Source organism: Saccopteryx bilineata, chromosome X, assembly GCF_036850765.1.
Source record: "Saccopteryx bilineata isolate mSacBil1 chromosome X, mSacBil1_pri_phased_curated, whole genome shotgun sequence".
Classification (NCBI taxonomy): domain Eukaryota; kingdom Metazoa; phylum Chordata; class Mammalia; order Chiroptera; family Emballonuridae; genus Saccopteryx; species Saccopteryx bilineata.
This window is the reverse complement of record NC_089502.1, coordinates 88112832-88184920: the sequence shown is the minus strand read 5'-3', so window position 1 is coordinate 88184920 and position 72089 is coordinate 88112832. Positions and strand designations below refer to the sequence as shown.

The 72089-nt window shown below is 41.2% G+C and overlaps 1 protein-coding gene and 1 pseudogene across 4 annotated transcripts; one reads left to right on the top strand and one right to left on the bottom strand.

The window, feature by feature from the left end:
• Positions 1-36903: 36903 nt before the first annotated feature.
• On the top strand, positions 36904-38668 carry LOC136317723 (eukaryotic translation initiation factor 3 subunit A pseudogene; annotated as a pseudogene).
• A 19955-nt stretch (positions 38669-58623) lies between these two features.
• On the bottom strand, positions 58624-63572 carry HMGB3 (high mobility group box 3). 4 transcript variants are annotated; one of them, XM_066249131.1, is made up of 5 exons: positions 63463-63572; positions 61169-61323; positions 60764-60903; positions 60167-60341; positions 58624-59617 (listed from the first exon to the last, which is right to left on the bottom strand). In XM_066249131.1, exons 2-5 carry the CDS (start codon positions 61316-61318, stop codon positions 59465-59467), a joined length of 618 nt encoding a protein of 205 aa, XP_066105228.1. In that variant the 5' UTR covers positions 61319-61323; positions 63463-63572; the 3' UTR covers positions 58624-59464. The 4 variants fall into 4 exon arrangements, with proteins under 4 accessions (XP_066105228.1, XP_066105230.1, XP_066105229.1 ...); XM_066249133.1 differs by lacking the exon at positions 63463-63572 and adding an exon at positions 63275-63430; XM_066249132.1 differs by lacking the exon at positions 63463-63572 and adding an exon at positions 62906-63111.
• Between the last annotated feature and the right edge of the window lie 8517 nt (positions 63573-72089).

The following is a 72089-nucleotide window of genomic DNA, read 5'->3' as shown; positions in this document are numbered from 1 at the left end:
ACTCAGAGACATGAACAGGAATGTGATGTTAACGGGGGGGGGGTGGGAGGGGGCGAGGAAGGTGAGAATGGGGGTGGGGGAGGGGAGGGTCACAAAGAAACCAGATAGAAGGTGACGGAAGACAATTTGACTTTGGATGAGGGATATGCAACATAATCAAATGTCAAAATAATATGGAGATGTTTTCTTGGAACATATGTACCCTGATTTATCAATATCACTGCATTAAAATTAATAAAAAATAAGATTAAAAAAACATCTGTTTTATGCACCTATTTAATCACAATACATTATTAATAGATTTGGTTTGAGGTTAGATTTCCACTTTAAAACTCAAATTTTGGGAAAATACTGATAAATAAAATTATACATATTTGGAAGTTATTAAATGGATAATGAATTAATAAAACATGAATTGTGCTTACCTGTCTATGATTGAATTGTCACTGAGAAAGAAATAATCATGAGTCTACAGTGTTATATGTGCTGTGTCATGTTTCAGTGAAAAGTACACAAAGCCATTTGCTTGCTTGGTATATCACACACTCTCTCAAGGTCTCTTGTGCGGAGCACATGCGTCTCATAATAGAGCCTCACCACACTGTACTGATCCTTGACGATTCATCATATCAAATACAAATATGTCACATCACACACAATGGATCAACTCTGCATCGATCGAATATGAACAATTACAGATTAGTCTTCCAATATCAGAAAGGAGGACAAGTAGGAGGACACTTTTCAAGGAAGGACAGAACTTACAAAAGAAGGACTGGCTTCCCTAAAGGAGGATGACTAGTCACCTTAGATCAATCACTTTTATTGATTTGTGAATATTGTCCAGGCTTGCCTCCCCAGAATAAATTCCACTTAATCATGGTATATGGTATTTTCAATGTACTGCTGGATTCAGTTTGCTAATGTTTTGTTGAGAATTTCAGCATCTATGTTCAATTAGGGGTATTGATCTTTCTTTGTAAAGTAACTTTACCTGGTTTTAGAATGAGAATAATGCTTGCCTGTAGATACCCTACATAAGAAAATAGAACAGGGACAGAGTTAAGTGGCCTGAAACAAAAGCCACATGTCGCTTTACCAAAAAAAGTACTGAAAACAATCCTTCTCTGAAATCAACACCGTGGGATAGAATTAGCAATTCTGATTAATCAATAGGTAGGGCCATTTGAGTTACCCCATTGCCCTTTTGGCTGCTATAAAGTTCGCCTTCCTGACTTCCTCATTCTTGTCACTGCTTCTCTTTCTGTGTATCCATATATACCTCTAAGGACTGGGGGTCAGGGCCATCTTATGAAATGTGTATAAGCGATTGTGAGTTGGTCTCTCTAAGTACTTTGTTGCACTCCATGTATCTCTGAGTAGTCATTGTCTCCACAACACTTCATAAAATAAGCTTGGAAGTGTTCCCTCCTCTTGTATTTTTTGGAATAGCTTGAGAAGGATAATGTGTTAGTTCTTTTTCAATATTTGGCAAAATTTGCCTGTGAAACCATCTGAGCCAAGACTTTTGTTTGTTGGGAGTTTTTGATAACTGTTTCAATATTATTTGCTGTAATCAGTCTGTTTAGGTTTTTTGATTCTGCCAGATTCAGTTTTAGAAGATTGTATATCTCTAGAAATTTATCCATTTTACCTAGGTTGTCCAATTTTTCGACATAGATCTTCATAGTATTGTTTTACAATCCTTTGTATTTCTGCAATGTCAGTTGTTACTTCTCCACTTTTATTTATAATTTTATTTGAGTCCTCTCCCTTTTTTCTTGATGAGTCTGGTTAAAGGTTCATCAATCTTGTTTATCTTTTCAAAAAACCAACTCTTGGTTTCATTGATCTTCTGTATTTTTTCTTGGCCTCTCTGTCATTTTTTTCACTCTGATCTTTATTATTTCCTTCCTTCTACTTCCTCTGGGCTTTATTTGTTGTTCTTTTTCTAGTTCTTTTAAATGCAAGGTTCAGTTGTTTGTTTGAGCTTTTTCTTGCTTCTAAGGTATGCTTGTAATGCTATGACCTTCCTTCTCAGGACTGCTTTTGCTGTTTCCCATAGATTTTGAGTTGTTGTATATTCATTTTCATTTGTTTCAAGGAAATATTTTTAGTTATTCCATGATCTCATTGTCAATTCATTTCTTATTAAATAACATTCTATTAAGTGTCTAAGCATTTTAATGTTTCTCAGTTTTTTTTATTTTAGTTGATTTCTAGTTTTATGCCTTTGTTGTCAGAGAAGATGCTTGATATGATTTCAATCTTCTAAAATTTATTGAGAATTGTGCTGGGTCCTAACATGTGGTCTATCCTAGAAAATGTACCTTACACATTTAAAAAGAATGATACTTCAGATTAAAAGGTTCTAAAGATATCAATTAAATCCAGTTGATCTAGTGAGTCATTTAAGGCTGCTGTTTCTTTATTAATTTTCTGTCTTGAAAAACTATCCATTGGAGAGAGACGTCACAGTGATGGCGCGGTAGGAAGCGATACCGAAAATCTCCCCTTAAACTCAACAAGTTCTTCAACCAGAAACAGAAAAACCTATCCTTGGAGTCTTCAGATGCTTCACAACACACCCGAAGGTAGGATTGAGTGAAAGATTGGCTAAATATATGGTCAAACTCTGGGGGAAATAAGGAGTAAGAAATGCTCCGCCTTCCTCTCTAATCCAAACAGGATGGCTTTCACTGAGAACTGAGAATATAGAAACTAAGGCGGGCATAGGGAGTGAATAGTTCCAGGCTGCGGTACAAACAGCCAAACCAGGCTGTGGCACGGAGATCCAAGCCGTGGAAAAACCTGGGCAATTCAAGCTAACACGCGCGCGCCAAACCCAGACAAAGAAAGACAAGTGGGGCAGCCATTTTCCGCATCTCCTGGTCGGCGTGGTTAGTGGGCAAGAGAAAAACTATCCATTAATATTAGTGAGGTATTAAAATTTCCTACTATTATAGTATTGCTGTCAGTCTCATACTTTCTGTCCATGAAAATCTGTTTTATATATTTAGGTGCTCCCCTATTGGCTGCATAAATATTTACAATGGCTATTCCTTTTGTTAAATTTCCCATGAAGTCATTATGTAATGACCTTCTTTGTACCTTACTACAGCCTTTATTTTAATGGTTTTTTTCTCAGATATAAATATAGCTACCCCATCATTCTTTTCTTTATTTCCACTTGCATGAAACATTTTTTGCTATCCTTTAATTTCAGTATACATGTATCTTTTGCTCTGAGGTCAGTCTCTTGTAGACAGCATATATACGCGTCCTGCTTTCTTATACATGTATTATGTATTTTGATTGGAACATTTATTACATTTACACTTAAGGTTATTATTAATATGAACTTTTTTATTTCCATTTTCTTATTTTAACCTACAGTCCTCTTTCTCTTTATTTCTTTTCTCTTTTGCTCTTTGTATAGCAGGCCTTTTAACATTTCTTGCATTACTGGTTTGATTTTAATACACTCCTTAAATTTTTGTTTTGTTTTGTTTTGTCTGGGAAGCTCTTTATTTCCTCCTTCTATTTTAAATAACATTGCTGAATAGAGTAGTACTGGTTGTAGGTTCTTGTTCTGCATCACATTGGATATTTCTTGCCAATCCCTTTTAACTAGAAGTGTATCTGCTCAGAAGTCAGATGTCAGCTTTATTGGGGTTCATTTGTAAGTAATTAATTTCTATTCCCTTACAGCTTTTAGTTTTCTATCTTTGTTTCTAATTTTGGGCATTTTAATTATGTGTTTTGGTGTGGCCATTTTTGGTTCATCCTTACTGGGAATCTCTGTACTTTTTGAACTTTAGTGACTTTTTTCTTCATCAGATTAGAGAAGTGTTCAGCTATGTTTTCTTATTTTTTATTTATTATTATTATTATTATTATTAAGTTTAATGGGGTGACATTTAAAATCAGGGTACATATGTTCAGAGAAAACATCTCCAGGTTATTTTGACATTGGATTATGTTGCATACCCATCACCCAAAGTCAAATTGTCTTCCATCACCTTCTATCTGGTTTCTTGGTGGCCTCCCTCTCCTCCTCCCCTCCCACTCGCTAGGCACTACCCTCTTGTCCATGTCTCTGAGTCTCAATTTTATGTACCACCTATGTATGGAATCATATAGTTCTTAGTTTTTTCTGATTTACTTATTTCGCTCAGTATAATGTTATCAAGGTCCATCCATGTTGTTGTAAATGATTCAATGTCATCATTTCTTATGGCTGAGTAGTATTCCATAGTATATATTACCAACAATTTTTAATTCACTCATCCACTGAAAGACACTTGGGCAGTTTCCAGACTTCACTATTGTTAACTATGCTGCCATAAACATGAGGTTCATTTCTCCTTTTGAAACAGTGCTATGGTATTCTTGGGGTATATTCCTAAAAGGGAGAGAGCTGGGTCAACTTTTAATTCTTTGAGGACTCTCCATACTGTTTTCCATAGTGGCTGCACCACTCTGCATTCCCACCAGCAGTGCAGGAGGGTTCCCTTTTCACCACATCCTTGCCAGGACTTATTCTGTGTTGCTTTGTTGATGAGCGCCATTCTGACAGGTGTGAGGTAGTATCTCATTGTGGTTTTAATTTGCATTTCTCTAATGATTAGTGATGTTGAGCATTTTTTCATATGACTATTGGCCATCTGTATGTACTCTTAGGAGAAGTGTCTATTCATTTCTTTTGCCCATTTTTTCATTGGAATTTTTGTCTTCCTAGTGTTGAGATTTACAAGTTCTTTATAAATTTTGGTTATTAACCCCTTATCAGACATTGTTGGGTATGTTTCCCCATTGTGTAGTTTGTATTTTTATTCTGTTCTTATTCTCTTTAGCTGTGCATAAGCTATTTAGTTTTATATAGTTTTATTTGTTTATTCTGTATTTTATTTCACATGCCCGTGGAGATAAATCAGCAAATATATTGCTGAGAGAGTTATCAGAGAACACACTGCCTATGTTTTCTTCTAAGATGCTTTATGGTTTCATAGCTTACAATTAAGTCTTTTATCCATTTTGAGTTTATTTTTGTGAATGGTGTAAGTTGGTGGTCTAGTTTCTTTTCTTTTCTTTTCTTTTTCTTTTTTTTTTTTTTCAGGTAGATGTCCAATTTTCCCAACAGCAATTGTTAAAGTGGCTGTTTTTACTACATGGTATGATCTTACCTACTTCGTCAAATATCCGTTGTTCATAAAGGTGTGGGTTTATTTCTAAGTTCTCTGTTTTGTTCCATTGATCTATATGCCTGTTTTTATGCCAGTACCAGGCTGTTTTAAGTACAATGGCCTCATAGTACAACTTGATATCAGGAAGTGTGATACCTCCCACTTTATTCTCCCTTTTTAAGATTGCTGAGGTTATTTGTGTTCTTATTTGGTTCCATATAAATTTTTGGAATATGTGTTCTATATCTTTGAAGTATGTCATTGGTATTTTAATTGGTATTGCATTGAGTCTATCAGTTGCTTTTTGTAATATAAACATTTTAATGATGTTTGTTCTTCCAAACAATGAGCATGGTATATGCTTCCACTTGTTTGTATCTTCCCTGATTTCTTTTATCAATGTTTTATAATTTTCCAAGTACAAGTCTTTAATCTCCTTGGTTAATTACTCCTAGGTACTATTTTTTGGTTGCAGTGAAGGGGATTGTTTCCTTAATTTCTCTTTCTGACAGTTTATTGTTGGTGTATAAAAATGCCTCTGATTTCTGAGTATTAATTTTATATCCTGCCACATTGCTAAATTCATTTATCAGGTCCAGTAGTTTTTTTTACTAAGACTTTAAGGTTTTCTGTATACAAGATCATATCATTTGAAAATAATGATAATTTTATTTCTTCTTTTCCAATTTGGATGCCTTTTGTTTCTTCTTCTTGTCGGATTGCTGTGGCTAGGGCTTCCAGGACTATGTTGAATAGGAGTGGTGAAAGGGGGCACCCCTGCCTTGCTCCTGATCTTAAGGGGATTGCTTTAAATTTTTGCCCATTGAATATGATGTTGGCTGTGGCTTTTTCATAGATGGCCTTTATCATGTTGAGGTTGTTTCCTATATTCCCACTCTGCTGAGAGTTTTGATCATGAATGGGTGCTGGATTTTATCAAATGCTTTTTCTGCATCTATTGAAATTATCATGTGGTTTTTCTCCTTCCTTTTGCTTATGTGATGAATCACATTGATTGATGTGCAAATATTGTACCAGCCTTGCATCCCAAGAATAAATCCCATTTATTTATGATGTATGAGTTTTTTTCATATGTTGCTGGATCTGGTTTGCTGATATTTTGTTAAGAATTTTAGCATCTAAATTCATCAAATATTGCCCTATAATTTTCTTTTTTTGTGTTGTCTTTAACTGGTTTTGGAATCAGAATTATGCTCACCTTATAAAAGGAGCTTGAAAGTCTTTCTTCCTCTTGAATTTTTTTTTAATAATTTTATTTTTTTAATGGGGTGACATCAATAAATCAGGATACATATATTCAAAGATAACAAGTCCAGGTTCTCTTGTCGTTCAATTATGTTGCATACCCATCACCCAAAGTCAGATTGTCCTCTGTCACCTTCTATCTAGGTTTCTTTATGCCCCTCCCCCTCCCCCTTTCCCTCTCCCTTTCCCCCCTCCCCCCCGTAACCACCACACTCTTATCAATGTCTCTTAGTTTCACTTTAATGTCCCAGCTATGTATGGAATAATGCAGTTCCTGGTTTTTTCTGATTTACTTATTTTGCTACGTAAAATGTTATCAAGATCCCACCATTTTCCTGTAAATGTTCCAATGTCATTATTTCTTATGGCTGAGTAGTATTCCATAGTGTATATGTGCCACATCTTCTTTATCCAGTCATCTATTGACAGGCTTTTTGGTTGTTTCCATGTCCTGGCCACTGTGAACATGCTGCAATAAACATGGGGCTGCATGTGTCTTTACGTATCAATGTTTCTGAGTTTTGGGGGTATATACCCAGTAGAAGGATTGCTGGGTCCTAAGGTAGTTCTATTTTCAGTTTTTTGAGGAACCACCATACTTTCTTCCATAATGGTTGTACTACTTTACATTCCCACCAACAGTGTATGAGGGTTCCTTTTTCTCCACAGCCTCTCCAACATTTGCTATTACCTGTCTTGCTAATAATAGCTAATTGAACAGGTGTAAGGTGGTATCTCATTGTAGTTTTGATTTGCATTTCTCTAATAGCTAAAGAAGATGAGCATCTTTTCATATATCTGTTGGCCATTTGTATTTCTTCCTGGGAGAAGTGTCTGTTCATATCCTCTTCCCATTTTTTTTATCAAGAATGAAGATAAGAGAAACAAATGAACAAATATAATAAAATGGCATAGGTTATAAAGTCTGCAGATTATTCTTGATTTTGAGAGGTTATCTTCATGCTTTTTCTTTTCTCTCCCTCTTCCTGGTCAGTGACTCTGTACCCCAGGTTCTGCCCCTTTGGCACGTTCAGGTAGAGGTTTGCAGTTGATAAGTCTCTATGGCGATGTCATATATTGTGCTTTAGTCTCATTGGCAGTTGAGGCTCATTAGCATTTATAGGCTCTGACAGTACCAGAGTCCGTGTTCCTGGAGCCTTTCTCCTAGTCTTTCCTTCCTCAATGAGTAGTCTGATAATCCAGCTATGGGGTTGCTGCTGCCTCTGCCTGGATAGTAAGAGGCTCAAAGAGCTGGCAACTCCCCACTCTATTTCCATTCAGCACAGGGCTCTTGGTAAGGCTCAGTCAGTCAGAGCTGCTAGCATAATCAGGTGGGATTTCCACCCACTCAAAGACCTCTGGCTCTGCCACTCTTTCCGGTAACACAGGCAGGCGCCCACTTCTGGGGCGGTTGGAGGAAACTCTCTCGTTCACTATCTGCGTGCGCAGACCAGGATATCCGGCCAGCAGTCTCACGCTCTGAGTGAAACCCCCAACCGCATGGAAAAGTTCCAGCGTTGGAATTGGCTCTCGCTCCGTCCCATGCGTGGCTTTTGCAAGGCGCTGGGGCAGCCCGAGATTTCGCTTTGGCCCACACAAAGGCCCCTGACTCTGCCCCTCTGTGCGATAACACGGGCGCTCACTGCCGAGGCACTCGGAGGAATCTCTCGCTATCTGCACGCGCAGACCAGGATATCAGGCTGGCCACGTTTCCCTCTGAGTGAAACCCCCACTAGCATGGAAAAGTTTCACCGTTGGAATTAGTACTCGCTCCCTCCCTTGCGCGGCCTTCCCAGGGTGCTGGGGCTGCCCAGAGACTCCGCCCTCAGCCCACACAAAGGCCTCCAACTCTGCCTCTCCGTGGGGCAACACGGGCACCCACTCCCGGGGCCCTGGAAGAAATCTCTCGCCCACTATCTGCGCGTGCCGACCAGGAGATTGGGTAAAATGGCTGCCCCGCTTGTCTTTCTTTGTCTGGGTTTGGCGCGAATGTTAGCTTGTATTGCCCGGGTTGCCACAGGAACAGTTTTTCCTCGGCTTGGATCTCCGTGCCACAGCCTGGTTCGGCCATTTGTGCCGCAGCCTGGATCTATTCACCCCCTTTGCCCGCTTCAGTTTCTATATTCACAGTTCCCAGAGAAAGCTGCTCTGTTTAGGTTAGTAAGGAAGGCGGAGCATTTCTTACTCCCTATTTCCTTCGGGGTTTGGTTATATATTTAGCCACTTTTTCGCTCAACCATACCTTCGGGTGTATTGCGAAACATCTGGAGGCTCCAAGGATAGGTTTTTCTGTTTCTAGTTGAAGATCTTGTTGAGTTTTGGGGGAGATTTATCGATATCGCTTCTTACCCCGCCATTACTCTGACATCATCTCCCCTTGAATTTTCTGAAATAGCTTGAGAAGAATAGGAGATAGTTCTACTTTGAATATTTGGTAGAATTCACTTGTGAAACCATCAGGCCCAGTACTTTTTTTTTGTTGGAAGTTTTTTGATAACTGTATCAATCTCATTTTTTATAATTGGTATGTTTAACTTTTCCGATACTTTCAGATAAATTTTTTAAAGATTATATGTTTCAGTGAATATTTTATTTAATCTAGGTTGTCTAATTTTTTTCCATACACTTCTTCATAGTACTTTCTTACAATATTTTGTATCTGTGTTGTATCAGTTGTTATTTCTTAACTCTCATTTCTAATTTTATTTACTTGAATCCTCTCAGTTTTTTTCTTGGTGAGTCTGATTAAAGGTTCATTGATCTTGTTTACCTTTTCAAAGAACCAGTTCCTGGTTTCATTGATACTCTGTATTGTTTCTTTAGCCTCTATGTCATTGATTTTTGCTCTGATCTTTTTTTTTTTTTTTTTGTATTTTTCCGAAGCTGGAAACAGGGAGAGACAGTCAGACAGACTCCCGCATGTGCCCGACTGGGATTCACCCGGCACGCCCACCAGGGGGCAACGCTCTGCCCACCAGGGGGCGATGCTGTGCCCCTCTGGGGCGTCGCTCTGTTGCAACCAGAGCCACTCTAGCACCTGGGGCAGATGCCAAGGAGCCATCCCCAGTGCCTGGGCCACCTTTGCTCCAATGGAGCCTCGCTGCGGTAGGGGAAGAGAGAGACAGAGAGGAAGGAGAGGGGGAGGGGTGGAGAAGCAGATGGGTGCTTCTCCTGTGTGCCCTGGCCGGGAATCAAACGCGGGACCCCTGCACACCAGGCTGACGCTCTACCACTGAGCCAACCGGTCAGGGCCTGCTCTGATCTTTATTATTTCCTTCCTTCTACTACCTCTGGTCTTTACTTGCTGTTCTTTTTCAAGTTCTTTTAGATGCAAGGTTAAGTTGTTTATTTGAGATTTTTCAAGCTTCCGAAGGTATGCCTGTAATGCTATTAACTTCCTTCTCAGTCATGCTTTTGCTGTGTACAATAAATTTTAAGTTGTTGTATGCTCATTATCAATCTTTTCAAGAAATTTTTTATTTCTTCTTTATCTCATTTTTAACCCAGTCTTTATTTAATAACATGCTATCTAGTTTCCAAGTGTTTGAGTACTTTTCAGTTTTTCTGTTGTCGTTGATTTCTAGTTTCATGCCATTGTGATCAGAGAAAATGCTTGATATGATTTCCATCTTCTTAAATTTGTTGAGGCCAATTTGTGCCCTAATTTATGGTCTATCCTAGTTGCCTGTAGGTGGCGCAGTGGATAAAGCATCGACCTGGAAATGCTGAGGTCGCTGGTTCGAAACCCTGGGCTTGCCTGGTCAAGGCACATATGGGAGTTGATGCTTCCAGCTCCTCCCCCCTTCTCTCTCTCTGTCTCTCCTCTCTCTCTCTCCCTCTGTCTCTCCCTCTCCTTTCTAAAATGAATAATAATAAAAATATATATATGGTCTATCCTAGAGAATGTACCATGAGCACTTGAAAAGAATGTATATTCTGCTGCTTTAAGGTGAATGGTTCTGAAGATATCTATTAAATCGAGTTGACCTAGTGTGTTCTTTAAGTCTGTTTTTTTTTTTAACTTCTTTGTTGAGAATCTATCTAGTGATGTTATTAGGGTATTGAAATCCCCTACTATTATAGTATTGCTGTTGATCTCGCCCTTTATATCCATCAAAGTCTGCTTTATATATTTAAGGTCTCCTATATTAAGTGCATAGATATTGATAATGGTTATATATTTCTGTTGTATTGCTCCCTGTATCATTATGTAGTGACCTTCTTTATCTCTTTCTATAGCCTTGTTTTAAAGTCCATTTTGCTTGATAAAAGTATTGCTTCTCCAGCTTTTTTTTTTTTATTTCCATTTGCATGAAATATTTTTTCTGTCCTTTTACCTTCTGTCTATGTGCATCTTTTGTTTTACCATGTGTCTCTTGTAGACAGCATATGTATGGGGCCTGTTTTTTACCCGTGCAGCTATGTCTTTTGATTAGATCATTTTACCATTTACATCTAAGGTTATTATTAATATGTAGTTGTTTATTGCCATTTTATTTTTTAAGGCTGTATTCCTCTTTTGCTATATTCCTTTTCCCTTTGATCTGTTCATACCATGCCCCTTAACATTTCTTGTAGCATTGGTTAGTTGTAGAGAATTCCTAATTATTTTTTTTTTGTCTGGGAAGCTTTCTATTTCTCTTTCAATGCTAAATGATAGCCTTGCTGGATAAAGTAGTCTTGGTTGTAGGCTCTCATTCTGCATTACTTTGAATATTTCTTGCCATTCCCTTCTGGCCTCAAGTGTTTTTGTTGAGAAGTCAGATGTCATTTTTATGGTGGCTCCTTTGTAGTTGATAGCCTTCTTTTGTCTAGCAGCTTTTAATATTTTCTCTTTATCACTTAGCTTTGTTATTTTGATTATGATGTGTCTTGGTGTTTTGAGTTTCTCTTTAATGAAATTCTCTGTGCTTCTTGAACTTGTTTGGCTTTATCCTGCATCAATTTAATAAAGTTTTTAGCTATGATTTTATTGAACAAAGTCTCTATTCCTTGTTCTTTCTCTTCTTCAGTAACCCCTATGGTGCAGATGTTATTTCTCTTCATGTTGTCAAAGATCTCTCTTAGAGTTTCCTCAGACGTTTTCAGTCTCTTTTTTTGTTCTGCTCTGCTTCCATGCCTTGATTTATCTTGTCCTCTAACACAGTGATTTGATCCTCACCTTCATCCATCTTGCTTTTAATTTCTTCCATTGTGGTCTTCATTTCTGATATTGTATTTGTCATTTCTGACTAATTCTTTTTTATTTTTTCAATGTCCTTTTTTATATTTACTATGTCTTTATTTAGGTGTTTATAATGACCATCTATTGTTGTTCAAGATCTTTGAACATCCTATCAATCGTTATTTTAACTCTCCATCCCGAAATTTGCTTATATTTGACTCATTCTGGTCCTTCTTTGGGAATTTCTCTTGATTCATTTTTGTTGCATTTCTCTGCCTTCCCATTTTGTCTGTGTATAAGAAGGTTTTGGCCACTGGAGTCCAATGGATGTGGCCTCTGTGTTCTCTAAGTGTGGTTTGTCTGCAGGCCTGCCAACCCCTCTGTCGCTGCTGCCTAGGGCATTCGGGTATTGGTGTTGCAGGTGCCACTTGCCTGGGGCTGTTGCTGCAGTTTCCACCTCTCCTCCATGGGAGGGGCTGTGATTACGTGCTGGGGTCTACAAACCCCAGTGGCCTCAGCCTTTGCCCTGCCACCACGGGTGGGGTTATGTGCCACACTTGGGCCACAAGCCTTGGCACTGCAAGCAGGGTTGAGCACCTTTGCTCAACTGTGGGTTTTTGCCTGTTTCTGGGCTTTCTCCCCACCCCCATTGGAGGAGCTCGCTTGCAGGTCAGCTACAAGCCTCAGCTTCATGGGCCAGGTGGAGCTACGCACCTGCACTTACTTGCGGGTCCCCACCTGTTCTGGGCTTTTGCTTCACCCCCGTGGGAGGAGCCAGTTCATGTGTCAGGCCTCAAGCCTCAGTTCTGCGGGCATGTTGAGGCCGTGCGCCTGAGTGCCCTTGCTCAGCAGTCGGTCTCCACCCTGTCAGGGGCTCCTGCCATTCCTCCACATACAGGATTGCTGGCAGGCCCGCAGTTGGGCCTGACCACTTTTGCGTGTCCCCTCTGCCCCCACTGGGCAAGACTGAGCTTATACCCAGGCCTCAGTCATGGCCAGCCAGCTTCTGCCCTTGTCAATGGAACCATGCTTCCACATCCCACCACTGCCCACCCTCCAGCGAGCCCTCAGCTGTGTGCTTGCGAGCGCTGCAGCTCAGACCCTAACACTCCATACTGTAGTCTCGAAAGCTCCCTCCTTCTAAGCAATTCTGCTTTGAGTGCTGTGGTAGAGCTTGTTTGGTTGGTGTCCTGCTTCCCTTTGCTGGTATTTCTATTTCCAGGGGAAATATTTGCTTCAGATTTTGGGAGTGACTCAGCCCAGGGGTTAGGGTGGCTGTCCCTTAAAATGTTTCTCCCTGTGCCTCCTAGATTACACTCTCTTCCTGCTACTCCAGTCCTCTCCTCTCTCTCATCCTCTGGAGCCCTGGGTGGGTGGTTGTGAGAGAGGTTTTTTGTGTGGTCCCTTTAAGAAGAATCCTGGGTCTGAGAAATCTGTCTTTTTCTCACAAACAGTATCCTGACTTGTTTCACAGCTAAATACTGTCTGTAGGTCTCTTCTAGGCTCTGGGGCTGCAGGCTGGGGTCTTGTTCCTGGGGCTCAGAACCTCCCTTCTTCGCTAAACACACTTCCCACCATGTGAGTCTTTCTGGGCTGCCATTCAGTCTCAGGAGCTGGGCCACCCTCTCTGCATTTTCACTTTTCCTACCAGTCTCAGTGTGGTTTCTTCTGTGTTTCTTGGTTAAATGGTCCTCTTAGTTTAGTCCAAAGTTGGTTTTTCCAGATGATGGTTCTTAAAATTATGTTGTAATCCACTTTGGTTCTGGAAAGTAGAAGTTGGTACATCTGCCTACTTCGTTGCTATCTTACCACTCTGCACATTTAATTTTAAAATATCAACATAGATGACGTCAGAGTAATGGCGGGGTAGGAAGCGATACCGATAAATCTCCCCCAAAACTCAACAAGATCTTCAACCAGAAACAGAAAAACCTATACTTGGAGCTTCCAGATGCTTCGCAATACACCCAAAGGTATGATTGAGTGAAAAATTGGCTAAATATATAACCAAACCCCGAAGGAAATAGGGAGTAAGAAATGCTCCGCCTTCCTCACTAACCTAAACAGGGCGACTTTCTCTGGTAACTGTGAATATAGAAACTGAGGCGGAAAAAGGGGGTGAATAGATCCAGGCCGCCGCGGCACAAACGGCCGAACCAGGCTGTGGCACACAGATGCAAGCCGAGGAAAATCTGATCCTGTGGCAACCCAGGCAATACAAGCTAACACTCGCGCCAAACCCAAACAAAGAAAGACAAGCGGAGCGGCCATTTTACCCGGTCTCCTGGTCGGTGCGCAGTTAGTGGGCGAGAATTTCTTCCTAGGCCCCGAGAGTGGGTGCCCGTGTTGCCCCACAGAGAGTCAGGGTCAGAGGCCTTTCTGTGGGCCGAGGACAGAGTCTCTGGGCAGCCCCAACGCCCTGGGAAAGCCACGCACGGGAGGGAGTGAGAACTAATTCCAACGCTGGAGATTTTCCGTGCTGGTGAGGGTTTCACTCACAGGGAACCGCGGCCGGCCTCATATCCTGGTGTGCGCGTGCAGATAAGGAGTGAGTGATTCCTCCGAGTGCCTCGGCAGTGCGCGCCCGTGTTATCGCAGAGAGGGGCAGAGTCAGGGGCCTTTGTGTGGGCCAAAGCGGAATCTCGAGCTGCCCCAGCGCCTTGCAAAAGGCGCACACAGGGACGGAGCGAGACTCAATTCCAACGCTGCAACTTTTCCCTGCGGTTGGGGGTTACACTCAGAGCGTGAGACTGCTGGCTGGATATCCTGGTCGCAGACAGTGAGTGAGAGTTTCCTTCAAGCACCCCCCAGAAGTGGGCGCCTGCTTGTGTTACCGGACAGAGTGGCAGAGCCAGTGGTCTTTGAGTGGGTGGAAAGCCCGCCTGATTATGCTAGCAGCTCTGACTGACTGAGCCTTACCCAGAGCCCTGTGCTGAGTGGAAATAGAGGGGGGAGTTGCCAGCTCTTTGAGCCTCTTACTATCCAGGCAGAGGCAGCAGCAACCACATAGCTGGATTATCAGGCTACAAATTGAGGAAGGAAAGACTAGGAGAAAGGCTCCAGGAACACGGACTCTCTCACTGTCGGAGCCTATAAAAGCTAATGAGCCTCGACTCCCACGAGACTAAAGCACAATACATGACATTGCCATAGAGACTTATCAACTGCAAGCCTCTACCTGAGCGTGCCAAAGGGGCAGAACCCGGGGTACAGAGTCACCGACCAGGAAGAGGGAGAGAAAAGAAAAAGCAAGAAGATAACCTCTCAAAATCAAGAATAATCTGCAGACTTTATAACCTATTACATTTTATTATATTTGTTCGTTTGTTTCTCTTATCTTCATTCTTGATACTTTTATTCCTCCTCCAATTTGGCCGATTAACTCTCTACTGGTCTTACTCTCTCCTCTCCTTGAACTACACTACCCATAAGTGTTACATCTCCCATTATCTTTTCTCTTCTCTTCCTTTCTCTCTATGAGGGTTGCACTCCAAAACCCTTAACTCTCTCTCTCTCTCTCCTTTCTTTTTTCTTCTTTTAGTGGTTCCCTCTTTTTTTCTCTCTCTCTTTCTTTCTTTTCTCCCTCTATATTAGTTTCTTCCTTTCTCCTTTACATCTCCTCTCATTCAAACCTCAATAACAAACAAATTATCTTATCTGGGACTCAAACCTATGTTTGTGGCATTTTGGGGGGTTTTTACTTCACCTTTTTAACTCACTAGCAGTGCTCCCATCCCTGGCTCTCCATATTATCTAGTTCTTGTTCCACTAAATACAATAGAAAGTTTTTAATTTGTCCCCCCATTTTTCCATTTTCCTCTTATTCCTCTCATCATACCTCTTAGACAACCAACACCTAAAAGCAAATCATTTTATTCTTGACACAAATTTTTTCCTTATTTGCTTTTTGTGGGTCCATATGCTCTTTTTTTTTCTTTTTTCTTTTTTTTTTTCCTTTTTTTTTTTCTTCCTTTTTTTCTTTTTTGCCCCTTTATTACTTTTCCCCAATTCAGGCCCTCCATCACAGGCATTGTTTGTTATAACTCACAGTCCACCACAAGATTTTCTCAAGAAAGAGGGGAGAGGAGAGGAGAGGAAAAAAGGAGGGGGGGAATAATTTCCTTTTTTTTAATTTTTATTTTATTTTATTTTTCTTTATTTCATTATTAATTTTTTTTTAAAAAAACAACTCTTTTCGATTTTTTATTTTTTTTATTTTTTTTAACTTTTTATTCTTTATTAAATCTCATTAATACTATCAACAAAACCACCCTCAGATGCCATTAAGGAAGAGAAAATCGAATATCATGGATACAAAAGAAAGAGAGGTAACACAGCTAGATGAGGAAAAATCTATGGAGAAAAAATTTAATATATTGGAAACCTTGGAGCTAAATGACAGAGAATTCAAGATAGAAATACTAAAAATCCTCCGAGATATACAAGAAAACACAGAAAGGCAATATAGGGAGCTCAGAAAACAACTCAATGAACACAAAGAATATATGTCCAAGGAAATTGAAACTATAAAAACAAATCAAACAGAGATGAAAAACTCAATTCACGAGCTGAAAAACAAAGTAACAAGCTTAGCTAATAGAACAGGTCAGATAGAAGAAAGGATTAGTGAAATAGAAGACAAGCAACTTGAGGCACAACAGAGAGAAGAAGAAAGAGACTCAAAAATTAAAAAAAATGAGATAGCCCTACAAGAATTATCTGACTCCATAAAAAAGAATAACATAAGAATAATAGGTATATCAGAGGGAGAAGAGAGAGAAAATGGAATGGAGAACATACTCAAACAAATAATAGATGAGAACTTCCCAAGCCTGTGGAAAGAACTAAAGCCTCAAGTTCAAGAAGCAAACAGAACTCCAAGTTTTCTTAACCCCAACAAACCTACTCCAAGGCATATCATAATGAAATTGACACAAACCAACAGCAAAGAAAAAATTCTCAAGGCAGCCAGGGAAAAGAAGAATACAACATATAAAGGAAGGCCCATTAGATTATCATCAGATTTCTCAGCAGAAACTCTACAAGCTAGAAGAGAGTGGACCCCAATATTTAAAGTCCTGAAAGAGAGGAACTTTCAGCAATGAATACTATACCCATCAAAGCTATCCTTCAAATACGAAGGAGAAATAAAAACATTCACAGATACAGAAAAGATGAGGGAATTTATCATCAGAAAACCCCCACTCCAGGAATTACTAAAGGGGGTTCTCCAATCAGATACAAAGAAAAACAAAAAAACAGAGCCACAAGTAAAAGCTCCAAGAAGAACACAATAAAACCAAATTTAAACTGTGACAACAACAAAAAGAAAGAGGGGGAGAAGATGGAGATTAACAGTAGCAAAGGATGATGGAGTGCAAAAGTACTCACAAAATAGTTCGCTACAATGAACAGGGTAGGGACCCTTTTCATTACTCAAAGGTAACCACCATTGAAAAAACCACCACAGAAGCACATGAGATAAAAAAGATAGCAACAGAGGAAAGATGTATGGAATACAACCAAATAAAAACAAAAGATAGAAAAACGAAAGAGAAGGATCAAACAAGACACAAAACTAACAGAAAGCAAGATATAAAATGGCAATAGGGAACTCACAAGTATCAATAATTACACTAAATGTAAATGGATTAAACTCACCAATAAAAAGGCACAGACTAGCAGAATGGATTAAAAAAGAAAATCCAACTGTATGCTGCCTACAGGAAACTCATCTAAGTAACAAGGATAAAAACAAATTCAAAGTGAAAGGCTGGAAAACAATACTCCAAGCAAATAACATCCAAAAAAAAGCAGGTGTAGCAATACTCATATCAGATAATGCTGACTACAAGACAGGAAAAGTACTCAGAGACAAAAATGGCCATTTCATAATGGCTAAGGGGACACTGAATCAAGAAGACATAACAATTCTTAATATATATGCACAAAACCAAGGAGCACCAAAATATATAAGACAGCTACTTATTGATCTTAAAACAAAAACTGACAAAAATACAATCATACTTGGAGACCTCAATACACCGCTGACGGCTCTAGATCGGTCATCCAAACAGAGAATCAACAAAGACATAGTGGCCTTAAACAAAACACTAGAGCACCTGGATATGATAGACATCTACAGGACATTTCATCCCAAAGTGACTGAGTATACATTTTTCTCCAGTGTACATGGATCATTCTCAAGAATTGACCATATGTTGGGCCACAAAAACAACATCAGCAAATTCAGAAAAATCGAAGTTGTACCAAGCATATTTTCTGATCATAAAGCCTTGAAACTAGAATTCAACTGCAAAAAAGAGGAAAAAAATCCCACAAAAATGTGGAAACTAAACAACATACTTTTAAAAAATGAATGGGTCAAAGAAGAAATAAGTGCAGAGATCAAAAGATATATACAGACTAATGAAAATGACAATACGACATATCAGAATCTATGGGATGCAGCAAAAGCAGTGATAAGAGGGAAGTTCATATCGCTTCAGGCATATATGAACAAACAAGAGAGAGCCCAAGTGAACCACTTAACTTCCCACCTTAAGGAACTAGAAAAAGAAGAACAAAGACAACCCAAAACCAGCCGAAGAAAGGAAATAATAAAAATCAGAGCAGAAATAAATGAATTAGAGAACAGAAAAACTATAGAAAAAATTAATAGAACAAGGAGCTGGTTCTTTGAAAAGATCAACAAAATTGACAAACCTTTGGCAAGACTTACCAAGGAAAAAAGAGAAAGAACTCATATAAACAAAATCCAAAATGAAAGAGGAGAAATCACCACGGACACTGTAGATATACAAAGAATTATTGTAGAATACTATGAAAAACCTTATGCCACTAAATTCAACAACCTAGAAGAAATGGATAAATTCCTAGAAAAATACAACCTTCCTAGACTGAGTCAAGAAGAAGCAGAAAGCCTAAACAGACCTATCAGTAGAGAAGAAATAGAAAAAACCATTAAAAACCTCCCCAAAAATAAAAGTCCAGGCCCTGACGGCTATACCAGCGAATTTTATCAAACATTCAAAGAAGACTTGGTTCCTATTCTACTCAAAGTCTTCCAAAAAATTGAAGAAGAAGCAATACTTCCAAACACATTTTATGAGGCCAACATAACCCTCATACCAAAACCAGGCAAGGATGGCACAAAAAAAGAAAACTACAGACCAATATCTCTAATGAATACAGATGCTAAAATACTAAACAAAATACTAACAAATCAAATACAACAACATATTAAAAAAATAATACATCATGATCAAGTGGGATTCATCCCAGAATCTCAAGGATGGTTCAACATACGCAAAACGGTTAATGTAATACACCATATCAACAAAACAAAGAACAAAAACCACATGATCTTATCAATAGACGCAGAAAAGGCTTTCGATAAAATACAACACAATTTTATGTTTAAGACTCTCAACAAAATGGGTATAGAAGGAAAATATCTCAACATGATAAAGGCCATATATGATAAACCATCAGCTAACATCATATTAAATGGCACTAAACTGAAGGCTTTCCCCCTTAAATCAGGAACAAGACAGGGTTGTCCACTCTCTCTACTCTTATTTAATGTGGTACTAGAGGTTCTAGCCAGAGCAATCAGACAAGACAAAGAGATAAAAGGCATCCATATCGGAAAAGAAGAAGTAAAGGTATCACTTTTTGCAGATGATATGATCCTATACATCGAAAACCCCAAAGAATCCACAAAAAGACTACTAGAAACAATAAGCCAATACAGTAAGGTCGCAGGATACAAAATTAACATACAGAAGTCAATAGCCTTTCTATATGCCAACAATGAAACAACTGAGAAGGAACTCAAAAGAATAATCCCCTTCACGATTGCAACAAAAAAAATAAAATACTTAGGAATAAACATAACAAAGAATGTAAAGGACTTATATAATGAAAACTATAAACCATTGTTAAGGGAAATCGAAAAAGATATAATGAGATGGAAGAATATACCTTGTTCTTGGCTAGGAAGAATAAATATAATCAAGATGGCTATATTACCCAAAGCAATATACAAATTTAATGCAATTCCCATCAAACTTCCAATGACGTTTTTTAAAGAAATAGAGCAAAAAATCATCAGATTTATATGGAACTATAAAAAACCCCGAATAGCCAAAGCAATCCTAAAGAAAAAGAATGAAGCTGGGGGCATAACAATACCTGACTTCAAACTCTATTATAGGGCCACGACAATCAAAACAGCATGGTATTGGCAGAAAAAATAGACACTCAGACCAATGGAACAGAATAGAAAGTCCAGAAATAAAACCACATATATATAGTCAAATAATTTTTGATAAAGGGGCCAACAACACACAACGGAGAAAAGAAAGCCTCTTCAATAAATGGTGCTGGGAAAACTGGAAAGCCACATGCAAAAGAATGAAACTGGACTACAGTCTCTCTCCCTGTACAAAAATTAACTCAAAATGGATCAAAGATCTAAACATAAGACCTGAAACAATTAAGTACATAGAAGAAGACATAGGTACTCAACTCATGGACCTGGGTTTTAAAGAGCATTTTATGAATTTGACTCCAATGGCAAGAGAAGTGAAGGCAAAAATTAATGAATGGGACTACATCAGACTAAGAAGTTTTTGCTCAGCAAGAGAAACTGATAACAAAATAAACAGAAAGCCAACTAAATGGGAAATGATATTTTCAAACAACAGCTCAGATAAGGGCCTAATATCCAAAATATACAAAGAACTCATAAAACTCAACAACAAACAAACAAACAATCCAATAAAAAAATGGGAAGAGGATATGAATAGACACTTCTCCCAGGAAGAAATACAAATGGCCAACAGATATATGAAAAGATGCTCATCTTCTTTAGCTATTAGAGAAATGCAAATCAAAACGGCAATGAGATACCACCTCACACCTGTTCGATTAGCTGCTATTAGCAAGTCAGGTAATAGCAAATGTTGGAGAGGCTGTGGAGAAAAAGGAACCCTCATACACTGTTGGTGGGAATGTAAAGTAGTACAACCATTATGGAAGAAAGTATGGTGGTTCCTCAAAAAACTGCAAATAGAACTACCTTATGACCCAGCAATCCCTCTACTGGGTATATATCCCCAAAACTCAGAAACATTGATACGTAAAGACACATGCAGCCCCATGTTTATTGCAGCATTGTTCACAGTGGCCAGGACATGGAAACAACCAAAAAGCCCATCAATAGATGACTGGATAAAGAAGATGTGGCACATATACACTATGGAATACTACTCAGCCATAAGAAATGATGACATCGGAACATTTACAGCAAAATGGTGGGATCTTGATAACATGATACGAAGCGAAATAAGTAAATCAGAAAAAAACAGCAACTGTATTATTCCATACGTAGGTGGGACATAATACTGAAACTAAGAGACATTGACAAGAGTGTGGTGGTTACGGGGGGGAGGGGGGAATGGGAGAGGGATAGGGGGTGGGGAGGGGCACAAAGAAAACAAGATAGAAGGTGACAGAGGACAATCTGACTTTGGGTGGTGGGTATGCAACATAATTGAACAACAAGATAACCTGGACTTGTTATCTTTGAATATATGTATCCTGATTTATTGATGTCACCCCATTAAAAAAATAAAATTATAAAATTAAAAAAATAAAATAAAATAAAATAAAATATCAACATAACCACCTGTGATGGTGCAATAGATAAAATATCAGCCTGGAATGCTGAGGTCGCAGGTTTGGAATTCTGGGTTTTTCCAGTCAAGGCACATATGGGAGTTGATGCTTCCTGCTCCTCCATCTTCTCTCTTGCTCTACTCTCTAAAATAAGTAAATAAAATCTTTTAAAAAATAAACATTAAAAGTTTTAAAAAAAGAAAGAACAATTATATCTAGCCAGATAGCTCAGTTGGTTAGAGCATTGTTCTGAAGCACGGAGGTTGCTGTTTTGATCCTTGGTTGGGGCACATACACGAATAGATCGATGTTCCTGTCTCTTTCTCCCTCTCTCTCTTCCTTTTGCTGGTCACTTCTCTCAGCTATGTTTTCATCAAACAAAATTTTTATCCCTTGTTCTCTTCTCCTTCATGAATCCCTATAATGTGTATGTTGCTACTCTTCCTGTTGTCTCAGAGGTCTCTTACAGTGTCCTCAGCCTTTTTAAGGCTCTTTTCATTTTGCTGATCTGCTTCTATACTCAGGTTTATCTTGTCCTTTAAATAGCTGATTTAATCCTCCATGTCATCAAAAGTGCTATTGATTCTTTCTAGTGCAGTCTTCATTTCTGTAATTGTGTTTGTCATTTCTTTTTTTTTATTATTCATTTTAGAGAGGAGAGGAAGAGACAGAGAGAGAAAGAGAGAGAGGAGAGACAGAGAGAGAGAGAAGGGGGGAGGAACTGGAAGCATCAACTCCCATATGTGCCTTGACCAGGCAAGCCCAGGGTTTTGAACCGGCGACCTCAGCATTTCCAGGTCAACGCTTTATCCACTGTGCCACCACAGGTCAGGCCGTGTTTGTCATTTCTTAATTGTTCTTTATATAATTTCCATGTCTTTGGTTAAGTTCTCATTGTGATCATCCATTGTTGCTCTAAAATCCTTGAGCATCCTAATAACAATTATTTTAAACTCTAATAGTTTGGTTTCCTCATTTCATTTAGTTTTTTTTTCTTGTTGAGTCATATAGGTCATAATTCTTTGTCAGCCCATTTTATCTGTGTGTTAGGTAGCCTTGCTCTGACTTTGAAATTTGTTATGGTATTTTTATGAGGAAGATGGGCTCAGTAGTACTAACCTCCAGACCACCTGAGTTCCTTGCTCTAGGAATGCTTCTTGAGGGTAATATTACTCTCCTGTTGTTTGTGAATATTAAATGCAGTTGGACCTTTCATGGGTTAGTTTATCCCCTCAGGCTGGCTGACTCTAAGAGTCAACCTTTATAAAGTGTGTTAGACACTGTGCAGTGTCTGTCTTGTTGGGTGTAGAGTGTCTGGTGCCTACTGGAATTTTCCTTTGTGTATGCTGCTTGTGTAACTAAATAAGCCTAGTGTTGGTGTGGTTTTCAACCCACTACTGATTGTGTTGGTTCTGAGTTCTCTTAGATTGGTGTCAACAGTTGCTTTAAACCCATCATGGGCTACCTGTCCAGAGGTATTGCTCTGATTTCTGTTTTCATCTCCTTTTCCTGTGCCTGGTTAATATTGGAGGGGCCAACCTCTGTATAAAGATCAGTTTATTTCTTCTTGGAGCTGACAGCAGCTTTATAAAAACCCCAAAGTCCATAAGATATGCTTCCACTTTTCAACTGCTCCACCTACTGGTAGCTGCCTGGTCTTTCCACAGAATCTTCAGTAGAAATACTGTAGTGTGAATTCAGACTGGCCTCACTCACGTGCCCCTCTATAGGTTGAAAACTTGGTATGTTAGGGCAGCTGACATTGGGAATACAATGTTAGTGGGAGACCCTACTTCAAGGGTTTTTTGGTCAGGAGCTCAGTATGAGGAAAGTGGCCCCTACTGCAGAGCTCAGTTCCTCAGCCACTGCTGGTACTCAAATTTTATTTCTCCCCAGCAAGGTGAACAGCAGATTCATATTGGGTAGGACCATCATTCCCCTCTGCAAAAGTTCTTTCAGCTGGGGATCCCCTGATCTCAGGGAGAAAGAATGAGGAAGTCCCCTCCTGGGGTGTTTGTGCCCCCTCAGAAAGTTCCTAAGCCCCTCAACCAAACCCAACAATAGACTCCAGGGAAACCACACTTTCAATATCTATGTGCCAAGCCTCTCTCTCTTCCCCCCATAGAACCTAGTTCAGTGGGGCAGGATATTTAGGACCCAAGCTGGCTGATAGTGAAGCTACACACTGTCCAACATGCATAACTGCTGTGCTGGTTCTGACTACAGAAAGCAGAAGTTGCCTCAGCTGTTCCCAATGTCTGATGAGCCCTCCTTTAGGACATTCTGCCAGCAAGGGTCATTAGGTCCTGAACAGATACTCTTCACAGCTGGCCACTGGATGTGTTGGCCCTGGACCTACCTAGAGTGAACCTGATGCAGACTAGTGGAGGACACTGCCTATGACTAGTCCTCAGCAATATTCTTGGAGTTACAAATAATGCAGAGCTTGTGACTGCCTCCGCTCGGCCCAGATTCATGTGAAAATACTAAGCCACACATCCACACTGGACCTAGGGAAAGTTCAGAAAAAGGACTAAATTTCCTAGTCCTGCCTCCTGCCACCTGTCTACTAGCTGCTTGTTGGACTCAGCCACTGAAATGAAACCTCTGGTAGAGACTAGAGCCTGGGAAATTGTAGAGATTAGGAAGGGGGGTGGGCAGAGGCATATTTTACAGCAGGCACAGAGGCACATGCCCTGAGCCCCGACTTCTGAAGGACCCCACAAAACCCCAGCTTTACACTTATTTCTAATGTAAGGGGCCCAATATATTATTCTGTACCCAGGGCCTTAACCAACCTTAATCCACCTCTGGTACTGGATGTGGCTCCCTCCCCTTGGCTCCCGGTATCAGTCTGTCTAGATTTTTTTCACAGACCTCAGTAGGTTGTGGCCACCAACAGTTTGATGAGTGTGGCCTCTGAAATGCAAAGATGTGGTCTTCCCACAGTCTTCACAGTTTCTACTGAATGTCCTGTGAGGCAAAAGCACCAGTCATATTCTTGGGAGAGTTCAGGGGAAGGCTCTAGCCTCAATACCAGAAAATTGAGTCAATGATGCACCACTTACTTTCTGGCTTATCAGAACAACACAGTCTCTATAGGGTGGGGAAGGAAAGATTCCCAAGGGTAGTGCAGTTGCTTTTCCCCTGGGTGATGCCACACAGAAGGGACTACTTCATCCAAGAAATATGGCAACTGCTGTATTGGAGAATGAATCAGCACAGGGGCTCTGGTGGATGTCCCCCACAGTGTCTCTCCCTGGGCCACCAACTTTACATTCTCCTCACACAACTCTAGTCTTCTTAGCATTCCCTCTGCTGGAGACCCTGGGTTAGTGGCTGTAAATGATATTTTCTGTGTGGGTCCTTTAAGATAGTGCCTACATCTCTGAGAGCTCCACTTCTCTCTTGCAGACAGAAACCTCACCTCTTTTCACCACCAAATGCTGTGTGGGTGCCTCTTTTATGCTCTGGTGCTTCAGGCCATGGCACACAGCCTGAGACTTAAACTTAGGACCCACACCTCTTAGGGAAAACCTCTCCACTGCTGAGAGACCCTCTGTACCTTCTGCAGCAACACACTCCTGGGATTGGGGCAACCCATTTTGCTTCTCCACAACTCCTAATTGTCTTGATGTGGCTTCTTCTGTGATCCTTGGTTATTTTCTCCTCTTCATTTAGTTAAAAGTTGGTTTTCCAAGATGATAATTTTTTTTATTAAATTAATTTATTTATTTTTACAGTGATATAGAGAGACAGATAGGGACAGACAGACAGGAACGAAGAAAGATGAGAAGCATCAATCATCAGTTTTTCTTTGCGACACCTTAGTTGTTCATTGATTGCTCTCTCATATGTGCCTTGACCGTGGGCCTTCAGCAGACTGAGTAACCCCTTGCTTGAGGTGAGCCTTGCTCAAACCAGATGAGCCCGCGCTCAAGCTGGAGACCTTGGGTCTCAAACCTGGGTCCACCATATCCCAGTCCGATGCTCTATCCACTGCACCACTGCCTGGTCAGGCACCAAGATGATTGTTTTTAATTTTAGTTGTAATACAATTTGGTCCTGGGAGGTGGCAGTTAGAATGTCTACTCCATCATCATCTTGGAATCCCCCAGTGGTGGGATTAAAATAGTTTAACAACCAGTTTTCTGCCCTAATGACTATTTTAAGTATTAAAAAATATATATACAAAAGGTAGTTTATTATTTTATGCATTTAATACTTAAATAAGAACAATAAAAGAGGTACACAAAATTGCATTATAAGAAAGAATTTTAACTCCATGGAGAAGAGGCAGAAACCGCAGCAACAGCTGCAGCTGACCAGCAATGCCCATACCCAAATGCCCAAGACAGCAGCAGAAGGGGTGGCAGGCCTGAAGACAGACCACACCTAGGAAACACAGAGGCCACAACAATTAAACTCCAGTGGCCACACCCTTCTTATCCACAAACAAAATGGGAAAGCAAGAAATGCAACCTAATTGAATCAAGAAAAATCCCCAAAAAAGACTTGAACAAGTCAGATATAACCAAATTGCCAGATGCAGAGTTTAAAATAATGATTGGTAGGATGCTCAAAGATCTTAGAACAACAAGAGATGGTCATAACAAACAACTAATAAAAGAGATAGCAAGTATAAGAAAGGACAATGAAATGATAATAAAGAATCAGTCAGAAATGAAGACCAACATGGAAGAAATTAAAAGCAGAATGGATGAAGCTGAGGATCGAATCAGCAAGTTAGAGGACAAGATAAATGAAGGCACAGAAGCAGAGCAGCAAAAAAAAAAAAAGACTCAAAAAGTCTGAGGAAACTGTAAGAGAGCTCTGTGACAACATAAAGAGAAATAAGATCTGCATCATAGGGGTTCCTGAAGAAAAAGAAAAAGAACAAGAAATAGAGACTTTGTTCAATCAAATCATAGCTGAAAACTTCACTACATTGATGCAGGATAAAGGAAAACAAGTTCAAGAAGCACAGAGAATTTCATTAAAGAGAAACCCAAAACAACAAGACACATCATAATGGAAATACCAAGGATTCTATAGATTTTTCCTTATCTATCTGAGCTACATCACTGTCTTCTGTATCCATGATATTCTATTTCTTTTTCTTTAATGGCATTTGAGAGCGGTATTGTTAGTAACACTAATAAGAGTTGATAAATTTTTTTTTTTTTTTTTTAGAAAATGCTGTGAAGAACTGAAAATTCTATTTTGCTAAGTGGAACAAAAATATGTAGAATGGAGGACCAGGGTTGGTGGGGAGTGACAAAGAGGCAGAAAACGAGGAAAGAACCCACAAAATGCCACAAGGAAAAATTTGGATCGAGAATAAAATAATTTATTTTTAAATGATGGTCAAATGAAAGAAACAGTATAAGAGAAAAGAAAAATGAAAAAAAGAAAAAAATACAGTGAAAAATAAAAATTTTATTGCACTAAGTGGCACAAAAACTGTAGAATAGAGAGCCGGAGTTGGGGGAAATGCTAGAGAGATAAAAAGCAAAGTAAAAAACACACAAAATGTCACAAAGAAAAAATTTGAATGCAGAATAAATAATTTGTTTGTGGGTGAGATTCAAATGAGATAAAAAGTGAAAAAGAAAAGAAGAAACAAAAAGAGAGAGAATAAAATTGAGTTAAGTTTTTTTGGAATGTAACACTCATAGAAAAAAAGAATGAAAAATGTAACACCTATGGGTAATAACATTCAAAATGAAAAAAAAAGAATAAAATGAAAGGAGGATAAAATGACCAAGATGGAAGGAAAAATAAAAGATAAAAAATACAAGAAAAAAATGGAAAAAGTTGTAAAGATGTGGATTTTTCCTGGTTTTGAAAAGTTAACTTCTTTCTTTTTCTTTCTTCTCTCTCTTTTTGGCTGGTGGCACTGTACCCTGGGTTCTGCCCCTGTGGCACTCTTAGGCAGAGATTTGCTGTTATGTCTCTATGGTGATGACATAAACTAGGCCTCAGTCCCATTGGTAGGCGGGGTTTGTTAGCATTTGCAGGCTCCGACAATGGGAGAGTCCATTTTCCTGGAGCCTCTCCCCAAATCTCTCCTCCTGAACCAGCAGCCTAGGTACCCAGCTGTGAAATTGCCCCAGCCACTGCCTGGAGAGCAAGAGCTGCCAAATCACCCCTCTATCTTCACTCAACACACGGTAAGGGTTTCCCATCCAGAGCCACCAGCATAATCAGGCAGTGCTGGGAGCCGATTGCCTTTCAGGTGTCTTTCTATGAGCCTCCAGGCATGTCTAGTATGCCTCAACACTCTGCAGGTCTGCTCTCCAGAGGCTGTCTGCAAGCTGCCTGTGCGCTCTTCCCTCCACCACTTCCACAGTTCTCTTTCCCAAGAGTGTGCTTTGTTAGCCTGAATGGCTGGCAGAGGTGCCGCACCCAGACAGGTCCAGGTGTAGGGAAGCTGGCTTTTGTGCACTTCCTGCGTGCTGTTGTTTGGGAAGCCAGGATTATTCACAAGCTGTGGTCATAGCCCATATGGAGGGTCTCTACTGACAGTCTCCAACCCAGCCCTTCCGTCCAGGAACATGGGCACCCACGTCCGAAGCGCCAGGTGGATCCACTCGCACACTGCCTGCACTCACTGCCTGGGATACCAGGAGTAAACAAGGCAACTGCTCGCCCACCTCTGCTGGGGTCTGCCGCTGGTGTTAGCTCTGTGAGGGCTGAGCCATGGGCACACTCTCTCCTTGGCTTGAATGTCTCTGCCCTAGCCCAGCTTTTTCTGTGCCCCCAGCCCTCGCTTTCTCTCAGTTCCAAGTGAAAGCAGCCCTGCTCAGGTCAGTGAGGAAAGCAGAATACTCTGTTCTCTGTCTTATTTTCTTCAGAGTGGGTTAAATATTCAGCCACCTTTTCACCCAATCGTACCTTTGTTTGATGTATGTGTATTTCAGATGCTCCTGAGATTGTTTTTCTGTCTCTAGTTGTTGAATTTGTTGAAGTTTCAGGGAGAGATATCAGGAGCTCTCCTCACGGTGCCACTTCTCTGATGTCACTCTATTATAAATATCTTGTTCATATGTTGTGGGTATAAAATTCTTTTGGAATACATACATAGAAGTGAAATTACTGCACTGTGGGGTATGCAAATATTTAGTGGAAGATTTTGTAAAATTCATATTTATTTTGTAAAATTAATATTAATAAATACATGTTTATTTCCCCAGTGTTTTTGAGATAGAATTGACATGCACAATGTGTAAGTTTAAAATGTACAACACGATTACTTGAGTTCCATAATTTTTTTATAATTCTGTCTTGATATTCTACAACAAATGGACTAAATTATGAAGTAACAACCAACAGGTTGCCTTACATAAAAAAGTAGAAAAAGGAAAATAAAGAAAATTAAAACTGTAATTATCACAAAAAATTAGAAGAAATTTTTATGTGTATTACAATCCTCATTACTGCACATGATTGAGGCAAAGGTTAATATTTTTATCTTCCTCTTTTGGACACATTTGATTTCATAATTAATCATCAATAAAAACAATACCTTTTTTGGTTTGTTTCTTTTTTGTTGTTTTTGTTTGTTTGTTTGTTGTTTGCTTGTTTTTACAGAGACAGTGACAGTCAGAGAGAGGGATAGATAGGGACAGACAGACAGGAACTGAGAGAGATGAGAAGCATCAATCATCAGTTTTTTGTTGTGACACCTTAGTTGTTCATTGATTGTTTTCTCATATGTGCCTTGACCGTGGGCCTTAAGCAAACCGAGTAACCCCTTGCTCAAGCGAGTGACCTTGGGTCCAAGCTGGTGAGCTTTGCTCAAACCAGATGAGCCCATGCTCAAGCTGGCAACCTCGGGGTCTCAAACCTGGGTCCTCTGCATCCCAGTCTGATACTCTATCCAGTGCGCCTCTGCCTGGTCAGAACCTATTTTGTGTTTTTTTAATATCATTATTAAAATGTGAGAGTAAGCCTTTTTCATATCCAGAATCTTTATTTAATTTTATTTAGAAAAATAATTTCAACAGGGTGACATTGATCAATAAAAGTACATAGATTTCAGGCCTGACCTGTGGTGGCGCAGTGGATAAAGCATTGACCTGGAAATGCTGAGGTCGCCAGTTCAAAACCCTGGGCTTGCCTGGTCAAGACATATATGGGAGTTGATGCTTCCAGCTCCTCCCCCCCTTCTCTCTCTCTGTATCTCTCTCTCCCTCTCTCTCTCCTCTCTAAAAATGAATAAATAAAATTAAAAAAAACTTTATATAAAAAAGTACATAGATTTCAGGTAAATATTTAATAGTGTTTGAATTATTGATTGTGTTGTATACCTGTCACCCAAAGTCAAGTAATTTTCCATCACCTTATATCAGTCCCTCTTTAAAGCCTTCCCCCAACCTCCTCCCCATCCACCTCCCCTACATCTCCCTCCCCCTGGTAACCACTTCACATTTATCTATGTCCATGAGTCACAGTTTTATATATCACATATGTATAAAATCATTTAGTTCTTAAATTTTTCAGATTTACTTATTTCACTCAGTATAATGTTCTCAAGGTCCATGAATGTTGTCATAAATGTCACTATGTCATCACTTCTTATAGCTGAATAATATTCTATTGTATATATGTAGCACACCTTTTTTATCCAATACTATATTGAAGGACACTTTGGTTATTTTCATGTCTTGGCCACAGTAAATAATGCTGCAATGAACATGGTGGTGCATGTGTCTTTTATACCAGTGCTTTTGAGCTTTTGGAATAGATACCCAGTAGAGGAATTGCTGGGTCATATGGAAGTTGTATTCTTAATTTTTTGAAGGACCACCATACTTTCTTCCATAATGGTTGTACTAATTTGCATTCACACCAAGAGTGAATGAGTATTCCTTTTTCTCCACAGCCTCTCTAACACTTGTTATTACCTGTCTTGTTGATAATAGCCAACCTAACAGGTATGAGGTAGTATCTCATTGTTGTTTTTATTTGCATTTCTTGAATAGCTAGTGAAGATGAGCATCTTTTCATATATCTCTTAGTCATTTGTATGTGCTCTTGGGAGAAGTGTCTCTTAATGTTCTCTCTCCATTTTTTAATTAGATTGTTTGCTTGTTTGTTGCTGAGCTTTGTGAGTTATTTATGTATTTTGGATATTAATCCCTTATTGGAACTGTTGTTTGCAAATACCATCTCACATTTAGCTGGCTGCCTATTTGTTTTTTTTGTGTGCCTTTGCTGTGCAAAAGCTTTTTATTTAGATTTAGTCCCATTCATTTATCTCTGTTTTTACTTCCCTTGCCTTTGGGGTCAAATTCATAAATTGTTCTCTACGGCCAAGGTCCATGAGCTTAGTACCTATGTGTTCTTCTATAAAATTTATTGTTTTAGAACTTATATTTAGGTCTTTGATTCATTTTTGAATTAATTTTTGTCCAGGGGGACAAATTGTCATCAACTTTTATTCTTTTGCCTGTGGCTTTCTAATTTCCCCAGCACCATTTATTGAAGAGGCTTTCTTTACTCCATTGAGTTTTTTGGCTCCATTGTCAAAGACGATTTGTTTATATACATGTAGATTTATTTCTGGACTCTTGATTCTTTTCCATTGGTCTATATGTCTGTTTTTCTGTCAATACCATGCTGTTTTGATTATTGTGGCTCTATAGTATAATTTGAAGTCACGTAGTGTGATACCTCTGGTTTCATTCTTTTTCTTCAGGATGCCTTTGGTTATTCAGGGTTTTATGTGGTTCCATACAAACCTGGTAACTTTTTTTTTGTTCTCTTTCTTTTAAAAATGACATTGAGATTTTTTATGGGGATTGCATTAAATTTGTATATTGCTTTGGTTAATATGCCATTTTAACTATGTTAATTCTTTTAATTTATGAACATGAAATACTTTTTTCATTTCATTGTGTCTTTTTCATTTTTTTTCAATAATGTTCTGTAATTTTCAGTATCTAGGTTTGTCACATTCTTTGTTAAGTTTATTCCGAGGTATTTTTGTTGTTGTTGCTGCAACTGTAAAAAAAAAATTGTTTTTTATTTCATTTTTTTGATGTTTAATCCTTGGCATATATTGATTTTGATTTTGAATCTGAAAATTTAATATATTGGTTTATTATTTCTAATAGTTTTTTAGTGGAATCTTTGTATTTTTCTATATAAAGAATCATGTCATCTGCAAAAAGTGATACTGTTACTTCTTTACTGCTTTGAATGCCTTTTATTTCTTTCATGTGCCTGATCACTCTGGCTAAAAATTTCAGAACTATCTTGAAGAAGAGTGGGGAGAGTGGGAGCCTTGTCTTGTTCCTGATTTTAGAGAAAAAGCCTTCATTCTTTCACCATTTAGTTTTATATTTAGCTGGTGGTTTGTCATATGTGGTCTCTATTATGTTGAGATACTTTCCTTCTATTTTGATTTTATTCAGTGTTTTAAACATAAAGGGATGTTGTGTCTTATCAAATGCCTTTTCTGCATTTATTGATAGGCTCATATGGTTTTTGTTCTTTGTTTTGTTGATGTGGTGTATTATGTTGCTCAATTTCAGTATGTTGAACTATCCTTGTGCTACTGGATAAATTTCACTTGATCATGATGTATTATTTTTTTAACATGCAGTTGTATTCACTTTGCTAGTATTTTCTTTAAGATTTTGCATATATATTTATAAGAGATATTGGTCTGTAGTTTTTTTTTATTTTGTGTTGTCCTTGCCAGGTTTTGGTATGAGGGTAATGTTGGCCTCATAAAATGAGTTAGGGAGCATTCCTCATTCTTCCAGTCTTTGGAAGACTGAGAAGTATAGGTACCAAATATTCTTTAAATGGTAAATAAATTCACTAGTGTAACCATCTGGTCTGAGACTTTTAATTTTGGGGAGGTTTTTGATAGTTGTTTCTATTTCTTCCCTGCTTATAATTCTATTTATGTCTTCCACTTCTTTGTTACTCAGTCTAGGAAGATTATATAGTTCTTGGAATTTATACATTTCCTCTAAGTTGTTGAATTTGGTGGCATATAATCTTTTATATTATTCTACTATGATTTTTTGTATATCTATAATGTCTCTGGTAATTTCTCCTCTTTCATTTTTGGGTTTTGTTTATAAGACACCTTCTTCCTTTTTTCTTAGTTATTCTAGCCAGTGGTTCATCTCTTTCATTGATCTTTTTAAAGAACCAACTCTTTTTTGTATTAACTATTTCTATAGTTTTTGTTGTTGTTGTTGTTGTCCTCTGTTTCATTTAGTTCTCTGATTTTTATTATTTCTTTTCTTCTGCTGACTTTGGGTTGCCTTGTTCTTTTTTCCTAGTTCTTTAAGATGTGATGTTAGGTTGTTCATGTGGAATCTCTCTTGTTTTTTGATATAAGCCTGTAATGATATAAACTTTCCTCTTATTACTGCTTTCACTGCATTCCAGAAATTTTTGATTTCATGTTGTCATTTTCCTTTGTCTGTACATATCTTTTGATCTTTGCTTTTTTCTCTTTTTTTTAGAAGTATTATTTAGTTTCCATTTTTGTGGGTTCTTTACTTCTTTTTTGCAGTTAATTCTAATTTCAAAGCCTTATGTTCAGAAAATATGTTTGATATAATTTCAATCTTCCTGAATTTGTTGATGTTAGGTTTGTTGCTCAACATATGCTCTATCCTTGAGAATGTCCCATGCACACTAGAGAAGAATGTATAATCTGACTTTTTGTGATAAATTGTCCTGTAAATATCTGTTATGTCCATTTGGTTCAGTGTGTCATTTAAAGCTGATATTTTGCTATAAATTTTCTGTTTTGATTATCTAAAGCCATCAAAAGTGTGTTGAAATATCCAAATATGATTGTATTTTTGCCTGCTTCTATTTTTAGATCAGTTAGTAGATGTCTTATATTTTTTGGGTGTTCCCTGCTCAGTGCATGTATACTAAGAAGTGTTATATCTTGATACAATGCCCTTTTATCATTTTGAAATGTTCGTTTTTGTCTATGGTTACCTTTGTTGTCTCAAAGTCATCATTGTCAGATATGAGTATGGCTAAACTTGCTTTTCTTTGGACATTATTTGCTTTGATATTTTTTTCCAACCTTTCATTTTGAGTCTACTTTTGTTCTTGCAACTTACATGTGTCTCTTGAAGGTACCATATGGTAGGATTTTGCTTTTTTGTCCAATCTGTTACTTTGTGTCTCTTTATTGCTGAGTTTGATCCGTTTACATTTAGGGTAATTATTAACACCTGAGCATTTCTTATAGCCATTTTATGTTTTGTTTTCAAGTAGCTCTGTGTCTTCTTTGGTTACATTCTTTTGTGTTTCTGTCAGTTTATTTCGTTTAGGGTCATTCCATACTTCTTTCTCCTGTTGTTGTTGTTTTTTTTTAAGCTGTGTATTTCAATAGCGGCTTTTTTCATGAGTGATTACCAATAGGTTATTAAGAGATAAATTTTTATATGTACAAGAGTCACTTTTCTTATGAATAATTCTACACTCCATCCTCTTTTGCTACTGCAGATATCTACCCCTCACATTTTGTGTTATTGTGGTCACTAATTATCTTTGTTTTTATTGTGATCTTGTTGTTTTGATTTGTTTTGTTCTTTGTATCTGGTCAAAAAAAAAACCCTTGAATATTTCCTGCAGTGGGGGTTTTCTGGTGATAAACTCCTTCAGCTTCTGTATGTTTGTAAAAGTTTTTATTTCTCCTTCATATTTGAAGGATAACTTTGATGAATAGAGTATTCTTGGCTGGTCATTCCTCTCTTTTAGTACTTTTAATGTTTGGGTCTACTCTCTCTTGGTTTGTAGTTTCTGCTGAGAAGTGTGATGATAACCTAAAGGGCTTTCTTTTATGACATTTTCTTCTTTTCCTTTGCTGCTTTGAGGATACTTTCTTTGTTATTGATTGTTAAAAAAAATTTACAATGTGTTTTGGAGTATATCTGATTTAGTTGAGATAACTCAGCATTCTGTTTTCATCTTGGATTTGAGACTCTAGCTCTTTCCATAGGTTTAAGATATTCTCATCAATTATTTGTTTGAATAGGATCTCCATCCCCTTCTTTGTGTCTTCTTCTGATATACCCATTATTCTTACCTTGCTCTTTCTGATGGAGTCAGACAATTCTGTGGAGCTCTCTCGGTTTTTATAATTTGTCAGTTTCTCTTCTCTTCTCTCTATAGCATATCTAGCTGGCTGTCTTCAATGTCACTGCTTCTTTCCTCTATCTGGCTTGATCTATTAGATAAAATTGCTATCTCAGTTTTTAATTCATGTGTTTAATTCTTCATCTCTGTTTTTGAAAGTTTCAATCTTGGTGAGGTATTTGTTTTGTTTATTTATTTGGTTTTGGAGTTTACTAAGTTTCTTATTGTTGTTTTCTCACATTTCATTGAGTATTTTCAGAACTTCAATTTTGAATGCTTTATCATTTTACTTCAGTGTTTCCATGTTGTTGATATTGTTTTTATGGAGATTTTTAATTTTTTTCTGAACTACATCTCTGTCTTATATAGCCACAATATTTGATTTTTTTATTTGATGGCAATTGAGGATGGTATTATTAAGAAATCTAATAGAAACCTGAAGATGGCAGTGGAGTAGGCAGATGCACAGACTCCCAGCTCACACCACCAAACTGGATTACAAATTAATTTAGGAACAATCAGTTTGAAAAACCAACTCTGGGCTATAAGATCAGCTCTCAAAAACCAAGGAGCAAAGAAGAAGCTAAACTGAGCCTGGTAGGGAGCACTGAGGAGCAGTTACCCTCCCCTGCTTACAGGAACAAAGTGGGTATGAGGCTGAGAGCCCAGAAGGGCTCTCATTCCAAAGAAAAGAGTAGTAAATATCGCTCACAGCCACTTGCCTGGGGACCTGGGAATGAGATGTGTTGTAAGGGCTGGCTTATCTTCCAAAAGGAAAGGGGGGAGAGAGAGACAGACAGTGACTGGCAGAGTAATACATGGGAGGACCTGAGAAGTTGACTCATCTAGTGCTGGAGAAGGCCATAGCTGGGGGAGGGATTGGTCCTTTCACATAACACAAGACTAAAGTGCTTTTGGATCATACATCTCCAGACATCTCTCCAGCTCCAATCAGCACAAAAAGACACAGCTGAAAACAAGAAGTGGGGAGGAGGGGCAGTAACTCAGGTCTCCATAGAAACTGAGATACACCTCCCCCTACTGAAGCTGAGAAAGCACCCTGCCCCCCAGAGAGAGTAACTGGCAGGTAAGGCCTTCAGAGTCTCAGGTTACACACACTGCGTTCCTGGATACAGTTTCAAATAAACCCCCTGCTGAGATCAGTAAACAAGACTACAAGTGAGCCTGACCAAGCAGTGGCAAAGTGGATAAAGCATCCGACTGGGATGGAGAAGACCCAGGTTTGAGATCCCGAGGTAACCACCTTGAGTGCAGGCTCATCTGATTTGAAAAAAAAAGCTTACATGCTTGGACTCAAGGTCACTGGAGCAAGCAAGGGGTTACTCAATCTGCCGAAGGCCCATGGTCAAGGCGCATATGAGAAAGCAATCAATGAACAACTAAGGTGTCACAACAAAAAACTAATGATTGATGCTTCTTCTCTCTCTCTGTTCCTGTCTGTCTTTCCCTATTTATCCCTCTCTCTGGCTCTCTCTCTGTCTCTGTAAAAAAAAATCATAATAAATAAATAAATAAATCATTAAAAAATTAAACTTTTATCTTTAAAAAAAAAGACTACAAGTGAGAGAAAAAACAAACAAATTAAGACTTCAAAGCATCCCAAATCTGAAAGTGTATTACAAATAACAGCTGATGCCAACCCAAGAAGACCTAGAAATAACACAACTGAAAATTGGAGACAGACAACGCCAAACTAAGACTCAACCGGCCCTACAAACAACACAACCAAACAAACAGACATAATGAGAAGACAGAGAAGTGCAATCCAAATAAAACCACAGGAGAAATCTCCAAAAAGGAACTGAGTGATATGGAAATAATCAAACTGCTGGATGAATATTTTAAAATAATGATTGTTATGATGCTTGGGGATCTTAAAACAACAATGGATGGTCATTACGAACACCTAAATAAAGAGATAGTATGTATAAAAAAGGACATTGAAATATTAAAAAAAAATTAGTTGGAGTTGACAAATACAATATCAGAAATGAAGACCACAATGGAAGGAATAAAAGCAGGATGGGTGAACCTGAGGATCAAATCAGTGAGTTGGAGGACAAGATGAACAAAGGTATGAAAGGAGAGAAGAAAAAATAAAAGAGACTCAAAAAGTCTGAGGAAACTCTGAGAGACCTCAGTGACAACATGAAGAGAAATAACATCTGCATCATAGGACTTCCTGAAGAAGAGGAAGAACAAGGGATAGAAACTTTATTCAATTAAATCATAGCTGAAAACTTCCCTAAATTGATGCAAGGAAGAGTCTCACAAGTTGAAGAAGCACAGAGAACTCCATTAAAGAGAAACACAAAAAGACCTGCACCAAGACACATCGTAATTAAAATACCAAAGCTAAGCGATAAAGAGAAAATATTAAAAGCTGCTAGAGCAAAGAAGGCTATCACCTACAAAGGAACGCACATAAAAATGACATCCAACTTCTCAACAGAAACACTTGTGGCAAGAGTAACCTACTATAGAGAAAAAGAAGAGGAGGAGCAGAGGAGGGCGGAAAAGCAAATGCTCAAAGAGTGTGAAGAGAGAGAACGTGCAGAACAGGCAAACCGGGAGGAAGAGCATCGAGAATATGAGGAGTGGGTCAAGAAATTAGAAGAAGTCGAAAGGAAAAAACGCCAAAGGGAGTTGGAAATTGAAGAAAGGGAGCGCCGTAGAGAGGAAGAGAGAAGGCTTAGTGAGGATCCACTTTCTACAAAGGACTCTTGTTGGGGAGATAGAGATGCAGAAGGCACGTGGAGAAAAGGACCTGAAGCGGATTCTGAGCGGAGAAGAGGCCCGCCGGAGAAGGAATCGAGACGTGGAGAATGGCGAGATGAGGAGAGGCCTCAGAGAGAAGATGAAGATCACCCACGGCGTTAGGGAAGATGAAGAGAGAGAGTCTTCTCTTAGACCAGATGAGGATCAGGTTCCCAGGCGAGGCGTGGATGACGACAGGGGCCCCAGATGAGGTCTTGATGAAGATCGGTTCTCTCACCGCGGGGCAGACGAAGACCGGCATTCATGGAGTAACGCAGATGACGACATGCCTCCCAGGCGAATTGGTGATGAAGACAGGGCAAGCTAGTGTAACACAGATGATGACAGACCACCTAGACGAGGACTGGATGATGACAGAGGAAACTGGCGGACAGCCGATGAGGACAGAGGACCAAGACATGGGATGGATGAGGACCGGGGCCACAGTGAGGAGGTGCTGATGATGAGTGGTCATCCTGGCGTAATGCTGATGACGACCGGGGCCCCAGGCGAGGCTTGGATGATGACCGGGGTCCCAGGTGTGGCTTGGATGAAGATCGAGGACCTTGGAGGAATGCCGATGATGATAGAATTTCCAGGCGTGGTGCAGATGATGACAGGGGTCCTTGGAGAAATGTGGATGATGACCAGCTCTCAAGAAGGTCTGATGATGATCGGATATCCAGCAGAAGGGGCGAGGACTCAAGACCTGGTCTCTGGAGACTGTTTGTCAAGCCAGGTGGATGGAGAAAGAAAGAAAAAGCCAGAGAAGTGAGTTGGGGTCCACCTCGAGAATCAAGACCATCAGAAGACCGTGAATGGGATAGAGAAAAAGAAAGAGAGATAATCAGTCAAGATCGTGATGAGAATGACAAGGACCTGGAGAAAGGGACAGAGAGAGAGATGGGGACCAAGAGGACCGCATCCGACGACCTAGGGATGAAAGTGATTGGAGAAGAGGAGGACCAGCTGAGGAAGCTTCAAGCTAGAGAGATTCCGGTTGCCGGGACGACAAGGAGAGAGATGAGCGCTGTTGCAAGAGAAATGACCTCCGTGACCTGAGAGAAAGGCGGAACGACAGAGACCGCAGGGGACCCCCTCTGCGGTCAGAGCCTGTGGAAGCAAGCTCCTGGAGACGTGCCGATGACGGAAAAGATGAGCGGGCGGAAGAGCTGGGTGCCCCTCCTCATCTTCCTCCCCCAGCTCTTTCAAGAGACCGGGAGCGGGAGCGGGAGCGGGACCAGGACCAGGACCACCAGAGAGAAGGCCTCGTGGCGAGCTGAGAAAGACAAGGAATCCCTCCCTCGTACGAAAAATGAGACGGATGAAGACGAATGGACTACAGTACGACGCTAAGGCTCAAAATAGTGGATTCAAACTCATGTCTCACATAGGTTTGGTCACAGTCAAGGATTATTATACTTGTGCTTCAACCAGTCTAAATTGGTTTCTTTAATGTTGTCTCATCCACAGAAAGCATGAGCTTGCATTAATCCTATATAATAGATCGATCATTATACATAGGCAATCGGAAAACCATGCCATTTTCTGGAATTTAAGGAGTAGCATTATTTCATCTATCACTTGTTTACAAAAAAAGAAAAACTAAAAAATAAATTTAAAATGTGAACCTTTCAGGTATTGAGTAACACCTGTATCTTGGTATAGAATTGATCTTTTTTCTTTTGATTTTGAAATATCTGATACTAACTTGGAATGAGGTAAGGTTCTGTTATAGAAAATGTATTTCCAGACTTTAAAGCAGGGAGCTGAAACAATTTTCACACCATTAGCAGTTGAGACATACCTCTAGGTATTTTGAGGTATCAACTAAATATAGCAGGTTTTTAGGTTCACTTTAAGTGCAGTAAACATTACAAGCATTGAATACATTAGGATTTCACGTGAGAGAAGGTGAGTATAAAGCAATCTGCAGTCATTAATGTAATGACAGGAACACTGCACAAGTGTGGATCCAAAACAATTAGAGCTTTTAAATTTTAAAGGATTTAGGCCCTGGCCGGTTGGCTCAGCGGTAGAGCGTCGGCCTGGCGTGCGGGGGACCCGAGTTCGAGTCCCGGCCAGGGCACATAGGAGAAGCACCCATTTGCTTCTCCACCCCCACCCCCTCTTTCCTCTCTGTCTCTCTCTTCCCCTCCCGCAGCCAAGGCTCCATTGGAGCAAAGATGGTCCGGGTGCTGGGGATGGCTCCTTGGCCTCTGCCCCAGGCGCTAGAGTGGCTCTGGTCGCAGCAGAGCGACGCCCCGGAGGGGCAGAGCATCGCCCCCTGGTGGGCAGAGCGTCACCCCTGGTGGGCGTGCCAGGTGGATCCCAGTCGGGCACATGCAGGAGTCTGTCTGACTGTCTCTCCCCGTTTCCAGCTTCAGAAAAATACAAAAAATAAAAATAATTAAAAAAAAATTTTAAAGGATTTGGTAAACTTGCCAAGTTTTTTCTGTTGCCAAAAGCAAAAACTGTTTTACCATTAATGGAGAATTCATGCCTTTCAAGCATTTTAAATATGACAATATTTATAAATGTGTGGTTTGGAGGAATTTTTTAAATTCTTTTTCTTAATTTCTTTTCAGGATAGAGTCTTTCAACAAGTAATTTGTAGTAACGACTGTGTTTACTTCAATTTTGGAGTGTGTAGCTGTGTTAAAGATTAACTACTTGATCTTATTGAAGCCAACACCAAACTTGCTGCTGTGTTTTTTTCTTTAATGATAAATTAAAAAAATAAAAATAAATAAAAATAAATAACATGTTTTTTCTTCCTATAATTACCCTTAGTTATTTTTTTTAAAAGCCAAACTAAGATTATCCTAGTTACAATATTAAGTCTGATTTTAACTTGGCCTGGTAATTTGCATAAACACAACAACAATAGTAATTGATCATATTGGCTTTTTACAATTGGCTTTGCTGCAACTTTATAATGAATTTTTAGATTAAGTTGTAAACAGCCTCTCAGGGTACACACAAAAGCCAAGCTACATAGTTGCTATTAGGCTCTACCTGTAATCTTTCTCAAAATGTCATTATTTCCCACAGTTATACAGGTTTGTGGCCTTGGTCACAGACTGTCTCCCCTTCCTAACCCTCAGGTCCTTCCTGAAGGCTTTGTCCCAAGGACACTTCCCAGAACCTTCCCAGGATGAGAGGAGTTGCTTAAGTGGAGGGGCGGGTTGGGTGAGGGAGATGTTTAATGAAGATGTTGCCCTAGTGGGAAGTTGAGTTTAAAGTGGCCTTGAGTTTAAAGGCACCCTGGACCCAAAACTAACATTCCAGCCTTTTGTTTTTTAAGGAAAGAGGGCAAAAGTCTCTTCATCTGTAGCTACTTCCTGCTGGTTAGGGTCAGTAAAATATCTAGGGTGAGGGGCTAGTCTGAGTTTTAGGCTAGTTGGTGAGAACAGTTTTTACAAGACCTTTCCAATCCCAAGGGGCCATTTCATATCCCAGCCTGATTGCTTCAACCATCCTTTTGGTAAAAGTGATTTTCCAATCTTCTAAGTCTAAACTTCCCTCCTTCAAATAACAAGGGCATAGTTGTCAGATCTTGAGCAAGAGGGCAGTTAAATTCTGATCCAACACCCTGCAGCTGGAAGAAGTCCCTGCAGTTGTAACCTGAGACAATGCTCAGGGGAAAAGGAATTCCCCCAATAATGAAGGAGAGATGAAGGGAAAGGAAAATATCCTGGCCTGATCCCTGAAAGTGACCTCACTGCAAGCATTCAAGGGCTTTGCCCCTGATGCTTGTGTTCCTTACTAAATGGGATGAGTGAACATCCTTTTTCTTTGTCAGGCTTTGAGAGATCATTTCCTCTGGTTCCGCATGCAAGGCACCACTTGTTGTGGTGACAATGAACTACTCAGAGTAGCAAACCTCTTGTTTGGTTCCCGTTCCTCACATGGGGCACCACTTGTTGTGGTGACAATGAACTACTTGGAGACCAGATGAAATGCTCCAAGGAGCTGAGGGGAGGCCACAGTCCATGTCAGCAGACCAGAGGACTAAAGCCCTGTCCCCAGCCTTACTCAGATATTTATTAGCAAGTACAAATAACTCAAGAAAGCAGAAAGATGTTTACAGGGGGTAAAGTACAAGGAACATGCTGACTCCTAATCCCTGTTCTGAGAACCTAAACATTTTTTTGTTACTAAATCTTATCTTGCTGTTTTGCTGTTTCTAGCATGTATTGTCTCTAGTATAGGTCAGAGAGGTCCCTGGACTCTAGTCAGCTCAGAAATTTCAATCTAGGCACCTCACTCTCTCTAATTGTTATTCTAACTCTGTATATTTTCATAGAATATTCCAACAGTGCATCACCACCACTATCTAAATTTAGAAAACTTTATTACCCTTCCTTTGACAATGCCATTATAGCCACATCCCACTTCCTACCACCACCCTTTCTTCAGCTCTAGGCAACTCAAATGCCCATCAGTGAGAGGAAATAAACAATTTACTGTATATATACACAATGGACTACAGCAATCATAATGAATGAACTAAAGCAACACAAACAATATGAATCTTTGTGATTTAATTTTAAATGAATAAAAGCCTTAAAAGATGGATCCTTTTTACAAATTAATTAAATATAATTGAAATTTTATGACTTGGTTCCAATAATCCCTATTTCTTGTTGCTCATGCCTTTGTGTAATCCCTTGTCTTTCAGTGAGGGCTAGGCCTAGTAACTTGCTTCTAATGTGTAAAACATGGCAAAGATGATGGGATTTCACTTCTGACATTAAGTTCCAAAGAAACTGTGACTTCTAATTTGCTCACACACACTCTCTCTCTCTGGTTCTTCTCACTTCCTCTCCCTGAATAAATCAAGCTTCCATGTTGTGAACTGACACATAGAGAGACCCATGTGACCAGGAAATAAAGGTAATTTCCAACCAACAGACACCGAGAAACTAAACACTACCTACAACCATGTGAGTGAGCTTAGATCAGGGGTCGGGAACCTATGGCTCATGAGCCAGATGTGGCTCTTTTGATGGCTGCATCTGGCTCGCAGACAAATCTTTAATAAAAATAATAATAACATTAAAAATATAAAACATTCTCAGGTATTACAATCCATTCCTTTCCAACCGCTCATGTTCATGGTTGCGGGTGGCTGGAGCCAATCACAGCTGTCCTCTGGGACAACACCAAATTTTTATTGAATAATGCGTAATGTACATGGGTTGTTGTGAGGTCAGGAAGTAAACTTCCCTCCTTTTAATCAAGTAGTCAGCTAGCTAATTGCAGAAACCCTTTAGACGAAGAAGATGGCTAAAAGAAAAATGATGAGGAGTCTCGTACTTTTCAGCAGGAATGGACAGAGGAATTCACCTTTGTGAAGAGAGCAGATTCTGCAGTGTGTCTAATATGCAATGATAAAATTGCATCGATGAAACGGTCAAATATAAAGCGGCACTTAGACACACATCATAATACATTTGCATCAAAATATCCAGCGGGGGACAGCAGGAAGAAAACATGTCAAGAGATACTGTGCAGAGTGCAAGCTAGTCAGCAGCAACTATGTGTTTGGACCCAACAAGGTGACTGGAATTCAGCTAGCTTTGCTGGTGCTTTAGCATTGTGAGAAACGGAAAGCCATTTACAGATCGGGAGTATGCCGAAACATTCATGCTTGATGTTGTCAATGAACTTTTTGATGACTTTTCAGATAAAGACAAGATAATTAAACAAATAAAAGACATGCCTCTGTCGGCAAGAACTGTTCACGATCATACCATCATGATGGCAAATCAAACTGAGGCAACAGAAGTGAAGGACATAAATGCAGCACCATTCTTTTCTCTCACTTTGGATGAGTCAACAGACGTAAGCCATTTATCCCAGTTCAGCGTGATTGCAAAGTATGCTGTCGGTGACACATTACATGAGGAAAGTCTTGCTCTTTTGCCTATGAAAGAGACAACAAGAGAGGAGGATTTATTCCAGTCTTTCACTGAGTTTGCTAAAGAAAAAAAATCTACAGGCCTGACCTGTGGTGGTGCAGTGGGATAGAGCATCGACCTGGAATGCTGAGGTCGCCGGTTCGAAACCTTGGGCTTGCCTGTTCAGGGCACATATGGGAGTTGATGCTTCCTGCTCCTCCCCCTTCTCTCTCTCTCTCTCTCTGTCTCTTTCTCTCACTCCTCTCTCTCTAAAAAATCAATAAATAAAATATTTTTAAAAAAAAGAAAAAGAAAAAAATCTACCAATGAATAAACTTATTTCAGTGTGTACTGATGGTGCTCCGTGCATGGTGAGGAAAAACAGAGGATTCGTAGCGCTTCTTCATGAACATGAAAGGAGACCCATCCTAAGTTTTCACTGCATCCTACATCAGGAGGTGCTTTGTGCTCAGATATGTGGCGAATAGCTTGGTGAGGTGATGTCAGTGGCCATTCGGGTGGTCAACTTTATTGTTGCCCAAGCTTTAAATGATTGCCAGTTTAAAACACTGCTGGATGAAGTTGGGAATAATTATCCTGGTCTGCTTCTGCACAACAATGTGTGTTGGTTGTCAACAGGGAAGATGCTCAGCCATTTCATGGCTTGTCTGAGTGAAATCCGAACTTTTCTTGAAATTAAAAACGTTGAGCATCCTGAGTTAGCTAACACTGAGGGGCTCCTGAAGTTCTACTATCTCATAGACATGATTAAACATCCGAACCAGCTCAATGAGAAAATGCAAGGCATTGGAAATACAGTCTTATCCCTTCAGCAAGCAGTGTTTGCATTTGAAAACAAGCTGGAACTCTTCATTGCCAACAGGTCGTTTACTACACTTTGAAAAACTGGGAGAGTTTAAAGATGCATGCACAGCAAGTGACCCTGTTCAACATCTTGATCTCCAGCAGCTAGCGTGCTTCACATTTAATCTCCGGCAGTCATTCAAAGCACGCTTTGGAAAATTTCATGATCGCACTCGTCTTTTTAAGTTCATCACCCATCCACATGAGTGTGCACTGGACAGCGCCGACCTGAGTTACATCCCCCGTGTCTCCATCAGAGATTTTGTGCTACAAGTTGCTGACCTGAAGGCCTCAGACATGTGGGTGAATGAGGTCAAGTCACTGAATGAAGATTTGGAAAGACTTGCACGATAGCAAGCAGAGTTGGTGAGCAAACACAAGTGGGGAGAAATGAAAAAACTTCAACCCACAGGCCAGCTGAGTGTCAAACTTGGAACCCACTTCCCATCACATACCACACACTGCAATATATGAGTATTGCTGTACTGACAATGTTTGGCTCTATGTATGCATGTGAGCAGTCTTTCTCACATCTAAAGAACGTTAAGACCAACCTACAATCACATTTAATGAATGGAAGTCTCAATGCCAGCATGAAGCTGAATCTCACCATGTATTAACCAGACTACAAAGCCAAAGCCATCAGCAAAACCATGCAGCATCAGAAGTCGCATTAATGGTAAGAAGTACTTTATTCATCATTGGTTAGCAACAGCATAACAACATTATTAAAAAGAATTCAGAGACTTATTGTACTTTAAAAGTGTTGGTATTACATAAAATGCACACATTTACTTGTATTTAAGTGTTAAACGTATTGTATGGCTATCACAGAATTACATTTTAAAATATGTGGTGTTCATGGCTGTCTCAGCCAAAAAGGTTCCTGATCCCTGGCTTAGACATAATCCTCCTCCACACAAGACGTGATGTGACTGCATCCCTAGACAAGACCTTGAACTACAGGATCCAGATAAGTGGTCTGGATTCCTAACTCAAAGAACTGTGAGATAATAAATGTTGTTATATTTTAAGTCACTGGAGTTTGGAATAATTTGTTATGCAACAATAAATAACTAATACACCTCCCATTAAAGAAACTGCTTGTGCCTTGGCTGTATGGCCCAATTGGAATGTCATCCCACAGCGCAGAGGTTGCTGGTTTGGTACCTGGTGAGGGCACATATTGGGGAGATCAATGTTCCTGTCTCTCTCTCTCCCTTATCCTCTCTCTAAAACCAATAAAATGAACATTAAAAAAGAAAGAAACTGCTTGCAATTTCCCAGTACTCACCATACTACTTCTCCTTTCTATGCTGTTGTGTGTACTATTTCCTCTTTCCATCCTTCTTCATTCAGCTTACTTTTTGGCCTTTAACAAAAACTCAAGGCCCTGGCCAGTTGCCTCAGAGATAGCACGTCAGCCCAGCATGTGTAAATCCCAGGTTTGAGTCTTGGTCAGAGCACACAGAAGAAGCAACCATCTGCTTCTCCACCCCTCCTGTTCCCCCTTCTCTCTCTCTCTCTCTCTCTCTCTCTCTCTCTCTCTCTCCCACAGCCATGGCTTGAATGCCTCGAGCAAGTTGGCTCCAGGGACTGAGGATAGCTCCATGGCCTCCCCTCAGGCACTAAAATAGCTTGGTTGCTGAGCAACAGAGCAGTGGCTCCAGACGGGCAGAGCATTGCCCAGTAGGAGGCTTGCCAGGTAGATCCTGGTCAAGGCACATGTTTGAGTCTGTCTCTTTGCCTCTCCCCCTCTCACATAATTAAAAAAAATAACTCAAGCATCTCCTCCAGGAAGCTTCTCTAATTGAGCAGTGCATATATTGCTCTCTCTCCTTTCTCTCTAGAAGCTCTCTTCTGACTTCTGTTAGCATAGTTGCTATATTTTAATTGCCTGATCACTTAATTCTATAGCAGTCTATGAACAACTCTAGGGCCAAGATCATATTGTATACTGCCATGGTCTCCACATCCCCAGCTTCTAGTGGGATACTTCTCACATAGTATGTATTCTTTGTAGGTAAGGTGAGTAATAGCAAAGACTTTGGAATCAAAAGACATCAATTTGAATCCTATCTCCATCACTAACTATCTGTGTAAACTAAGTCACTTAACCTCTCTAAAACCTATATCTTCTCATTCCAGGAATAGAGAAGGGGTGATCAGTACCAGGAAGGGAAATTCATATTTGTACCCTACTTGCATTCCAGGCACTGAGCTTAGTTATTTGATCTTCCCTCCATAATTCCATTTGGCCTCTTAGCCTGAGGATGCTCTTTAGTAGCTAAATCAAGGTAGAAACTTCAAGAGTTATGCTCCTCAATCATCATCTGCTTTTATGTATTTGATAAATAAATGCAGAAGAGAGTTTCTTGATATAAAGTTAAAAGCAGCTCCAGCACCAATATATATATATATATATATATATATATATATATATATATATATATGTATATATATATTTATTGTATTTATTGTGTGTATATATATATTGTATTTTTCTGAAGTTGGAAACAGGGAGGCAGTCAGACAGACTCCCGCATGTGCCTGACTAGGATCCACCCAGCACGCCCACCAGGGGGCGATGCTCTGCCCATCTGGGGTGTAGCTCTGTTGCAACCAGAGCCATTCTAGCACCTGAGGCAGAGGCCACAGAGCCATCCTCAGTGCCTGGGCCAACTTTGCTCCAATGGAGCCTTGGCTGCGGGAGGGGAAGAGAGAGACAGAGAGGAAGGAGAGGAGGAGGGGTGGAGAAGCAGATGGGTGACTCTCCTTTGTGCCCTGGCCGGGAATTGAACCCAGGACTCCTGCATGCCAAGCCAACACTCTACCACTGAGCCAACTGGCCAGAGCAAACAAAAATATTTTAAAAATCATACCCAGCTCAATATTTTTAAGTGACATATTTCAGGTTTCTCCTAATGTTCCATTGATGAAATATCAGCACTTTTTTCATGTGCTTGACTGAGCGTTTGTACAGAGGACAAAAGCATCATATGTTCTACACATCTTATAGTGGAAACTGTCAAATGTTACAATCAACATTGCCACAATATCACCACTGACATGCTTCCAAAAGACTTTTACAACAAAAACCCACCACAAGCCTGGAACAAAATACGCAATCCCCCCAAAAATGTGCATCTCATATGTCTTATGTGATGGAAAAAAAAAGAGTTGTGACCTGAGGCTAACAACAGGAGGTTTCTTTGAGCTTTTTCTCAAATGCTCCCAGTTTAGAAATATATTTAGAAATTAAGTGTGGAAAGGAGAAACGCCTTCTAACTCAAGGGATTTAGTTTCCCTACTGGGAAATTCTAGCTTTGACACTCTAGTAAGATCACACCATAGCAGACAAATCCTACTGGGATGTCAGAGTTGGAGATTTCCCTGAAGGGAAACCAATGAAAAAAAAAAGTGCATATTCTAGACTAGTCTTGAGAGAAAAATACTTAGGCTGACAGCATGAATGGTCTGTGATTCCAAGTTGCGAACTTTCCCTGCAGGGAAATGTGAACCTGAACCTGTTAACTTTCTGAACACTGCTAAGTCTTGAGATGATTTTCTCATAAATCTGCTTCTCCCTAAGGGTCTTTCTGAAAGACTCTGCCATCCCTTCATTCTCCAAATGAGAGAAATAGACTCATTCTTAATTCCTCCCTTTTCCTCATCCTCTACCTCCAATCTTATACTAAGTCCTAGCAATCCTAAATTATCTCTTGAATCCCACTTCTTTTCCTTAACCTCATCACCACCACTCTTATACAAGCCACCAGCATCTCCTAACTAGAGACTCCATAACCACCCTTATTTCATCTCTTAGTATAGCAGAGAATGCCATGTGATCACAAATCCATTTCATTTTCTCACTGGATACCCAGAATGAGCACATGCCCCAAATGCCTTGAAGCTTAGTTGGGAACTGTGGTATATGGGCAACAGAGACATAATGCCACTTCCAGACTTCATCCTAAAGCCTATTTTGCAGTGATATTGAAGTCATGCATTGAATATGGTAACACTATAACAGGAAAATATATCAGAGTTTATGCTGCCTGTCACAAATTCAGAGACATACATTGAATTTCTTTTATTTTTATTTTTTGTCTGTGTGAGAGACAGAGAGAGGGACAGATAGGGACAGACAGAAAGGAAGAGAAATGAGAAGCATCAATTCTTTGTTGCAGTGCCTTAGTTGTTCATTGATTTCTTTCTCATCTGTGCCTTGACCGGTGTGTGTGGGGTGGCTACAGCAGATTGAGTGACCCTGTGCTCAAGCCAGTGACCTTGGGTTCAAGCTGGTGAGCTGTGCTCAAACCAGATGAGCCCGCGCTCAAGCTGGCAACCTCGAGGTTTTGAACCTGAGTCCTTTGTGTCCCAATCCAATGCTCTATCCACTGCGCCACTGTCTGGTCAGGCAGACATTGAATTTTTATAGGAGCTTTATTCAGATGGCTACCAATCTGGGGAAACAGGGTTACATTTCCAAATATTCTCTTGTTAATTTTGTTGTCTTGAAGTCAACATTGTCAGATATGAGTATGGTTACACCTGTTTTTCTTTAAGTATTATTTGCTTAGGGAATCATTTTCCAAGCTTTCACTTTGAGTTTACTTTCACCCTTACAGCTTGGATGTGTCTTCTGAAGGCAGTGTATGGTTGGGTTTTACTTTTTGATCTAATCTGCTACTCCATGCCTCTTTATTGGTGAGTTCAGTCCATTTACATTTAAGGTAATTATTGACACATGAGGGTTTCCTACAGCCATTTTATGTTTTGTTTACTGGTAGCTCTGTCTCCTTTGGTTGTTGTCCTTTCTGTTTCTGTCATTTGTTTTTGTTTGGTGGTATTCTATACTTCTTTCCTCTGTTTTCTCTTTTTTAAATCCAATGTGTTTCAATAAGTTTTATCCTTTACCTTTTTATGTGATTGTTGTCAGATCATCCTTGTTTTTATTGTAATGTTGTTAAAGGTTTTACTTGTAGCTTTGTTTTGTTCTTTGTATCCTGTAGAATAACCCCCTTGAGTATTTCCTGCAATAAATTTCCTCAACTTTTTTTTAACTTTTTTATTATTATTATTAAATGAAAGGAAGGGAGACAGAGACAGGTTCTCACATGTGCCCCAACCCGGGATCCATGGAGCAATGCTCTGCCCATCTAGAACATTGCTCTGTTGCTTAGCAACTGAATTCTTCTTAGCGCCTGAAGCAGAGACCATGGAGTCATCCTCAGCGCCTGAAGTCATCTCGCTCAAATTGAGCCATGGCTGCAGGAGGGGAAGAGAGAGAGAGAGAGAGAGAGAAGTGAGAGGGGAAGGGGTGGAGAAGCAGATGGGTGGCTCTCCTGTGTGCCCTGACCAGGAATCAAACCGAGGACATCCACATGCCAGGCTGATGCTCTACCATTGAGCAAACTGGCCAGAGCAAATTCCCTCAGCTTCTGTATGTCTGCAAAAGTTTTTATTTCTGCCTGATCAGGTAGTGGCGCAGTGTATAGAGCGTCGGACTGGGATGCGGAAGGACCCAGGTTTGAGACCCCGAGGTCGCCAGCTTGAGCGCAGGTTCATCTGGTTTGAGCAAAAGCTCACCAGCTTGGATCCAAGGTTGCTGGCTTGAGCAAGAGGTTACTCGGTCTGCTGAAGGCCCGCGGTCAAGGCACATATGAGAAAGCAATCAATGAACAACTAAGGTGTCACAATGAAAAACTAATGATTGATGCTTCTCATCTCTCTCTGTTCCTGACTGTCTGTCCCTGTCTATCCCTCTCTCTGACACTCTCTCTGTCTCTGTAAAATAAATTTTTTAAAAAGTTTTTATTTCTCCTTCATATTCAAAGGACAATATAGTTATCATCTTTAGTACTTTGAACATTTGGTCTACTCTTTTCTGGCTTGTAGAGTTTCTGCTGAGAAATCTGATGATAACCCGATGGGCCTTCCTTTATATGTTATATTCGTCTTTTCCCAGGTTACCTTAAGGATTCCCTTTGTCATTGATTTTTGACAGTTTCATTACAATGTGCCTTGGAGAAGGTCTGTTTGGGTTGAGGTCACTGAGCACTTTGTTTGCTTCTTGGATTCAAAAAATTTCTCATCAATTATTTATTTGAATAAGTTCTCCATTCCCTTCTCCCTTTCTTCTTTTGATATAGCCATTATTCTTATACTGCTCTTTTCAATGGAGTCGGACAATTTTTGTAGAGCTCTTTCATTTTTTTAAATTTATGAGTCTCTCTGTCCTTCTCACTGTAGCATCTCTAGTTGCCTGTCTTTGATGTCACTGATTCTCTCTTCTATCTGACCTGTTCTATTAGCTAAACATGCTATCTCAGTTTTGAATTCATATATTAAGTTCTTCACATCTGTTTGGTTCTTTTTTAAAATTTCAGTCTCCTTGGTGAAGTACTCATTTTGTTCATTAATTTGCTTTCTCAGCTCATTAAATTGCCTATCACTATTTCCTCACATCTCATTGAGTATTTTCAGAATTTCAATTTTGAATTCTCTATTGTGTAACTCCAAGGTTTCCATGTGATAGAGATTGCTTTCTGGAGTATTCTCATTTTCTTTCTGAACTATGTCTCTTTCTTGGGTAGCCATTGTATTGGTTTTCTTCTGCCTTGATGGGACTTGAATGTGGTATTGTTAAAAAATCAAACAAAAAACAAAAATAAATTTAAAAATCCAAAAATATATAAAATGGAAGATAAAACCCACAAAAACAATAATCAAAAACAAACAAAACAACCACAAAAAAATAGAAAAAAGAAACCCAAAATAAACCCAAGCAAATAAAAAGGTGGCTATATTGCACTTGCAAGAGGTTTTTCGGTTGTTATTGTTTGTTTGGGTTTTTTCCCAGTAGGTGGCACTGGTTTCCAAGTTTTAGCTCTGTTAAGTACCCAGGATGACCTTTGCTGAGAAGCTCCTGTTGTTATGATGGAAGCAGGGCTGTAGTCGCAATGATGAGTGGGGCGTGCTGTGAGGGCTTTACCGATTTTGTAATAGCAGTCTCAGGCCTCAAGGCGCTCCTCTCTGCATCTCAACAGACCAGGGAACCAGACAGAGAGGCCCTCTGTTCTTAAGGGGAAAAGGTGGTCCTGTAGAACTAGCTGTGGTGTATGACTCTTCCACCCTCTGTGCCTCACAATGGGAGATAGGTGGAATCTGAGAGTTTGGGGGGTCGCACTTTGTATTTCTCTGTCTCTGTCCTGAGTATGGGCTGCCAGCAGACCCCGGGAACACTGGCTGTAACCCCACGTTCTTTCTTCTCTTTGGATCAGTATCTCTTTTGATGCCTACCCCTCAATCTTTCTACTCCTCTCAGCAGAAGAAAACACAGTCACTCGGGTTTTCTCCCCCCTTTAAAGCCCCAGCAGATGAAAACAGACAGACAATCCGGGTTTCTTTCCTCTCCAGAGCCCCACTGTAAGTGTCTATTATTTTCCACCACCCCTTCTTCACCCTTCCCACCTTTGATAGATTCAATTTGAGGGTCTTTTCAGGTAAGGCTGCAAGCCCAGCTGAGATTCTTTCACTGCTCCCAGATATTTTGAACTCCTTTTCCCTAGCCATCCTTTTTATAGGGGAAGAACAGTGTAGATAAGGGTTTTAGATCATAGTCAAAGTTAATTGGATCATAGTCATCATGAGTTCAGTTCCTAGAGTACAAAGTCTTTGCTCACAGTTTGCTGGGAGACAAAGGTAGGTCCCTTGAAGATCTATTGGGGCACAAAAGTGTATTACTTGCAGTCCCCTGGAGCACAGCTGTGGATCACTTGCAGATCTCATTAAGTCACATACACCTGTTCAGGTATCCCAGTTCCTGGAACAAAGCTTTTACTTGCATTAACCATTATGCCTACTCACCATAACCAAAGCCAACATTACTCAAGCTAAAATTTTAACTCTTGAGTTTCCCCTATCAACATCACAAAGTAGAAGGTGCAGGGATCCCCGAGTCACAATATAGAAGGCTGCCTGCCTTCCAATTGGACAGTAATGTCAGTAAGAAATAAACCTTTTAATGTGCTAAGTCACAAAAAATTGAGGGTTGCTCTTTGTAGCATTATGTTTATCCTAACACCCTGCTTCCATTCTTGCCCCTCCCTGTGCCTTCCAATCTGTCCTCCTCACAGAGGCCAGTGTAAGTTAACTATAATACGCCCTGGCCAGTTGGATCAATGGGAGAGTGTCAGCCTGGCGTGCAGGAGTCCCAGGTTCGATTCCCGGCCAGGGCACACAGGAGAAGCGCCCATCTGCTTCTCCACCCCTCCCCTTCTCCTTCCTCTCTGTCTCTCTCTTCCCCTCCCGCAGCCAAGGCTTCATTGGAGCAAAGATGTCCCCGGCGCTGAGGATGGCTCTGTGGCTTCTGCCTCAGGCACTAGGATGGCTCTGGATGCAACAGAGCGACACCCCAGAGGGGCAGAGCATTGCCCCCCCCCGGTGGGCATGCCTGGTGGATCCCGGTCGGGCACATGCGGGAGTCTGTCTGACTGCCTCCTTGTTTCCAGCTTTGGAAAAATGCAAAACAAAAATACATATGTGATCATATCATTATCCACCATCCCCAAAACACCAACAGATGAAAATTCTTAAATTCTTGCCATTGACCGTAGTAATGTTCAAAATTCTTCAGATGCCCTTCAAGGTCTATGCCTGCTGACATTTTCCATGATCTGTCCCTATTCATTCATTCATTTATCCATTTATTTATTCAATGGATATGTATTGAGCACCAGCTATACTTCAGTAGTTATACTAGGTCTGGAGATAGAGTCAGGGTAAGAGGCAAAGCAGAGAAATCATTTTGAAAGCTGTTACATTCACCCAGACAAAAGAGAGTAAGGTCCAGAATTACAGCATGTCTCCAGCTCTAACACTCCAGCTATGATGGTAGTACAACAGATATATCCAACCAAGGCCTGAGAGTTGGAGATTTCCCTGGAGGGAAATTAATGAACAGAAACCTAAAGTTGCAAGTTATAATCCAGCCTTAATGGAGAATAGGATAATTTGGACACAAGAGATTCATGTACACTGACAGCATGAATGAGGGCAGGGGTGGATCCGAGATAATTTAAGAAATACAATTGGTAGGATTTAGGAACTGTTTTTATAAGAGGGTGAGAAAAGGAGCCTGGGTGGAGTTCCAGATTGCAGTCTGGAGAAAAGAACATATTTGAGGGAAGACAATGAGCTTGTTTGTACACATGGAGTTCAAGGTACCTGTGGGTCAACCAAGTGGCTTGTCAAAGAAACAATTGGATCTACAAGACTGCAGCTCAGGGAAGAGGCCTAGTCTATCAATATATAGGTAGTGTAATCATCATGTCTCTTTTATCTTAAAGACAAGAGCAACAATAAACAAATAATGAACTCACTCTGATTCCGTTCCTCACCCCATGTCCCCTTCCACCCCTATGTCTACTCTCCAAAATCCTTCACACTAGAGTCAGTCAAGTCTCCATTCCTCTGAACCAGCTATCATAAGGCCCACCAGGTTTGCCATTCTATCAATTGCAAAAACATCACTGCATTACCTGAACTCTCAGCAGCATGTGATTGTACTGAGTACTCCCACCTCAAAATCCACTTCTGGCCTTCATTGCATAACAATAGCCAGACTGATTTTAGACTCCACCCTTCTTCTTTGCTCCCCCTACCATAAACTGCACAAGAAAATGAAATTGCCAGAGGAGCACTCCATCACTTCCCACTGAAAACTCTAGTGTCTTCCCTTCTGTAAAAGGCCAATTCCTTTAAGTTTACTCTAGATCCATTCCCTCTCTCTGCCCAGGGGAACTTGGTCTATCAATTGAATATTCTTCTTCTGCATTCCAACATTTCCTTCGACACCAGATTTTTCCCACCATTTATTTTCAAAAGCTTTATTGAAATATAATTCACATTCCATAAGATTCATCCATTTACAGTATTCACTTTTTACTATATTTACAGTTTTACAGCCATCACCAGTATCTAATTTTAGAACATTTTCATTTTCCCAAAAAGAAACTTCAAACATATTAGCAGTCACTCCCCATTTCCGCCAGCAACTGCCTAGGCAGCCCCTAATCTACTTTCTGTATCTACGTATTTGCCTACTCTGAACATTTCATGCAAATGGAATTACACAATATGTACCCTTTTTTGGTTAAATTATTTCCCTAAGCATGATGTTTTCAAGGTTCATCTGTGTGATAAAATGCATAGGCATTTCATTCCTTTTCATGGCTCAATAATATTGCACAGTATGGATAGATCATATTTATCCAGTCATCACTTGATAGACATCTGTGTTGTTTCCACTTTTTAGCTATTATGAATAATGCTGTTAGGAACATTCATGTACAAGTATGTATTTGTTGAAATACCTGTTTTCAATTCTTTGGGTGCATACGTAAGAGTGGAATTTCTGGGTAAATAGTCTATGTTTATATTTTATGTTTAACTTAAGGGACCATACTATTTTCCATGGAGACTGCAGCATTTTACATTCCCTCCAGCAATGTATAAGGAGTGTAGCTGCTCCAAATCCTCACAATACTAGTTATTTTCCTTTTCATGTTATCATTGTAGCCGTGATAGTGAAAATGAAGTGGTATCACATTATGGTTTTGATTTGTGTTTTCCTGATGGCTAACAATACAGAGAATCTTTTGATGTGCTTATTGGTATGCTCTATTTGGAGAAATCTCTATTTATAACTTTTGCCCATTTTTAAACTGGGTTTTTTCTTTTCCTTTTTGAGTTGTAATAATTACTGACATATTTTGAATACTAAATTCTTGTAAGCTATAATTTGCAAATATTTTCCCACACTCTGTAAATTGTCTTTTCACTTTTCTGATGGTACTGTTTGAAGTACAAAATATTTTTTATTTGATAAAATTCAACTTATTTTCTTCAGTTACTTTGTGCTTTTGGCATCCTAAGAAACCACTGCCAAATCCAAGGTCACAAAGGTTTGCACCTGTTTCCTACTGACCTTTATATATAGTTTTAGTTCTTAGATTTGGGTCCTTAATCAATTTTGAATTAATATTTTTTGGATGTGGTATGAGGTAGGGGCTGAAATTCATTCCTTTGCACGTGAACATTTGTTTAAAAGACTATTCTTTCCCTCATTGAGCGATATTGATACTTTTATTGAAAATCAATTGGTTAAAAAAAAAGAAAATCAATTGGTTATAGGTACATGGGTTTATATCGGAACTTTCAATTTTATTCCATTGCTCTGTCTATTCTGTTCTTATGCTAGTACTGCACTGTCTTGGTTACTATAGTTTTATAGTAAGTTTTGAAATTGAGAAGTCTGAGTCCTCCAACGTTATTTTTCAAAATTGTTCTGACTATACTGAGTTCCTTGAATTTCCATATGAAATTTAGAATGACTTTGTCAGTTTCTACAAAGAAAGCCAGCTGGGATTCTAATAAGGATTACATTGAATGTATAGATCAGTTTTGGGAGTATTGCCATCTTAACAATATTGTTTTCCAACCCATGAACATGAGATGTTTTTCTCTTTAAGTTACTAATGTCTTTCAACATTTTGCAGTTTTCCCCATATTGAATTTTACACTTTTTAAGTTTTTCACCAAGTGTTTATTTGACGCTATTGTAAATGAATTTAGTTTCATGCTCAAATTGTTAATGTAACACAGATTTTTATTTATTGATCTCATATCCTGTAACTTTGCTGAATTTGTTCTGAGTTTTAGAAATTCCTTAGGATGGTCTATATATAAGATGATGTCATCCACAAAAAGGCACAACTGTATTCCTTAGAGTCTGAATGCTTTTTTTTTTTTCTTGCCTAATTGCCCTGGCAAGAACTTGTAGTACAATGAATAGAAGTGACTCAAGCAGACATCCTTGTCTTGTTCTTGAACTTAGGTGGAAAGCTGTCTTTCATTATATTAGCAGTGGGTTTTTCTAAGTGCTTTGTATCAGACTGAGGAAGTTAACTTCCAGTCTGTTTTGTTTTTATCATGAAAGGGTACTGGATTTAATCAAATACTTTTTACATATCCATTAGGATGATGTGGGGTATTTTTTCCTTTATCGATATGCTGTCCCACCTTCTTTTTTAAAGTTAAAATCTTAGAAGGATGCTCAAGATAAAAAGAAAAATAGAAAACAGGATGGGGGTGTTGCTCTGGTTGAAGCAGGAAGGGAAGCCTGAGGCTGCAAAGGTGTCCCACCATCAATCCCTTCCCAAGTATTCTGGGCCCCACAGGAAACTAGGCCAGTGCCCAAGAACAGCAAGCAAATCCAGGGCTTTCTCATCCAAAACTCCTTGCCGGGCTGGTTCTGTCAGCCAACTAAGCCTCAACCCTTGGTCTTAGGAAGCCCTTCTCATGGCTGGCCTATTACAAATGTGCAACCACTTTAGCATGCTGAAAATTGCATTTATCCTGGAATAGAGCTCCAGTTCCAACTCTCCCCCTTACCCGTCTGAAGGGTTGATCTAGGGGCTTTGAAATCCTTAACACTTGCCCTTTCTCATCTTTCCATTAAATGTTAGTTTGGATCTATGGTTACAGCAAAGCTTGTACTTCTTAGATTATAATCAACCCAAAATACAGAGGTTCAGTATCTCAAACAGATTGCAGACAGCCCATTGATTACTTTTGGGGATGACTGATTAAGAAACTTTATTACAGAAAATGAATGCATCCAAGGTCCCCAAATACATTTGTGACGACACACGGGAAACACATACAATAGTTGCTACATCATAGCCTTGTTCTTTCCAAAGAATAAAACACCATTCAAGAACAGAGTGAAGGGGTGGAAGAGAGGGGTGGTTAGAGAAAGCAGGTACTGTCCTTTAGATAAAAAAAAAAATTAACAGGTTGGCATTACAAGAGTACCTACTGAGTGCCCAGAAATCAAGTTAAGCTGAAGCCTTAGGTGGTGACAACATGCCACTTGTCACACTTCAGAGATGCTACAAAGCATCATTCCATCAGAAGGAATATTGTGATGGGGTGGGTAAGGTCTTGCTGCAAGCAGCTAATGAGCCAAGTGGCTTTAACTTCAGTCTTTGTCTCTTTAGAACTAAATGTCTGCTTACTCAAAGATCATCTAACAGCTTGTCTACTTCTGTTGAGCTCCTGTGGGAGGACAAGAAAGTCACCCCCTCCCAAGTTGGCATGTCTGTTACTAGATTGATGGGCACCACTTAGCACAAACCCCTCCTTTGTGACAAGCTGAGTTTCTTTCATGGGATGAGGTTGCCCACAGCTCCCCAATCTTAACAATGACACATTGTGTTGGGCAGCAGCAGCTTCAGGCTAAAATGCCAAGTGATGGCTGGAGGAAAGTAACAAGGGCATGGTTGAAGCAGGAGGGGCAATCCTGAAACAAGTGCCTCTGGGCAAACCTCAGGACCAAGGGATTTTTAATTAGTGATCATATTCTAGAATTAGAGAAACACATTTAAGGACAAACAGTTCTGGAGTAAGAAGGAATGACTGTGAATACAGATTAGAGATCAGAGATCAGGGCAGTGATCATGACAACTGTATTCACTCAGGACATAAAAAGGTGGGGAGAACACTGTCTGCAGACATGCAAGGTTCCTAGTAGCCTATTTTAAGAAAAAGCTGCTTTCTCCTGAGTAATGTCATTAAAATACTTCTGAATGCTTCCCAGCTTCAAATATACGTAGCTGGTGTCAATGTTAGGCAATACCAACATTCACCCAAAACATAGTACCCCTTCATTACTGCCAAAAGTTAAGATATACAGTAGTACACACCAGCCCTCAAAATACTTAGTATCACCATTTTGCCAGTGGCCATCACCCCTTACCAACTTGGACAAAATGTTATACCATCCACCAACATGAAGTAATCACTGAAAACACAGCTTCTTCAAGTTTAAGAATATTTAACAACCTGTTTCTAATTAGCTCACGGGGTATATAGGCCATTCCACTTTTCATCTGATGCATTTAGTGCTTAGTAACAATTGATTCTATCAGCCTGCCTTGTAGGTGCCTCAACAGTCTGCAACAGGATGCCCAGCAATCTTCCTTGGTGTGTTTGGTTTCTTGAAGTAGGGGGCAAAATGCATACTGATCACTACCCAACACCCTTCATTGTTGTCCAAGAGACAGAAGCAGCAGCTCAAGATCTCAATTGTTGAGCCAAGTAAATGTTCTGGGTGCAAATGAAGACTGACACACCATACACACACACACACACACACACACACACACACTCCAGATGATTTTGCGGTTTAGCAATGAATCTGGCCCATGTCAGGGGTGAAGCAGGAGGCAAAAAAGAAAAAAAAGTTAAACCTCATAGTAGTCACCTTCAATCTTCATCACCCACCCTCCAGCACCTCCAAAGGCTGCTAAACCCTTGTCTGTGTCAAGTTTTCTTGGCTCCTACATTCAGTAGGTCAGACTTTATCTTATAGCCAATTCAGACACAAACAAAATCATGCAGTAGCTTCAAATAGCCTTCTTCATCTCATCCTAAACTGGTCCCATTTAAGTTACCAGATTTACAGGGAGGCTAGTTGCCAAATACAATAGAGTGGATTGTTTTTACCACTAGGACTGCTATGAGTCAGAAATTTAGACTTGTTATTACAGAGAACAGCTTAAAAAAATGTAATGCCATTTATTTAACTTCAAAAAACATTTCAGCATTCTAAACATACAAAAAAATAACAAAATGTTGCAAATTGTGTTTAGTACAGAAGGTTCCTGAACTTTCATCAATGCAGTGGCTTTTTGCTGACAACAAAGAGTTCTAGTTTGTTTTATAACAAACAGGTAAAAACTACAGCACTTAACTAAAATCCAAACACTTCTCATGCCAGCTGACCCCCCTTCCACAGCTAAGAATGGCAAAATGCTATGTCACTATATACAAAAACAAGACAACCTGAAGCTAAATGGATGCCCACTGCAGTGTCCACAGGTCCAGCCTCACATTGAACGCCCTGAGCTACAGCCCCTCCAAAAGGCATCTTCCCCACATTCTCAACGCCAAGCAAAGAGCATCAAAAGCTTGTCTTGGTTGTTTTGTTCTTTTTACAAACTATAGATATGTACAGTTGATAACCCAGGATTTCTAGACAATAACCATATAGATACCACCTTACTGATTAAAGAAAATGGCAAAAACATTTTTAAATGCCTTGTCACACCAACAGCAAAGTGCACAGAGTGAGGAGAACACGAGAGCCTTTTCATTTTAAAAATGTTTGGAAATATGTACAACTTTGATACAGTTTCAGGGTGCTCCAGACACCCATGGCCACTTCATGTAAACCACTGACAATTTCTAGAGCACTTTGAAAGACTACATATATGATCATGATCCAATTGTGTGATTAATCCTAATGAGGGCAACAGACACCTCTTAAGAGCTGTTGTCAATTACAGCGCTCCCCTACTCTAAGGTATTCACAAGGAGACAGATATAAAGTTTTTTTATTCATCTTCCTCTTCCTCCTCCTCCTCTTCTTCCTCCTCCTCCTCCTCTTCCTCCTCGTCTTCATCTTCCTCTTCCACCTTTTTCCGGGCAACTTTAGCAGGACCCTTTGCACCATCAAATTTTCCTTTAGATTTATAGTCGGCAACATCCTAGAAGGAACAGGGACACATTCCAAATGAGACAAGCTCTCCCACAGCTATTTTAGCACAGGGTAGAAACATGCTGTCCCTGCCTTAGAATAAGAAATCAGGAATCCAAAACAGTACAGACTGCTATTTAAAAAATTGTTTCTTGATACAAATTTGTTTCTCAGCCTTTTAAAAGGTAATGGGTGACCTGACTAAGTGGGACAACAAATGAATGCTTCCCTTCTCCCCCTCTCTCTTCCCTCACCTCTGTCTCTAAAGGAAAAAAAAAAAAAAAAAAAAAAGGAAACCCTAGCTGCATAGCTCTGGAGCATCATCCCGAGAGCAGAGGTTGCCAGTTAGATTTCCTGGTCAGAGCACATACAGCAGCAGCTCAATATTCCTCTCTCTCCCTGCCCCCCCCAAAAAAGGGTAATGGGTGACCAAGGAGCCTTTAACGCATGCATGTGCTGCTAGTCACTCAGCCCAGCAAAGCAGCCACCATCCCACAATCCCCTGACACAAAGCAGCTGACTACTCTCCATCCAAACCACATACTCTGACCCACCTCACCTTCTCATACTTCTCCTTCAGCTTTGCAGCCTTATTGTTGTAAGGCTGCTTTTCACTGTCACTTAAGTTATTCCACATCTCGCCCAGCTTCTTTGCCACATCTCCAATAGAGATGCCAGGGTTTGTGGATTTGATCTTGGGGCGGAATTCTGAACAGAACAGGAAGAATCCAGACCTTGGAGGGATAATTATATAAATTAAATGAGAACCCTCAAAAACATGAGCGTAAATCAAAATTCCATGTGACTCCTCTTTATAGTGAAGAAATGTGTGATACCATACACAGTGTTTCAAAGTTGTAGGTTCCAGAATGTTTAAGCTGCTTTAGAAATATATAGTGGTTTCTCTGTCTCTCGGGTACTGGGCAAGGGGTAGAGAATGGACCTAAGGACACTGACACCTGGATCCAGGCTGCTTGCTTCCCAGTGGAAAGGCCAACAGGCAAACACCAGGCACAACAGTTCACACATACCTCAAGCTAAAAGTACAGAATATTTTGCAAAGGTATCCTGACTTTTAGGTAAATTATCTTTTAAAAAAATCTTTCAAGCTGAAGGAAAGTTCCTCACGGTTGTCCTGAATCTTATGGTCACTTACGGTGGCCTTTTGGGAGCATTAGGGTCCTTCTTCTTCTTGCCTCCCTTAGCTGGTCCATAATCCTTCATTTCCCGATCATAGCGTACTTTATCTGCCTTTGCCATCTCATCAAATTTAGATTTCTCTTTCCCTGACATTGTCTGCAAAGAACAAGACCTATTAAATTCCTAAATGCAGTCAACACATACCTGTTCAGTTATCCTATAATTAACATGACAGCTGCTATAATCACTTGCAAAAGGGGATGAATGACTTAAAACTCCAGTCTTAAAAAAAAAAGGCACACATATAAAATTATAAAAACAGATGAGATGTGTCTAAGTAAAGAGGAATAAAACAGCCCCCTAGTACATAACCCCAATGTGAAATCCAACTAAAACTAGCTTGAAGAGAAAACAAAAGTACCTTCCACCTCTCGGAGCACTTCTTAGAAAATTCTGCAAAATTGACAGGAACCTCTGGGTTTTTCTTCTTATGTTCTTCTCTGCACGTCTGCACAAAGAAGGCATAAGCAGACATCTTGCCCTTTGGCTTCTTGGGATCACCTTTAGCCATCCTGACTGTGATGGATGTAAGGAAGAGAAACAAAGAAAAACAAATCCAATGAATGGAACAGAACTACAAGATATACCAAAAGCAGGGCAAAATTAAAATCGCGGTTGTTCTTAGGTAGCAGCTCCAACCTCCCCAAAAAAGCCTAATGCCCCTGGCAACCAAAGACAGACTGGGAAGGAAATCAGTCTCACTGAAGCTTGTCATTTAACTTTTGACCAGCATGAAGCCCAGAGGTTCAAGAGCAATCAAGTTCTCCAAATGCAACGAGCCCAAGTGGGGTGGCTCAGCACTACATTCCAATTTAGAAATACTACATTTTGGGAACTACAACCATAAAGTGGAGAGGACACATTTGTAGTCGGTGAAGGCTGATGATAGAAGTTTGAAACCAAAGCCAGCTGGTCATGTTTTACTCCCATGTTAGAAACAAAAACACTGTCACCGCTGCTAAACACAAGATCAAAGCAGGAGAACTGCAAATAGGGAAAATTCGATATCTCACTATTGTTGATGAGTTCTGACTTATAATAAAAATAGCTTTAACAAGAATGGTAATACAGCAAGTGAACAGATATTTCTGTACTTTGTAAGTCCAAATCTGTCTCTTCACCATTATCTAAACGGGCAGGAGGTACCAAAAGGGTTAGTCTTGCTCATCTGTAAAGCAGAAGGTATGTCCAGCCAGAAATACTTTCTCTAAAGTTTCCCAATAAAAATGCAGCTGTGGTGTGTCATAGTCCCTGTCCCACCCCCACCCCCCAGCTTCCCGCCATCTTTTCCTTTTCCCACACCCAAGGTCATCATGTGAAACTAAAGCGCTCCACTCTGCAGGGACAGACCCAAAGGCTGCCTTTGGGCCCCACAGTGACTGCGTGGGTGGGGCAAGACAGAACGCAGGGGAGCCCCAGGCCGGCAGTGGCCAGCTGGGCTGGTGCGGGTGTCGAACATCCATAATTCACCTTCCATTTTGTCAAAAGCTTCCTGATGAAAGAAAGTGCCCCTGAAATGCACCGTTGCCTCCCCCAGGGGACGCGCGGGGCCGGGGGCGGCGACCGCAGCAGCGCCCGAGGCGCGGAGCCTGGCAGGCAACGACCGCAATGATGGTGGCGCCTGCCATACCTCTTAGCCCAGCTCACTAAAATGGCTGATCCGCGAGCAGCCGGCACAGGCGGCGGTGGCGAACAAAGCAGTCCGGGCCCCGCCACCGCCGCCCGCTCGCCGGCCCCCGCCCCGCCCCGCCCCGCCCCGGGCGTCCGGAGGCGCAGGGCTGAGGGGGCCGCGAGCTTGACCCCCCCCATCGCCGGCGCGGGGTGCATTCCTCGGAATAACAAAGGCGCCCGTGCAGCCATGACGCACGACAGCGCTGGGGCTCGCGGCAGCGCCCCTGGCCCTCCAAGCCACCAACCTCTGGGACCAAGGCCAGAGCCCGCCCAGGAACCCTACCGCCTGCCCAGCCCGCCCGCCAGTCCATCCCTCGCCAGGGCCCATCACGCTCCAGCCATGTTAGCAACGGCGGCGGTGCCCAGCGGGCAGGCGACGAGCGGGGGGCGGCCGGCCTGCCCCCCACCCCACCCCCCCAACCCGGACCTCCGTGCGCTCCAGAGACGGCCATGTTAGTGCAGAAGCAGCAGCGCAGCCTGCGGGCTCGCACAGTGCCCAGCAAAGCCTGGTAGCGAAGTTTGCCTGCGCCGCAGCCGCCGGCGGACACCGGCTGCCCGTCCCCCGCTGCATCCGTCCCGGGCCGGGGAGCATTCTGCCTCCTTCCCAGTGCCGGCGCCCGGCGCCAGAACGCGCGCTTCCCGAGCCCGCTGCCGCCGCTACCCCAACATCTGGCCTCAGGGAGTGTGAGCCCCGCGACGCGTCCCCGGGGGGAGGGGGCGGCCGAGGGTGGCTCCGGGAATGAAGCAAAGCCCAGACAGAGGGAGCTGGGAATGAAGCACTGGAAAGTTGAAACACCTGAATTGCTTCTTCCCAGTCGATTAGGTAAAAGGAAGGCGGAAGGGGCGGGAAGGACGCGCGGAGGAGAAGCTAGAGACCGCGGCACCTGGCCACGCTGGCGGAGCGCGGGCAGGAAAGTTATGCGGACGCTGCTGCTGCTGCGGCGGCGGCGGCGGCGGCGGCGGGCGCGGGAGCCGGAAACGTACCTGTATTGTTCGCCAGTCTGGGCAGCGCAGGGCACAACGCGAGGCTCAACACTCCCCAGCCTCGCGCTAGCTGCCTCCACGAGAGCCGCCTGATTGGCCAGCAGGCTCTGCCGTTTAAAACAGCCTCCTTGCCCGGCCATTGGCTGCGGGCCTCATGCATATTAAACAGGTGCGGGCGCCCGTTGGGCTCGGCCTCTGGGATCATTCATTCAAAGGGAACTACTCGCTGGCGCTAGCTGCAGATTCAAAACTGATGAATAATATTCTCGCTTTCCCACCCCTACGCCCCCTCCATGAACTGAACTGGGGTCTCAAAGGACTTTGGAGAAGTGGCCCCGCCATTCCCCGTGGCCTTGGCCTCTGGCGTGGGAAGGCGAGGTTGAGGCCAGCTGATCTGTCCTCTGCTCCCACCGCACCGCGGCCCGCGCAGCCCCGCCTCTGGCCCCTAGTCCCAGGCAGCCTTCCAGCCCAGGAAAACCTCCCGGGGCCGGCCGGGAGGGTCGACGGTCCAACATTTTTGCCCAGTTCCATCGGAACTGTGCGGCAGGGGCCTTGTCGCACTTTGGTCCTCGATGCGCCAAGACCCCGGGTTTTCAACACTGGAATCCCGCTTCTGGCCCCAAAAGGACCTGACTCCTGAGGATCCAGCTCTATTAGGCTCTTTGCACTAATTGCCAGAATGTCTGTTAATGCTTGCAGTTGCCCAAACGGCGAGCTAAGTGGGCTAGAGGAGGAAAACAGAGTTTGACGAAAGTAGAGAAATAGTTAGAAATTGTAGTTTTCTGTTCAGGGAGTCACCTCTTTACTGATGCAGTTCAGGCCCACATTCCCCCTGCTCTCCTGACACACACCCTGGTTGAAGAATAAAAGTTATTGGAATGAATGAATGAGATTTTACTTGACTTGATGTCCTCAGCTTTTCCACTAACTAGTGATATGGCCTTAAAAGTTACTTCTTTTATGGGATTCAGGCAATGGTTTTCAAAGTGTGTGGGGTGAGGAGAGAGGGGTAGACAGTGTCACCTCTAAGGGATGTTTGAAAATGCCCCATGACAGAATTGTTCCTGTAATTCAGTAAGAGGAGGGGATGGCCAGTAATGTTAAACGTCCTGCATTGGACAGGACAGTCACACAGAAGGAAGAAATGTCCCACTACAAATGCTAGTATCAGCCCTGTTGAAAAATATTGGAGGGCCGTTCTCTCTTTGAGCTTTATAAAAAGAATAAAAGAAGGAAGGGTGAGGAAAAGGTACCCATTTTATGGGATGAAATTTGAAGAAAATAATGGAAGAGGCACATCACGAGTTTTAAGTTCCCTTTCCAAAGCACTTTGAACCACCAAGATAGCAAACTATTTACGAGACCAGAAGATGAGTTTTTCAAATACTGTTTCCAGAAACTGGCTGAGTTTGAGGTGTTCAAAGGAGCTGATCTCAGAAGGCAACTGCCTCCCCATCTTCACCCAGTTCTAGCTAACTCAGCCTCCTGGACAAGCCTGAGCCCCTGCAGCTGGCACTATTAGGCTTCCATCATTAGGGAGCCAACTGAGACCAAAAGACAAAGACAATACTACTTTGACAAGTATCAACTTACTTTCTTAAGTCCTCAATGTACATATCCTTGGGAATACAGACATCCTAAGGATGCCTCTGTAATCCTCTGCCCTGTTAGGGCTAACTGAGTGGATGCCTACCTTCTGCTCATATACCTTCACTTATAAGGATCTTGTCACTTCCCTCTGGGCTGTCTTTTTCATCTTTGGCAATCTCTAAACCTCCGGATCACCATTCTACACACAATCCAAACCGCACCCTTCCGAGATTTCCTGACACGCCAGGATTTTTTTCTAGGAAGACAGTGCTAGCTTCTTCTATGACCAGGTTATCAGGGTCTGACCTGCCCAAGCCACTCCCTCCTCCCTGTCTCTGCCCTTCCCAAAGGGGAGTAGGGTCTTCACATGTGATCTGACCAGTACCTCCCTTCTGCCAGAGTACCCTGGCCTCCAGGTTGTCAGGCCTTCCTAGGCCAGAGATCCAAGTAGAGGTTTCAAGCAGGACACAGGTCTCATCTCTGAACCAGCCACTATGCAGCATTTGGGCCACCACAAGAAGCTGCACTTAGCAGTTGGCAGGCACCAAGGTGCAGAACTACAGCGGTCAGCTTCAGAACCCACCAGGCACTATTTGGTGGGCCCCTGAGAGGATGGTGACGGTCACACAAGCAGCATATGCATGCACACTCAAAGCCAGGCACACACAACATTCCCAGAGACAACAGTGTGAAGGCAAACCCAGAAAATAAAAGTATCTCCCAGCCAGAAAAGACCCTACGGTAAGTGGTGTATAATCACCTCCCTTGTTGGGCAGATAAAATATATTATGCTCATTTTGTTAAAGACGGCACTACCCACATGGAAGCCCATCGCCCAGGTGATGGTATTGGTTGCCCTTCTCTCTTGGGATGGGCATGATTACATTAATGTGTGTTGGGGGCGGGCTGTGGGCAGGCAGGATCCTTGTAGCCTGGGGCTTGGTTTTGGGACTAAGCTTTTCCCACCCTTTTTGATGTGGGGTGGTGCACTCTCATGAGGAATATCCCATTCTGCCTCAGATAAGTGACTATATCAGAGACTTCCTTGTTTATATATTGGATTAAAGGTTTTGGTTTCTACACTATAAAGTGGGGCAGACTGGGAGCGCTCTCTCTCTCTCTCTCTCTCTCTCTCTCTCTCTCTCTCTGTTCCTGAGATTAACATTAGAAAGGAGAGCAGAGAAAGGCCACGTGGAGGAGACCAGGAGAAGCAGCCAAGATCGTAGAGTGTTGGAGAAGCCAGTTTGTGCAGAGTTTGTGCAGAGAGAAGGAGATGGAGAACAGAGGTGAATAAGGCTAGTGAGCTAGAAACCTTTGATTCCAGGAAACTCGGATAAGTCAGTAGCTTTGTGAGCCCTGAATGAGTGGGTTTTGGAGCCCATTGTGTGTTTTTTCTTGCCCGCCAGGTGCAAGCTAGAATTAAAGCTAATAGCCTACCAGTTCTTGGCTTCGTTGTTTCATTGCCGACTGTTCGAATCAAATGTGAACCTGCACAGGCCAGGCGGCTGTGATGGTGGCCGTGGCTACTGGCTTTATACCCCTTAAGACCCATTCTTCCCCACCCACTACCATGCTCATGTGTCTCCTATTTCTATGTACATCCTTCGAATGATGAAAGCTCTGCACATCTTTACAGGAATCATTTCAATTTCTGCTTCTGAAAAAGCTCTTCCTATCCAGCTGAAGCACTAGGCCTGAAACTTTAACCTGTGGTTGCATCATCAGAACTTCACAGAACATGATTATGACATTGCTGAGTGAGGGCATCAGAGATCTGAAGATGGTTACCATGGTTCCCTGCTCCTGTTCCTCACAAACACATATCACCTCAAGTCTCCATGTCTTCTTTGGGCCCAGTCTCCCTGATTCCTCCATCCCTTCCCCATGAGCCTCAGTTAGTAGGCTCCTTACAACATAATTTTCTCCTCTGTGCTGCCCATATGTGGCAGCACATCTAAGCACAAGCTGTGGCTTAGCGAGTTCCTACCCCAGCAAAACCTCAATATTCAATGTCATCCATGTAAATATTTTGAATGCCTACCGATAAATTACACAGGGGTGACGAAGTGAAGTAAGTCATAGGGCTAGAACGCAGGGGCAAGGCAGTGGTTTTGGATTCTGACTTCACAGTGTGCCTTTTGCTATGTCACCTCACCTCTCCCAGCTTCAGTGTCATCTATCAAAGGTGATTCAATCCACCTTACCCACTGCTGCCACTGTCCAGTATGCTTGTGAGGAAGGGAATGAGAAAAGCTGGTCTAGGTATCACCAGTAAAAGGCCACCCAGGGAAGGGCTAACAACCAGTCTAGAAGGTGAAAAAAAGTGACAGAAAGTCAGGGGTACATAGGCAAGTTCTGGACTCAGGGACCTCAAGGCAGGCTGCCTCCTTTGTAGCAAAGCTTAGTAGCCAGTGATGTGTTGGTGTTATCTGCAACTGCTCAAGGCAATTGGAGGATGCTCTGGACCTCTGCCCTGGCTCTTCCTGGAAAGTACTTTAACCACATCAGTTATCTGTAAGGCTCAGCCCCAGGCCAAGTACCAAACCCAAGAAATCTCAAATCATAACTTTGTGTCCCAGTACAGCCCGAGCTCTACGTCAATCAGGTGTCCCAGATTCGACTTCCCTGCACAGTGGGACACTCCTGCTTAACAGCAGGGCTGGCAGCCTCTTTGAGACTACTCCTGAGGTGGCTATGAGGATTCTACTTATCAGTGCCAAGACCAATTGCCACCGGAGGAAAGACATAACTGGCACACAAGTTAGTTGCAAGAATCACACAGGCAGCCTGACCAGGCGGTGGCGCAGTGGATAGAGCGTCGGACTGGGATGCCGAGGACCCAGGTTCAAGACCCTGAGGTCACCAGCTTGAGTGCGGGCTCATCTGGTTTGAGCAAAAGCTCACCAGCTTGGACCCAAGGTTCCTGGCTCAAGCAAGGGGTTACTCAGTCTGCTGAAGGCCTGCAGTCAAGGCACATATGAGAAAGCAATCAATGAACAACTAAGGTGTCGCAATGCACAACGAAAAACTAATGATTGATGCTTCTCATCTCTCCGTTCCTGTCTCTGTCCCTGTCTATCCCTCTCTCTGACTCTCTATCTCTGAAAAAAAAAAAGAATCTCACAGGCAGTTTATTACTCACAAATCTGTTGGCGTGCCTGGGTACAGCTTAAGGGGGCCCCGTCGGTGTACTCCTCTTGGCTATCCTTGTTCAGAGTGGCGTGGAGACAGTCCATGTTCACATTGGAGTCAGGGCAACTACAGCAATGGAGAGGGAGGTAGCTTTAGTACCTTTTTCTAGCCAACACCTTCTAACAGGTGTCAATCTATAAGATTATCACATCAAACCACCTTTTGGGAGTTCCTAGCAGGGAAGTTAATCTGCAAAAAGAGTCACATCAAGCCACTTTTAAGGTTTTCCTAGGGAAGCTTCTTCTTTATGTTAATCTAAAGAGTTATCACATCAAGCTACTTTTTATCTATATATAACTTCACACACACACTAACTGGGCCCTGAGCGAAAGGCAGAGTCTGCCTGTCATATCTGTACACACTCGATTAATTCCTATCCAGACAGCATAACCTTATTTACTTGCCTTAATGGCTTTTAATATTATATCCTAACTTATTTCTATATATCTTTCATATTTTTCGATACTTCTATGTATTTAATTACTATAACATTTATATTACTGTAGCTGCTTGGCTACCTGGAGAGGTTAAGAAAACATTGAAAATAGATAGAAAATAGTACAAAGAGTGACAAATATTATTTAAAGGGGTTTTTGGTTCTTGCCAGTTCAAGAGCACTCAGAAGATTAAAGTGAACCTGACCTGTGGTGGCGCAGTGGATCAAGTGTCGACCTGGGATGCTGATATGTCCAGTTCGAAGCCCTGGGCTTGCCTGGTCAAAGCACATATGGGAGTAGATGCTTTCTGCTCCCCCGCGCCTTCTCTCTCTCCTCTCTAAAATGAATAAATAAAATGAGGTCCAGTCCAAGTCCTGACACAGAGTGTTTGCTGCATGAAGTATTGGGCAAACAGTTCTGCATTTCTAAATCCAAACAAACATAAGTATCACGGAAGGACTGACAGCCTAGAAGCACAGGGGACTTTGTTCGCTGCTCTCCTCAGCTGCAAGGGGCTTTGGCAAACCCCTGGGCAAATCCTTGAGCCTCACTGGTCCTCAGTTTCCCTTTCTGTACAGTCTGGGAAGTTGCACTAGATACTAGTTGATCTTTAGGACCTTTCTCACACAAATATCCACCAGAGCACAAGCTCCACGGTGTTTCCCGGATACTGTAAGAGGGCACACTGTATTTGCCCAGTGAATATTTACTGAAGGAATGAATGGATGAAGAACTTCTGGTTCCGTGGTCTTGCAGTTAAGTGAAAAATGTATGTTTGTATTCATAAACGCATCTCCTTTGTTAATCTTTTCAAATGATTCTGGGCAGCTTTTTTAAAAAATGTGATATATGACTTTTAGTTCAGCTTCCTTTGAGAGATTTCAAGGGAAAGCCTTTTGTTGGTCAAATACATTTGTAAATATGATATATATGTTTGCTCGCTTATAGTTTGCATTGGGTGTGGGGGACAGGCTGTAAGCAGGCAGGGTCATTATAGCCTAAGGCTTAATTTTAAGACTAAAATTTCCCCCATACCCTTGACTGCTGCATGATGTGGGGTGGTGCACTCTCATGAGGAATCCCATTATGCCTCAGATAAGTGACTTTGTATCAGAGACTTCCTTACTTGTATATTGGATTAAAGGTTTTGATTTCTACACTATAAAATGGGGCAGACTGGGAGCGCTCTCTCTCTCTCTCTCTCTCTCTCTCTCTCTCTCTCTCTCTCTCTCTCTCTTCCTGAGATTAGCATGAGAGAGGAGAGCAGAGAAAGGCCACGTGGAGGAGAGGAGAAGCAGCCAAGATGGCAGAGAGGTGAAGGAGAAGCCAGTTTGTGCAGATAGAAGGAAATGGGGAACACAGGTGAGTAAAGCTAGTGAGGTAGAAACATTTGATTCTAGGAAACTGGATAAGTCAGTGGCTTTGGGAGCCCTGAATAGAAAGGGAAGTGTTTACCCACTGTGTGTATTTCTTGCCGGCCAGGTGCAAGCTAGGATTAAAGCTAATGGCCCACCAGTTCTTGGCTACGTTGTTTCATTTCCATCTGTCCGAATCAAATGCGAACCTGCATGGGCCAGGCGGCTGTGATGGTGGCTGTGGCTACTGGCTTTACACCTTTAAAAAAAACAACATGATAGCTTATCATCTCAACTTTCCACTTACTTTTGAATATATTTGTACCTGGCCTGCACAATTCAGAGAAAAGGACAATCAGCTAAAATGATAAAGGTGAGAAACTATAAACATAAACTACAAATGGCCAAAGACAGATCAGAGAACAGGATGATAACGATAATAAGTTACTTTGCATTTTGTTCCTTAACAATTTGCAGAGTGCTTGCATATCTATTGTCTAACCTGCACGTCACAAAATTCCTGTAAGATATTTATGCATATTTTAGAAAAAATGCCCAGAGAAAGTATATGTTTTACCCAAGGACACTAAGCCATCTGGACAGAATTGAGACTTCTCTCTCCCAGTCTTTTGAACAGGCCTCACTGTCACAAACCCGCACGGCAAAAAATTTGCAGGTCTCGGAGTGGAAACAGTGGATGATTAGAAAATAAGCACAGAAAGAAAAAGGGTGGGATCGGGAGGGTCCATTCCACAGCTGATAGCTTTCAAGAGCAAGTCTCCACCCCCAAACCACTTTATTTATAGGGCAGAGCAAAGTCATTAACAAATCAAAGAGATCTCTGAAACAAAGTCACATTTCCAAGGCAACCTAAGAATTCTCCCCAGTGAAGAAAACCCTCCACACTGCATAACATCTTAACTTCACAAAACAAAGGGTAAACATAACTAACAGGGAGGTGTGGAGAAGAGCATGTAAATTGCCTTTACCAACTTAAACAAACAGAATTTGTGGGGAAGAACTTAGCCTTTAGCAACTTAAGCAAGTGAGGTAGGGGGATGGACAACAAGGATCCTGTCAGCATACTGCCAGTCCCCCACACCTCTGTCCCCCACAAATCTAAACTGCAGGGACCCTGTCAGCTTGCAGTCTCTAACACCTCACTGCAAGTTGTTTTCAGTGGACAAAACAAACAAGGAGAGGGTGGGTCCACGGAGGGCATTTCCTGTGTAAATGAGCGTTCAGGACTCTTCTGTCTGCTGAAAACCACAGAAAGAAGGGCAGCAAAAGTCAAAAGGCCTAAGGGAAATTGCTGAAGTTATCAGATGCGTGACTTTCCAGGACACCACCCCAGTGTGTTCCAAAGCAAGCTCTCCAACCTCTGCGCCTCCCTCGTACACACCCCAGAGAATGGCACCACTATCTCTCTAGCATCCTGCCTTGCTTCCATCTCCCCTATCTGTCACATCCATGATGTCCCCCAATCTTATCTATTTGATTTCCTGGATATCTCTCAAATACAGCTGCTTCTCCCTACCTCTCTCTACTGATCCATGATATTCTCTCTCTCTCTCATACATACACACACACACACACACACACACACACAACTTGTCTACCTGCTTGGCCCTCTTATATCATCTGTTCTTCACATCAGCAACCTGAGGGGCCTTTTATTTATTTTTTTTTAATTTTTATTTATTCATTTTAGAGAGGAGAGAGAGAGAGAGAGAGAGAGAGAGAGAGAGGGAGGGGAGGAGCAGGAAGCATCAACTCCCATATGTGCCTTGATCGGGCAGGCCCAGGGTTTTGAACCAGCAACCTCAGCATTCCAGGTCGATGCTTTATCCACTGTGCCACCACAGGTCAGGCCTGAGGAGCCTTTTATAAATGTACACTTCTTTCTTTTTCCTTCTTTCTTTTCTTTTCTTTCTTTCTTTTATTTCTTTCAGGGCAAGGAGAGAGAGAGAGAGAAAGAGAGAGAGAGGAATCAAGCTGTTCCTGTATGTGCCCTGTCCAGGCAATCAAACCAACAATCTCCACAATGGGATGA

Coding starts and splice junctions, on each gene's coding strand:
- HMGB3 (XM_066249132.1), bottom strand. CDS start 62,930: ATGGCCGTCTCTGGAGCGCACGGAG. Junction 60,342..60,763: donor AATGCTCCCAAAAGGCCACC/GTAAGTGACCAT, acceptor TATCCCTCCAAG/GTCTGGATTCTTCCTGTTCT. Junction 59,618..60,166: donor TGAAGGAGAAGTATGAGAAG/GTGAGGTGGGTC, acceptor TGTTCCTTCTAG/GATGTTGCCGACTATAAATC.